We start from the raw sequence: 54,886 nt of genomic DNA, 5'->3' as shown, positions 1-54,886 counted from the left end.
AGGCTGGCCTCCAACTGCCGACAAGCTATCCGCCCGCCTCGGCCTCCCAAAGTGCTGGGATCACAGGTGTGAGCCATAGCGCCCAGCCGAGGAATCTTTCTAAGACATGATAAAACCATGGCACAGCCTCGCTCCCAGCCTTCCATGGCCCCAGCACCCTTAGGAGAAAACCCAGACTCCTGATAAGGAGACCCTGAAGCCGGGCGCAGTGGCTCACGCTTGTAATCCCAGCACTTTGGGAGGCCGAGGCGGGCGGATCACGAGGTCAGGAGATCGAGACCACGGTGAAACCCCGTCTCTACTAAAAATACAAAAAATTAGCCGGGCGTGGTGGCGGGCGCCTGTAGTCCCAGCTACTCGGAGAGGCTGAGGCAGGAGAATGGCGTGAACCCGGGAGGCGGAGCTTGCAGTGAGCCGAGATCGCGCCACTGCACTCCAGCCTGGGTGACAAAGCGAGACTCCGTCTCAAAAAAAAAAAAAAAAAAGACCCTGAATAGTCTAACCTCAGGCTGAATAGTCTAATCTCAAGATTCCACCCCTTTCCCAACCCCCACCCGCCGTACACCCTTCCAGTCTGTCCTTTCTAAGCCCTCATGTAGCAGTAAGTCCTGTAAAGCCCTGGATCCCCTCCTGGAAGCACACTCCCAAACCTATCTATCCCACTCCCAAACCTCTTGTTAGTCCAACTCCATCTCTCCCACTGGCCCCCAGCACAACCAACAATCACCCTAAAGGGCAGATATCAGTATCATCTCCATTTTACAGATAAAGACACAGACTTGCAGAGGTGTTTGACCAAGGTCACAACAACATAAGAAGGTGACAGAGCCAGGATCAGGAATCCCATCTAATTCCTATGTCCTTCATTGCCACTCTACTGCCTCTGTAGGTGCCAGAGCCCATCTTGGTGGGTTAGTAAATTTTTCTTTTGTTTGTTCGTATTGTTTGTTTCGGGGTTGGGGGAAAAGGAGCTCCATAATGGATTTGAATTCTGGGTTTGAGTCCAGCGGAATCCTTTCCTGACTCTGTGACCTTGGGCAAGTGATCACCCTCTTCTAAGCCTCAGTTTCCACCTCTGTAAAGTGGGGATAATAATTATCGCCATCATACAGGATTAGAGGAGAGTTTGATAACATGAGTACAGCATTTGTCAGGGAGCCTGACACAGAGTAGTACTTTTATATTCACTCCATCACAAATACTCAAAGTGGGCTGGGTACAGTGGCTCATGCCTGTAATCGAAGCACTTTGGGAGGCTAAGGCAGACAGATCACTTGAGGTCAGGAGTTCAAGACCAGCCTGGCCAACATGGCAAAACCCCATCGCTACCAGAAATACAAAAATTTAGCTGAGCATGATGGTGCGCACCTATAGTCCCAGTTATTAGGGAGGTTGAGGCAAGAGAATTGCTTGAACCTAGGAGGCGGAGGCTGCAGTGAGCCGAGATCACCCCACTGCACAACAGCCTGGGCTACAGAGTGAGACTCTGTCTCAAAAAACAAACAAAACCAAACAAATATTCAGAGTTGGGCAGAGTGCCTAGTGCTGTGATGGGAGGGGGCTTCCAAGGTGAGCTTTTAGGGGCACTTTACCCAATTGGAGCAGGCAGGGAAGGCTTCCTGGAGTAGCTGGTACCTAAACCAAGATGTGAAATATGAGTAGGAGGTAACCAAGTGACAGGAGAGGGGAAGGGAGAGAGGCATTTCAGGCAGAAGGAACAGGAAGTGCAAAGGCTCAAGAGTGTTTTTCTTCCCTTGAAGAGATTCCAATGCACAACCCTGTATGGGGGCTTATGAGAGTGACGTACATGACAACAGACGCACCCACCTGTACATGAGTCCACGGACACACACTCTTGCACACACATGCTCACTTAACTAAGGGGAATCATGTCACACAGACACACATTGGTATCCAGAATTACAGCATCAAGCAGTCCCACACATGTACACAGAATCACATCACACAGACATACATAGGTTAAAAAAAAAAAATCACAGCACCTTCCACACTCAGAAACACAGAAACCCAAAATAACCAGAAACACATATAAGGCAGAATCACTTCACCCAGATACTAATATGCACTTGTAGAAGGAATCACAACCCCACCCACCCGCTGCAACACAGGTTCACAGAATGTCACGAAGACCCATACACATACACAGAATGACAATGTGCACACACTCGTGCACGCGCACACACACACATACAGATACACAGAATCAGAAAGTAACGTGGGGCTGGCGCGGTGGCTCAAGCCTATAGTCCTAGAACTTTGGGAGGCTGAGGCAGGAGGATCGCTTAAGCCCAGGAGTTTGAGACCAGCCTGGGCAACATGGTAAGGCTCTGTCTCTACAAAAAAATGAAAATAATTAGCTGGGCCTGGTGGCATGCACCTGTAGTCCCAGCTACCGGGAAGGGTGAGATGGGAGGATTGCTTGAGCCCAGGAGGCTGCAGTGAGCCGTGATCACACCACTGCACTCCGGCTTGGGTGAGATAGTGAGACCCTGTCTCAAAAGAAAGAAAGAAAGGGCCTGGCATGGTGGCTCATGCCTGCAATCTCAGCATTTTGGGAGGCCGAGGCGGGCAGATCACCTGAGTTCAGGAGTTCGAGACCAGCCTGACCAACGTGGTGAAACCCAGTCTCTACTAAAAATACAAAAATTAGCTGGGTGTGGTGGCACATGCCTGAAATCCCAGCTACTTGGGAGATCGAGGCAGGAGAATCGCTTGAACCTGGGTAGTGGAGGTTGCAGTGAGCTGACATTGTGCCACTGCACTCCAGCCTGGGCAACAGAGTGAGACTCCAAAAAAAAAAAAGAAAAGAAAAGAAAGAAAGAGAGAGAGCAGAAGGAAGGAAGGAAGGAAAGAAGGAAGGAGGGAAAAAAAAAAGACACTCAGCCACCGGTGCACCCACACTCCCAGAGGAGATCCAAAAGATGAGTCAACACGCAGAGCTCTGGTGCCTACCAAGGTGAGGTCTTTATGGTGTATAGAGATTGGTGAGTTTCAGAGCCAGTGTGGCCGGTCTAGTCCCTCCCCTTTCCCTAGCCCAGCACAATTCCCTCCACTGAGGGCCCACATCACCTCCAGAGGGAGGAGGGAGGGGTCAGACCCCCCCATAGCACCAATCTGGATAGGCCACCCCCTGACAAAACAGAGGGAGCAGTGCCTTCCACAAAGGGGGTAAACGGGGCTAAGAAGGGGGAGGCCTTTTCCTGTGGGAGACCAACAGTAGCACCATTTGTAGAAAGAAAGCTGGAGGGTAAGGGAGGCACAAAGATGGTGGCAGAGAGCTGAGGGGTCCTGGCCACTCTCCCCACCTGGCAATATGCAGACAGCGCCGTGCCTGTGCATGTGCCTGCGCGGCTGGAGAAGTCTTCGGATTGCAAACCACCCAAGGGATGAGGGAGCCCCAGGTGCCCCAAACGTGTAGGGTACAGTCAAGGTAAGTGCACGTCTGGAGGGCTGGGGTGGGAAGTGCAGGGGGTTCTGGGGCACAGAGATTGTAGGCAATGAGAATGGAGAGGCATGAAGTCCAGGAGCAGCACAGCCTAGAGGGTAGGGGTCTAGAATGGGAAGATTTAAGACTGAAAGAAGGAATTGGGTAAGTTCAGTGGGGTGGGAAGCCCAGAATAGATTTAGGAGGGTGGGGTCTGGAATTAGGGAGTTGAGGTTATAAGATTCAGAACCAGAGGAATCTTTAGGGAAAAGTCTAGATTCCAGAATCAGAAGCATTTGGAGGCTGAATTATAGAATCAGAGGAATTTGGATCTGAAATCAAAGGCAGTTGGAAGCTGTGAGGCTTAGAAGCAGAGGAATTTATAGAATAAGGTATAGAATTAGAAAAAGCCTGGCTGGGCTCAGTGGCTCATGCCTGTAGTCCCAGCACTTTGGTGAGGCCAAGGAGGGAGAATTGCTTGAGCTCAGGAGTTCACGACCAGCCTGGGCAACATGGTGAAACCCCATCTCTATTTTTTTTTTTTAATAAAAAAGGGAAAAACAAAAGCCTAAAATCTGAGTTCTAGAACCAGAGAGATTTGGGAACCATAAGATCTAGAATCAGAAGGAGTTGAGGGTGGTAAGATCTAAAACCAGAGAAATGTATAAGGCAAAGTCTAAAATCAGAAGATAGTTGAAGGCTGAATTCTAGACCCAGGGTAATTTGGAGTCAGATCTTGAGTGAGGAGGAGCTGGAAATGATGAAGTCTAGACCCAAGGGAACTTACGGAATGAGGTCTAGAATCAGAAGGCACTTGTAAGTCAGTTCTAGAACCAGAGAAACAGCAGATCACCAGATCTTGAATCAGAGGACCCTGGAGGTGGCACATTCTAGAAGTTGTGTAGTCTGGAACTAGTGAGTGGTACAGGTCATGAGGTTCAGAATCTAAGAGAACTAGAGCATCGTTCTGGTTCTAGAAGAACTGGTTATTATAAGATAAGGACAGGGTCGGGCACATTGGCTTATGCCTGTAATCCCAGCACTTTGGGAGGCTGAGGTGGGTGGATCACCTGAGGTCAGGAGTTCAAGACCAGCCCTGCCAACTTGGCAAAACCCCGTGTCTACTAAAAAATACACAAAAAATTAGCCGGATGTGGTGGTGGGCTCCTGTAATCCCAGCAATTTAGGAGGCTGAGGCAGGAGAATCACTTGAACCCAGGAGGCGGAGGTTGCAGTGAGCCTAGATGGCGCCACTATACTCCAGCCTGGGCAACAGAGAGACTCCATCTCAAAAAAGAAAAAAAAAAAAAGAAGACAAAAAAGACGAACACATCAAACTCTCTGTACTTGTTTTTGATGAGAGAAAATGAGTCTTGGTTATAGAGAACTGCAGGAGAATAAGCTGAGCCTCATAAGGTCTAAAACAAAAGTGATTTAGAAATTAAGAACTCTGGCCAGGCATGGTGGCTCACTCCTGTAATTTCAGCACTTTGAGAGGCTGAGGCGGATGGATCACTTGAGGTCGGGAGTTCAAGACCAGCCTGGCCAACATGGTGAAACACTGTCTCTACTAAAAATACAAAACTTAGCCGGGCATGGTGGCACACGCCTGTAATCCCAGCTATTTGGGAGGCTGAGGCCCAAGAATCGCTTGAACCCAGGAGGTGGAGGCTGCAGTGAGCCGAGATTGCGCCACTGTACTCCAGCCTGGGTGACAGAGTGAGACTCTGTCTCAAAAAAAAAAAAAAGAGAGAGATTAAGAGGTCTGGATTTGGAACCAAATATATTACCGATCAGGAGAACTGCACCCAACAGGAAGCTTGGAGTTGTGGGGTCCAGAACCAGAGGAAATCACTGAATATAAGATCTGGAATCAGAGGGAGTTGGAGGGTGTGAGATCTAAAACCAGAGGGATTAATTTATAGGAAGAGGTCTAGAACCAGAGGAAGTTAGTGAATGCTAGAACCAAAATAATCTGGTAGTTATAGAGCCAGAGGGAGTTAGAGGTTGTGAGGCCCAGAACCAGACAATTTTTGGGGATCGTGAGGTTTGAAAACAGGCAGAATGAGAGGCTGGTGAGGTCCAGAACTAGAAAGAGCTGAAGACGGTGAAATTTGAAGCAGAGGGATTTGGAGAACATGAGTTCTAGCTGGGTGCAGCGGCTCACGCCTCTAATCCCAGCACTTTGGAAGGCTGAGGCAGGTGGAGCACTTGAGGTCAGGAGTTCGAGACCAGCCTGGACAACGTGGTGAAACCCCATCTCTACTAGAAATACAAAAATTAGCCAGGCATGGTGGCACATGCCTGTAGTCCCAGCTATTTGGGAAGCTGAGGCAGGAGAATCACTTGAACCCAGGGTGCGGAGGCTGCAGTAAGCTGAAATCGTGCCACTCACTCCCGCCTGGGTGACAGAGCAAGACTCTGTCTCAAAAAAAAAAGAAGAAGAAGAAGAGGAGGAGGAGGAAGAAGAGGAAGAGGAAGAGAAGGAAAAGGAAGAGGAAGAGAAGGAAAAGGAAGAGGAAGAAGAAGGAAGAAGGAAGAAGAAGGTGATCTAAAGCAGACGACATTGGAGGTTGTGTGGTCTAGAACCAGTGCAGGTCAGAGGTTATACAGTCTGGAACTGGAGCAGGTTGGAGGTTGCATAGTTTGGAAGCAGAGGAACTGGGAGGCTGCCCCTGAAGTAGGAGGACCATGAATGAAGTCAGTGTCCAGGCAAAGCTGGGGGCAGCAGGAAGCCCAGAGTGCAAGGGGCAGGCAGAGCTGGCGGGCAGCTTGGGGGGCTTTGGCCTCAATTGGAAGTCGCTGGGGGTGAGATCTGGCCCAGAGCCTCCCCGCACTGACACCTGAGGAGGGGGGAAGATCAGAGTCCCACATTCTTATAGACCCCAGGAAATTAATCATGATTAAAAATCATATCACGAAATTGACAAAAATAAAAATAATAATACAAGAAGGATAGAAGGAAACGTGATCACGTTGACCTGTGGATCATTGTTCTCCCCAGAACCTGGAAACACAGATCTGACCCCCCCAACCCTCCCAACCCCTGATTCCCCGAAATAAAGCCAAGAGAGGCAGAGAAAGGGATAATGAGGTAACCAAGTATTGAGAACACCAAGAGAAATCCTGAGAGAAGGAGGAGGGGGCCAGGGACCCCCTCCCAGAGGTCACTGAGCTGAGACCACCCCAGAGAGCCCCCAGATTGGAAGCAGGCAGAGGGGTGAGGGCTGAGGTAGGCCCGAGGTGGGCAGGGGGCACATAGAGGAGAGAAGGGTCCCTCTCCTGGCGCCCCCATCCTGTGCGTTGGCTGCCGGCTTGGAGTGTGGTTGAGGTCCTTTCTGGGGGAGGAGAAGGCAGATGGGGAGAGGAGCCGGCTCAGTTGGCCTGGGCTGAGCCTGCCCTTGGCTGGAAGGTGCCCCCGGGCTGGGTAGTGTCCTCGTCTGAGTACGGAGAGAGCAGTGAGGGGCCCAGGCCTGCAAAGATGAAAGATAAATGATAAATGAAAGGTAAAAGACGAAAGATAAATCAGAGGACAACCATAACCCCAGTGTTAGGAATAATGTTTAAAATCTTAAGGAAATTGAACACTCAAACAAAGGATTTTTAGTAATTTTACTTTTGCGCAGAGGGGTGCCTCTTTGGCCAGTTGCCATGAGAGCACACTGGAACAAAGGGGCACAAGAGCCTTTATTTTTGAGGCAAGTCTTGTTTTCTTACTTTTTTTTTATTGGCTGGGGTTGGGTTATACAATTTAAACTAATTTCGGTTGGCTAAACATTTGATTTTTTTTTAGATAAGGTGGGCACATAAAAGAAAGAAGACAGGAAAGGGGAAGGGGTGTCTGTAATGAGTTAGAAAGTTAGTCCTTTTTTTAAACAAGGAAAGGAATGTGAGCTGGTATTGATAATGTCTGGTATTGTGGCGTGTCTGGGCATTTAACAAAGGCAAAAAGGAAAAAAGGAGAAAAAGGGAAAAAGGTGGGGGGTACTAAGAATTAAAGAATAAAAGACCGATCGGGTTATTTGAAGAGAAACCTCATCATATCCCGCATCAACCCGTCTCCCCTTCCTGGCAGTTAAAAGCCTGGGTGGCGAGTCAGGCCTGCCTGGATTCAAACGGCAGTGACGTCTTGGGCATGTTTCGCTCTCTGAACCTCTCTGGGGTGTTCAGGGCTGCGGTGAAGAACCCGAATCCAGAGCCAGACACTGCCCTAGTTTGAATCCAGGCATTGCTATTTACTTGCTGTGTGACCTGGGGCAGGTGGCTTCACCTCTCTATGCCTCAGTTCCCTCATCTGTAAGATGGGCTAATAACAGCACCTCCCTCTTGGGCTGTTGTGAGGAATAAATGAGTAAATCCATGGAAGGTGGTTTGAACCGTAACTAGTACTGGTGAGAAAGCAGTTAAGTCAGCTGTTGTTACCTGGGAAACCAGGATACTCACACGTACTTCATTTATGAGAGTTTATTCATTCAAAACATATTTACTGTCGGGCGCAGTGGTTCATGCCAATAATCCCAGCACTTTGGGAGGCCAAGGCGGGTGGATCGCTTGAACTCAGGAGTTCAAGACCAGCCTGGGCAACATGGCGAAACCTCGTCTCTACAAAACATACAAACAGCCAGGCATGATGGCGCATGGCTGTAGTCCCAGCTACTTGTGGGGGCTGAAGTAGGAGGATCGCTTGAGCCCAGCAGGTCGAGGCCGCAGTGAGCCGTGTTTGTACCACTGCACTCCAGCCCGGGTGACAAAGTGAGAACCTATCTCAAAAACAACAAAAAAACCCAACACGTTTACTGAGCACCTACTTTGTGTCAGGCACTGTGCCAGGTGCTAGAGACAGAGCAGTGACCAGGATGCTGATGAATCTCCCTGCCCTTATGGGGCCGACATTGCAGTGAGAAGCACCAATTGGATCAGGTGCATACAGGATGTAGCACAAAGCTAGGCACAGTGTGAGTGCGTGAATCTTAGCTCCTCATTCACAAATATGTGCTGAGAACTTCTTCTGTGCTTAGCCACCACCCACCCATGTGCACAAAGAAGAGAACAGCAGGGACCCATACAGCCCTGGCCCTTGACCCTGAAGGAGAAGGAGACAGTCATCAAATGATGACCCGAAGGCCTGTGTAATTATGGAGTGTTATAAACCATGAGCATATGAAGTCAGGGAGGGCTTTGTGTAAGGAGTAATATTTGGTTCGAGATCTAAAGGATGTGGTAACATGGCGAAGAACAGAGGGAAAAGTATTCCAGGCAGAAGAATCAGGATATGCAAAGGCCCTGAGGCAGCCTCCTCAAGCAAGGTGACTTTAAAACCATCACACTGCTCCACAGAGGCTCCATGCAGTCAGCCCTCACCTTTCTCTCCTCTCTGCTTCAGCTACATTGGCCTTGTTTTTCCCCAAATAAGACAGAGACAGCCAGGCACAATCTCAGCACTTTGGGAGGCTGAGGCAGGAGGATCACTTGAGCCCAGGAGTTTGAGACCAGCCTGAGCAACATAGCAAGACCTCTTTCTCTACAAAAATTAAAAAATTAGCCAGACGTGATGAAGCGCACTTGTAGTCCCAGCTACTCGGGAGACTGAGATAGGAGGATCGCTTGAGCCCAGGAGTTCAAGGCTGCAGTGAGCTGTGATTGCACCACTGTGCTCCAGCCTGGGCAACAGAGCAAGACCCACCCTGTCCCCCCACCCCCAAAAAAGATAGATACAGTCCCCACCTAAGGGCCTTTGCACTTGCTGTTCTCTCTGCCTGGGACACTCTTCCCCCCGATATCGTCAGGACTCACTCCAGGTCTTTGGTCAACTATCACCTTCTCAACGAAACCACCCTGATCATACTGTTTAAAACTGAAATCCCCCCACTCCAAACCCTTTTTCCTTGCATGCATTATTTCCCCCTGTTACACTTATTTTCATCTCCCACTCTTTTTTGTTCATTTGTTTATATTTATATTTTTATTTTTTGAGACAGTCTTGCTGTGTTGCCCAGGCTGCAGTGCAATGGCGTGATCTCAGCTCACTGCAAACTCTGCCTCCTGGGCTCAAGTGATTCTCCTGTCTCAGCCTCCTGCGTAGTTGGGATTACAGGCGCCCGCCACCGTGCCTGGCTAATTTTTGTATTTTTAGTAGAGACAGGGTTTCACCATGTTGGCCAGGCTGGTCTGGAACTCCTCACCTCAGGTGGTCCACCTGCCTCAGCCTCCCAACGTGCTAGGATTCCAGGCATGAGCCACCGCACCTGGCCTGTTTGTTTAAGTAGAGACAGGGGCCTGGTGCGGTGGCTCACGCCTGTAATCCCAGCACTTTGGGAAACTGAGATGAGTGGATCGCTTGAGCTCAGGAGTTCAAGACCAGCCTGGGCAATGTGGTAAAATTCTGTCTCTACTAAAAATACAAAAAAAAAAAAAAAAAAAAAGTTGAGCGTGCTGGTGCCCACCTGCAGTCCCAGCTACTCGGAAGGCTGAGGTGGGAGGATCGCTTGAGCCCGGGGGCACACAGGCTGCAGTGAGCTGACAGTGCACCGCTGCACTCCAGCCTGGGTGACAGAGCGAGACCCTTCTCAAAAAAAAGAGAAAGCCTGTAATCCCAGTATTTTGGGAGGCCGAGGTGGGCGGATCACGAGGTCAGGAGATTGAGACCATCCTGGCTAACATGGTGAAACCCCGTCTCTACTAAAAATACAAAAAATTAGCCAGGCGAGGTGGCACACGCCTGTAGTCCCAGCTACTTGGGAGGCTGAGGCAGGAGAATGGTGTGAACCCGGGGGCAGAGCCTGCAGTGAGCTGAGATCATGCCGCTGCACTCCAGCCTGGGTGACAGAGTGAGACTCCGTCTCAAAAAAAAAAAAAAAAAAAAGAGAGAAAGAAAATAAAAATGCGAAAATAAATAAATACAGGATCTCGCCCTGTCACCCAGGTTGGAGTACCGTGGTGCAGTCACAGCTCACTGCAGCCTTGAACTCCTGGGCTTAAGCAATCCTCCCGTCTCAGCCTCCCAAGTAACTAGGACAACAGGTGTGTGCCACCACACCCACCTGGTTTTTAAAAATTTTTTGTAGAGAAAGGGTCTTGCCATGTTTCCCAGGCTAGTCTTGAACCTTTGGTCTCAAGTGACCCTCCCCTCCATAGCCTCCCAAAACACTGTGATTACAGGCATGAAACACCCCGCCCTCTTGCACTCTTTTTTATTTGAGACAGGGTCTCACTGTGTTGCCCAGACTGGAGTGCAGTGGCACCATCGTAGCTCACTGCAGCCTTGAACTCCCAGGCTCAAGTGATCCTCCCACCTCAGCCTCCAGAGTAGCTGGAACTATACGCATGCACCACCATGACCGGCCAATTAAAAAAAATTTTTTAGGCCAGGTGCAGTGGCTCACACCTGTAATTCCAGCACATTGAGAGGTCAAGACAGGCAGATCACCTGAGGTCAGGAGTTCAAGACCAGCCTGACCTACATGGTGAAACCCCGTCTCTACTAAAAATACAAAAATTAGCCAGGCACGGTGGCATGTGCCAGCTACTTGGGAAGCTGAGGCAGGAGAATCGCTTGAACCCAGGAGGTAGAGGCTGCAGTGAGCCAAGATTTCACCACTGCACTCCAGCTTGGGCGACAGGGCAATGTAGAGACAAGGTCTCGCTATACTGTCCAGGCTGACCTCAAACTCCTAGCCTCAAGTGATCCTCCCACTTTGGCTTCCCAAAGTGCTGGGATTACAGGCATGAGCCACCATGCCCAGCCTCCCTCTTGCACTCTTTCTCGTACTTGTTTCTTTGTTATGGCCTGTCTCCCACACTAGGAGGTCAGCTCCACAAGGGTAGATATTTCTGTAGAGACAGCGAGTCCCCAGCCCCCTAGAACCATGCCTGGTGCTCACTGCGTGCTCCATAAACATTTGTTACATGCATGAAGGAAAGAATAAACTGAACGACAGTGACTGTGGCTGAAACAGAGGGTGTGGAGCACAGTGTGGTCTGAGATGTGGCGAAGACCAGACCCTGCAGGGATCTGAGTCCAAGTGAGGAGCTTGATCTTTCTTTGAAGGGCAATAGGGAGCCATAGAAGGGTTTTGAGCAGAGGAGGGCCAGGGTCAGATTCAGGCTCTGAAAAGATCCCTCTGGCTGATACCTGGAGGTTTCAAGTGAAGCTATGGCTTTTGATAGCTACACTGGAAAATGACAGCTTGTCTCATGCTCTGTGGAGGGGCTGTGGGAAGCAGCATCACCACCATAGCCACATGGGAAGATATTTCCTTTAAATCGCTTTTTTTTTTTTTTTTATCTAAAAACATTTTTAGACTGGGTGCAGTGGCTCACGCCTGTAATCCTAGCACTTTGGGAGGCCGAGGGGGGGCGGGTCACCTGAGGTCAGGAGTTTGAGACCAGCCTGGCCAACATGGTGAAACCCCCATCTCTACTAAAAATACAAAAGTTAGCCAGGTGTGGTGGCACACACCTGTGATCCCAGCTACGTGGGAGGCTGGGGCAGGAGAACCGCTTGAACCCGGGAGGCGGAGGTTGCAGTGAGCCGAGATCACGCCACTGCACTCCAGCCTGGGCGACAGAGCGAGACTCCATCTCATAAATAAATAAATAAATAAATAAATGTGATCATAGGCGTGCAGGCTCCAGAGACCTAGGCTCGGGCTTCCACCCCAAAGGGCAGCCTTGGAAAGCCCCTGCCTCCCTTAGGGTCTCTCTTCCTCTCTCCTCCACAGTGCCCATGAGAAGACAGAAGAGACAGGAGCTGCTGTTTCCACCAAGGTCATCTCCAAGCACTGATAGTCCCCCAGCACCTTTGGAATGGCTCCATCCCTCTCGCACCTCCCAGGGGAGAGAGTGCCCTGGGGCTCTGGATACCCAGGTTGCTACTCACCCAGGGGCTCATTCAGGTTCAGGAGTGGGGTGCTGGGGTCCTGTAGGCTCCCTGGGGCTGGTCCTCCTGTCAGAAGGAAACTCTGTGGGAGAGAGAGACAAAGCCACCACCATCATCATCACCATCATTAGTATCCAAGGAACGGCCGGGCGTGGTGGCTGTAATCCCACACTGGGAGGATCGCTTAAGCCCAAACGTTTGAGACCAGCCTGGGCAAGATAGTGAGATCTCATCTCTACAAAAATTTAAAAATTAGCTGGGTGTGGTGGCATGTGCCTGTAATCCTAGCTACTTAGGAGGCTGAGGTGAGAGGATCCCTTGAGACCAGGAGTTTGAGGTTGCAGTGAGCTATGATCGTGTCACTGCATTCCAGTCTGGGTGACAGAGACCCTATCTCTAAAAAAAATAAATAAATAAAATAAAAATAAGGCCAAGCGCAGTGGCTCATGCCTGTAATTCTAGTGCTTTGGGAGGCCAAGGTAGGAGGATCACCTGAGGTCAGGAGTTTGAGATCAGCCTGGGCAACATAACAAGACCCTATCTCTACAAAAAATTTTTAAAATGAAATAAGCTGGGCATGGTGGCTCACGCCTATAATCCCAGCACTTTGGGAGGCTGAGATGGGTGGATCATTCGAGGTCAGGAGTTCGAGACCAGCCTGGCCAACATGGTGAAACTCCGTCTCTACTAAAAATACAAAAATTAGCAGGGTGTGGTGGCGCATGTCTGTAATCCCAGCTACTTGGGAGGCGGAGATAGGAGAATTGCTTCAACCTGGGAGGAGGAGGTTGTAGTGAGCCAAGATTGTGCCACTGTACTCCAGCCTGGGTGACAGAGTGAGACTCCATCTCAAAAAAGAAAGAAAAGAAAGGAAAGGAAAAGAAAAAAAGGAAGGAAGGAAGGAAAAAAATATATACATCCAAAGACAAGATGGTGCAGTAGTTCAGGGCTGCTGGGGTCCAGTGGCCACCCATCTGTGGTGTGACTTTGGGTCAGTCCCTGTCCAGTCGTCCTTACTTGTGTTCCTCCAGAGCCTCATTCCCCCTTCTCCTTCTTCCTTCGCCCGAGGACCTGTGCCCAGGGACCATAACAGCATGCAACTTTGCTCCGTGTGTTCCTGTTGGTTGGTTAGCTCACGGGAGACACCAGCAGGTAGGGTATTTATTCTTCTCTGTGAGTTGGCGGTGTCCCTCCATGGAAGGTTTCAGCCCTCATTAGCTGGACTCCACTCGCTGCAGGATCTTGTGACCACCCCGCCCTGCACCTTCAGGCCAGGGCTGGTGCCCACTTCCCATGCTGTGCCCCAGGGTACTGCACCAGCCTTGCTGATTTCCCTCCACGATGTTAACACCTTTTTCAACAGTCCTGTTATTAAATTCTCCTGAACACTCCGAGTGTGCTACCTTTCCAGTGCAGACTCTGATACAGTTGTTTAACTTCTTCTGTGTAAGTGTGTATAACAGTAACAAGAATATTTCAATAGTAGTTGTGGGGATTAAATGAGTTAATCATGCAAGGAATTTAGTGCAGTCAGTGTCTGGCACATGGTAGGCACTTAATAAGTGTACGCTGTTATATATGTATATGTACATATATACACACATATACACACATATATACACATATATACATATATACATATATATATAACACATATATACATATATACACACATATACACACATATATACACACATATACACACATATATACACACATATATACACACATATATACACAATATATACACACAATATACACACATATAACAACATATACACACATATACACATATATACAACACAACACATATATACACACTATACACATATATACACACATATACACATATACACTATACATATATACACACACTATACACATATATACACACACATATACACATATATATACACATACACATATATACACACTATACACATATATACACACACGTATACACATATATACACACGTATACAAATATATATATACATATATACACATATATACACGTATACACATATATACATATATACACACATATACATATATACACACATAATACATATATACACACATATACAATATACACACATATAACATATATAACACATATACACATATATACACAATAACAATAAACATATATACACACATATACACATATATACACACATATACACATATAACACACATATACATATATACACACAATACACATATATACACACATATACACATATATACACACATATACACATATATACACACTATATACATATATACACACATATATACATATATACACACATATACACATATATACACACATATATACACACATATACACATATATACACACATATAACATATATACACACATATATACATATATACACACACATATACACATATATACACACATATACACATATATACACACATATATACATATATACACACACATATATACATATATACACACACACATATACATATATACACACACATATACACATATATAACACATATACACATATATACACACATATACATATATACACACATAATATATACACACATATATACAATAACACATATATACATATATACACACACATATACATATATACACACATATATACATATATACACAACATATACACATATATACACACATATACACACATATATACATATATACACACATATACATATATACACAATATACATATATACACACACATATATACATATATACACACATATACATATATACACACATATACATATATACACACATATATACATATATACACACATATATACATATATACACACACATATACATATATACACACATATACATATATACACACATATATACATATATACACACATATACACATATATACACACATATACACATATATACACACATATACACATATATACACACATATATACACATATATACAACATATATACATATATACACACATATAACAATAACAAAAAAAATAACAATAACACACATATACACATATATACACACATATATACACACATAACACATAATACACACATATACACATATAACACATATATATACACACATATACACATATATACACACATATATACACATATATACACACATATATACATATATATACACACATATATACATATATACACACATATAACATAAACACACAATAACAAAAAAAAAAAATAAACACAATAATAACAAAAAATAAACACATAAACATATACACACATATATACATATATATACACATGTATACATATATACACACATATACACATATATACACACATATATACATATATACACACATATATACATATATATATACACACATATATACATATATATAGAGAGAGAGGTTTTTTTTTTTTTTCCTGAGAGGGAGTTTCACCCTGTCCTCCAGGCAGGAGTGCAATGGCGCGATCTCGGCTCACTGCAACCTCTGCCTCCCGAGTTCAAGCAATTCTTGTGCCTTAGCCTTCCGAGTAGCTGGCACTATAGGTGTGCACCTACACCCAGCTAATGTTTGTATTTTTAGTAGAGACAGGGTTTCACCATGTTGGCCAGGCTAGTCTTGAACTCCAGACTTCAAGTGATTATCCCGCCTCATCCTCCCAGAGTGCTGGGATTACAGGTGTGAGGCATTACGTCTGGCCTGTAAACTGTTATATAATCAACCACATCTCATATTCAAACAACCCTTTGCAGAGTGAAGAACCAGGGCACTGCTGTAAGCACTAGGGGGCCATGAAAGGTCCTAGAGGGAGGCCTTGCAGAGGTGACATAGTCCAGGCTGGCTTTTTTATTTTTTTGAGACAGCGTCTTGTGCTGTCATCTAGGCTGGAGTGCAGTGGCACGATCATGGCTCACTACAGCCTCGACCTCCCAGGCTCAGGTGATCCTTTCACTGCAGCCTCCTGAGTAGCTGGGACTACAGGCACATGTCACCACACCTGGCTAACTTTTAATTTTTTTTGTTGTTTGTTTGTAGAGACAGCATCTCGCTATGTTGCCCAGGCTGGTCTCGAACTCCTGGGCTCAGGTGATCCTCCTGCCTTGGCTTCCCAAAGTGCTGGGATTACAGATGGGAACCACCACACCTGGCCCAGGCTTTTGAAAAGGGTATTGCAGTTGCTGTTGTGCAGAATGAATAGCTGGGGAGAGACTGGAGGAGGGACACTGCGGGGAGGCTGGTTTTGTTTGTTTGTTTGTTTGTTTAGAGGGAGTTTTGCTCTGTCGCCCAGGCTGGAGTGCAGCGGCAGGATCTTGGCTCACTGCAATCTCCACCTCCCGGGTTCAAGCGATTCTCCTGTCTTAGCCTCCAGAGTAACTGGGATTACAGGCACCTGCCACCATGCCTGGCTAATTTTTGTATTTTCAGTAGAGATGGGGTTTCACCATGTTGGCCAGGCTGGTCTCGAACTCCTGACCTCAGGTGATCCGCCCACCTCGGCCTCCCAAAGTGCTGGGATTACAGGCATGAGCCACTATGCCCAGCCATTTGGTTTGTTTTTGTACACCATTTATGGTCAGCCCACTAAGTGTCAGCTAAGGGCCTAGCCTAATTTCCTTTAATCCTCATGGCAGTCCCGTGAGATGTAACTATTCCCACTTTCTGGATGAGGAAACTGAGGCTCCATGTGGTGATGTCACCTGCCCAAGGTCTCACAGTTACTGGGTGGCAGACCTGGGACTTCAATCCAGGTCAGTCTGATTCTAGTGTCTGCACTTTGAACTCTGCACTAGTAATCCAAGGCCAAGACCTGTTCTAGTTTGGGGAGGGGGACCCATGGGAGCAGAGAAGATTCCTGCAGATACCAGCCACATGCCATTTCTCCCCTTAGCCTGCTTAATTTTTCCTTCTTTGCACTTATTGCCATCTTTTTTTTTTTTGAGACGGAGTTTCACTCTTGTTGCCTAGGCTGGAGTGCAGTGGCACGAGCTCAGCTCACCGCAATCTTCTCCTCCCGGGTTCAAATGATTCTCATGCCTCAGCCTCCTGAGTAGCTGGGATTACAGGCATGTACCACCATGCCTGTCTAATTTTGTATTCTTAGTAGAGATGGGGTATCTCTATGTTGGTCAGGCTGGTCTCAAACTCCCAACCTCAGGTGATCCACCTGCCTCGGCTTCCCAAAGTACCGGGATTACAGGCGTGAGCAACTGTGCCCAGCTGACTTACTGCCATCTTACATGTATTTGCAGAGTTTTTTTTTTTTTTTTTTTGACAAGGTCTCATTCTGTCACTCAGGCTGGGGTGCGGTGGCACGATCTCAGTTCACTGCAGAGGTTTTTAATACCCATTAGTGAAACTAGAAGATCAGGCTTTAGTCTCACCTGGCCAACTGACTTTCTGTATGACTCTCAACCAGCCCCTGCCCCTCTCTGGTTTCCTATCTATAAAACAGTAGGTTTAAGCCAGCTAGGTAATGAGGGCCAGAGAATCCCATTAATCCCTCAACACACCAGGCTGAGGGGAAACAGCAGAAAGTTTTCGGGTTCTGGGCTGGGGGACCTTTTGGGAGGTCTCACTCCCAGCAGCTCCACTCCCTCGTCCTCGTCCTCTGAGCTCTGGGCCAGGGTCCTGGAGGAAAACAGGCAAGAATCTCAGGACACAGGAAACCTGGGCAAGTGTGGATAACAGTGTAAGCAGGTGATGAGCATTCGTTCACTCCCCTGAGCACTTATTTATTCCTTTACTCATATACTCACCAGTCCATCCATCCATCCACCAATCCATCTTCTCATTTATCCAATGATCTATCACCCACCCACCCAAACAACCTCCATCCATTTATCCTTCCATTCATCCACCTATTCATCCACCTAGTTGTCCTTCATCTGTCCATCCATCCTTCCACCCAGCCACCCACCATCCATCCATCTGTCCATCCATCCATCGATCCATCCATCCATCCATCTGCCATCCATCCACCCATCCATCTATCTGCCATCCATCTGCTATCCATCTGCCATCCATCCACCCATCCATCCATCTGCCGTCCATCCACCATCTGTCTGCCAGCCATCCACCATCCATCCATCCATCATACATACATACATCCACCATCCATCTGCCATCCTCCATCCATCCATCTATCCATCCATCCATCCATCTGCTGTCCATCCACCATTTGTCTGCTAGCCATCCACCATCCACCCATCCATCCATCCATCCATCCATTGATCCATCCATCCACCATCCATGCATCTATCCATCCATCCATCCATCCATCCATTCATTAATCCATTGATTCGTCCAACCATCCATCTGCCATCCATCCACCATCCATCTGCCATCCATCATCCATCCATCCATCCATCCATCCATCCATCCATCCATCCATCTGCCATCCATCTGCCATCCATGCATCCATCCATTAATCTATTGATTAATCCATCCATCCATCTGCCGTCCATCTGCCATCCATCTACCATCCATCCATCCATCCATTGATCCATCCATCCATCCATCCCATCCATCCATCTGCCATTCATCTGCCATCCATGCATCCATCCATCCATCCATCCATCCATCCATCCATCCATCCATCTGCCATCCATCTGCGATCCATCCACCATCCATGCATCCATCCATCCATCAATTAATCCATTGATTCATCCATCCATCCATCTGCCATCCATACACCATCCATCTGCCATCCATCCACCATCCATCTGCCATCCATTCACCATCCATGCATCCATCCATTAATCCATTGATTAATCCATCCATCCATCCACCATCCATCTGCCATCCATCCACCATCCATCCATCCATCCATCCATCCATCCATCCATCCTTCCTTCCAGCCACCCATCAATCCATTGACCCATCCATCCATCCTTCTGTCTACCCAGACATCCATCCATCCATCCATCCATCCACACATACACACATACATACATAAACCCTTTCCACCTACACATCCATACATCTGTCCTTCCATCGACCCATCCATCTATCCACCTGTCCACCCATTTAAGTGCCAACTATATTCATTAATAATTCCCTCCCTCCCTCATTTAATAAGTCTTTATCAGGCACCCACTTTATAGCCAGTACCAAGCTGGGAGCCTTGGGAGATACCAAGATGTATCCATAAGGATAAGACCACTCTGGATTTGAAATGAGCACATGCTTGTAATTTAGTTCTAGACAGTTTCTTTTCTTTTTTTCTTTCCTTCCTTCCCTCCCTCTCTTCCTTCCTTCCTCCCTTCCTTCCTCTCTCTCCACTCTCTCTCTATCTTTTTTTTTTTTTTTTTTTACTTGACAGGGTCTCACTGTGGCTCAGGCTGGAATGCAGTGGCACAACCACAGCTCACTGCAACCTTGATCTCCTGGGCTCAAGAGATCCTCCCACCTCAGCCTCCCAAGTAGCTGGAACTACAGGCATGCACCACCACACCTGGCTTAGATAGTTTCTCCGACACTGCAGCAATGTCTTCTAAACTCTGACAAAAATTGTCACTAGATCAGATATAACTATGTTCCAAAGGAGAGAGCCCTGGTTGACAGGTGGGATTTGGATAAACAGCGAGAGCAGTGGAGGGTACTCCAGAAGGGGTATACAGCCTAGGAAAAGGCATAGAGATTGGCACAAACTTGGCATGTGCTGCGCCCACTGAGGGCCTGGCTGGAGCAGAGATCAGGGTTAGAGAAATGGTGAGGGATGAGGCTGAAGCAGGAGGCAGGGCAAGACGGGGTGAGGGGATGCTGCCTTGATGTCCCCCCTTTACTGTGGCTCACCTCTTCCGAGCCCCAGCCATGGGAGAGGATGCTGAAGGGTCCCCTCTGGAAGGGCTGGAGCAGCTCAGCCGGGGGTCACTCCCCCAGCGGGGCAGCAGGGAGGGCTCAAGGGCTGGAGGTGACAGGCCATGGAAGCTTCGAGCACGGGGCCGGGGGACAGCCCCCAGAGGTCTGTGGTAGGCCCTTGGTAGCTGCTCGCTGGCGTTGAGCTGGAAGTCATCATCCATGGAGATGTAGGGGGCCAGCATCTCCAAATCCAGAGCATCGGCATCCTGCAGAGGGCAGGAGGGAGGTAAGAGCATGAGCCTTGGACTTGGGTGGACCTTGGCTGAAGTCCCAGCACCACCACTTCTGAGTTCTGTGCCTGTGGTCAACAGTCTGAGCTTCAGTTTCCTCATCTGTAAAATGGGTATAAGGACTCCCTGAAGAGCATGTTGGAGAAATCCTAAATTGGGTCAGAAGCATGGTAGCTCACACTTGTAATCCCAGAGCTTTTAGGAGGCTGAGTCGGGAGCATCACTTGAGGCTAGAAATTAGAGACCAGTCTGGGTAACACAGCGAGACCCCCACCTACACAAAAAAGAAAAAAAAATTAGCCAGGTGTGGTGGCTCATGCCTGTAGTTCTAATTACTCAGGAGGCTGAGGTGGGAGGATTGTTTCAGCCCAGGAGTTTGAGGTTGCAGTGAGCCATGATCACACCATTGCAGTCCAGCCTGAGTGACAGAGTGAAACACTGTCTCAGAAAAAAAAAAAAAAAGGAAATCCTAAATGCCTCAAAGAAACCATTGGTCAAAATCTGAACATTGAGAAGACTCAGTGAGGGCTTAGAGAGAAGTGGGAAACACATCACTGGACACCAGAGGAAAGAGAATTTTTGTCCTGTAGTGGCTGGAAGTTTAGCAACACTGTTGCCTGCAGTTACGTGGAAAGTAGAAAACATAACAAATACACTAGGTGATCCAGCTAAGATTCCCAGCCAGAGTGTTGAAGGGGCTGCCTGATTTCTTCTTGTTACTTATGGTAAAAGGCAAGAGGAGAGAGAGATAAAAAAATATTTCTCCTAAAGGAAGAAATGTTAAACATGAAGGAGATAGTACTTGAAGGTTTTGAAGATTCTCAACCTCCTTGTGTGGTGAATAATTAACTTTACCCAAAGAGAGGTCTGGCTTTTGTCCCAGCTCCTGGAAGGTAACCTCTAAACCTTCGGAATTTTCTGAGTGATAGCAGTGTCTTTGCTATTCACTGTGGGTCCTTTGGATAGTTTGTGCTTAACCAGGTGACTCATGGTGAGACCCTAGATAGGTTTTGCTAATGAGATAGCTCAGGAAGGAGGCTGGCCATGCAGAAAGAACCACCACTGTGATTAGAGGGTTGGGGCTTTGGCCCACACAAAATCAGCCAGATCCAGGGAAGGTAAAGGTAGCATTGGAGACCGAATTCAATTACATGGGCAGTAATTTGCTCAATCATGCCTATGCAATGAAACCCCAATAAAAACTCTGAACACTGATGCTTTGGTGAGCTTCCTAAGTTGGCATTACTCTGCACATATTGCTACGTATCAATGCTGGGAGGACAATATGTCCCTGAGGAGAAGAAAACTTCCCATCTGGGACCCTCCAGTCCCAGATTCCACCTATGAATATCTTCCTTTGTCTGTTTCTGATTTGTATTCTTTCATTATAATAAAACTACAATATTAAGTATAGCACTTTCTGAGTACCATGAACACTTCTAGCAAATCATCAAACCTGAGGGAGTCTACAGGAGTCTGGGAATCTCCACATTGGTAGGCAGCTGGTCTAAAGTAAGGGTGGCCCTGGGGACCCTCAAACTTGTGTCTGATGTCAGAAGTCTTGGGCAGACTTGGCAGTCTGGAGAACCATGCCATTAACCTCGAGTTTGGCTGACTGCAGGAGCCCTCCAGATGGCAAATGATGCTAACATTAAGAAGTGGTCTCTGAGCCAGCCTGGTGAAACCCCATCTCTACTAAAAATACAAAAAATTAAGCTGAGCATGGTAGTGGGCACCTGTAGTCTCAGCTACTCAGGAGGTTGAGGCCAGAGAATCACTTGAACCTGGGAGTTGGAAGTTGCAGTGAGCCAAGACTGTGTCACTGAATTCCAGCTTGGGTGACACTGTGAGACTCCATTTCAAAAAAAAAAAAAAAAAAGTGGTCTCAGAGCAATGAAGAGCACCCTCGGGCCACACACAGTGGCTCACACCTCTAATCCCAGCACTCTGGGAGGTTCAACCCAGGAGTTCAAGACCAGCCCAGGCTGAGACCCTGTCTCTATAATTTTTTTTTTTTTTTTTTTTTGAGACAAGAGTCTCACTCTATCATCAGGCTGGAGTGCAGTGGCACAATCTCGGCTCACTGCAACCTCGGCCTCCCTGGTTCAAGTGATTCTCTTGCCTCAGCCTCCCAAGTAGCTGGGATTATAGGCATGTGTCACCACGTCCAGCTAATTTTATTTTTATTTTTAGTAGAGACAGAGTTTTACCATGTTGGCCGGGGTGGTCTTGATCTCCTGATCTTGTGATCCACCTGCCTCGGCCTCCCAAAGAGCTGGGGTTACAGGCGTGAGCCACCACGCCCGGCCCCCAATTTTTTTTAAAGTCCTAATGAAAGAACTTGTGATATTTGCCCACATGGATTTCAAAACTGCCATGGACCAGGGATATATGCATGCCCCTCTTCCCCCTCCTTTTTGAATAGTAGTGTCTATTCCTGTCTCACCACTGTATATTGAGTATGTGGGTGACAGATGACTTGTCTCCATTAGTCCACAAGCCAAAATGTTGAGAGGAACTGTAGTCAAGGAACTTCCCCAGCACCAAGACCAGATTCAGATGATCAGATTCTGGACTTCAAGCCGATGCTGTAATGGGAAGAAACTCTGGGAGACTTTGGGGGGCCTTGAGAGGTGGGTGAGTGTATTTTGCATGAGGGAGGGACATCAATCATTGGAAGTTCCCAATGATCCCTGCCTCTTGATGTTCACACTCTTATGTTATTGCTTCCCACAGTGTACAGGATTGATCTATATGACCAAAACAATATAGCAGAAGCGATGGTTTGTCACTTCTGAGATTAGGCCATGAAAGACTGTGTCTTCAGTCTGGGACTTGTTCTTTCTGTCTCTCTGCTTCCCCATATGTCTCTTTCTCTCTTTGTTGGATTGCTTGCCTTAGGGAAGCCAACTGCCATGTTGTGAGGACACTTAGGGAGTCTATGTAGAGGTTCACGTGATGAGGAACTGAGGCCTCCAGCCAAAGCAAAGTGAGGGACTGAGGCCGGCCAACAACCTCATGTGTGCAACCTCGGAAGAAAACCCTCTAACCCCAGATGTCTGTAGCCCTGACTGACAGTTTGACTTCAACCTCATGAGAGACTCTGAGCAAAAACCAGCGGCTAAGTTGCTCCTGAATTTCTAATACCCAGTCTCCATGTGACATAATAAATAGTTGTTGTTTTAAGGTGTTAAATTTTTAGGCCATTTGTTACACAGCAATAGATAACTAATACATCATGCTGCTGTCATTTTATCTATGCACTCAATGAATCATCCATCCAAATATCACCCATCCATTTTTCATCCAGCTATCAAAATATCCATCCAAACATTCATCCACCCACCCACCCATCCACCCATCTATCCATCCATTAAAATATCTGCCTAAACCTCATCCATTCATCCACTATCATCCACCTAATGAATACAATGGTCCATCCATCCATCCATCCATCCATCCATCCATCCATCCATCCATCCACTCATTCCTTTAGCCATCCCACTACCCTTCTCTAAAGCCACATATGTGAATCCCCAGAATGCAGGGCTAAGGATTACTCCTTCCATGCCAGCCCTTACCTGAGCTATATCTAAATCTGTCTCCACTGCCTCAGTGTCTTTCCCAGAGGTGAAGAGTCTGTGCACATTCTCGGTGCCCACAGGTAGTTCATGTGGGAGATCAGCCTGTGGAGAGACGGAGTAGAAACTTCACGAAATCTTGAGCCTGGGAGGTATCAACATTAAGACAGTCTGCAGCTCAAGGGTAGAAGTGGGGATCAAATGCCAGGCATCTGAGGCACAAAGGGGGTCCAATGGCAAATGCAGATGAGTTTCAAACCTGAGTGTTCAAAACTCAGAATGCCTGGGTCTATGTAGATGGACAGGGCAAACATGGAAGTTCCAGTTAGAAGGATCAGAGCCTGGCCGGGCTCGGTGGCTCACACCTGTAATCCCAGGACTTTGGGAGGCCAAGGTGGGTGGATCACTTGAGATCAGGAATTCGAGACCAGCTTGGCCAACATGGTGAAACCCCGTCTCTACTAAAAGTATAAAAATTAGCTGGGTGTGGTGGCACACATCTGTGGTCCTAGCTACTAGGGAGGCTGAGGCAGGAGAACGGCTTGAGCCTGGGAAGCGGAGGCTGCAGTGAGCTATGATCATGCCACCGCACTCCAGCCTGGGTGACAGAGTGAGACTCTGTCACACACACACACACACACAAAATGAGCTTCAGGCCAAGACTTTTTTTTTTTTTTGAGAGGGAGTCTTACTCTGTCACCCAGGTTGGAGTGCAATGGTGTGGTCTTGGCTCACTGCAACCTCCATCTCCCGATTCAAGTGATTCTCCTGCCTCAGCCTCCCAAGTAGCTGGGATTACAGGCGCCCGCCACCACGCCTGGCTAATTTTTGTAGTTTTAGTAGTGACAGGGTTTCACCATGTTAGTCAGGCTGGTCTTGAACTCCTGACCTCAGATGATCTCCCCGCCTCAGCCTCCCAAAGTACTGAGAGTACAGGTGTGAGCCACCGCACCCAGCCTGAGGCCAAGACTTTCAAACAAATCCTCTGGGGTTAAAGGTCTTGGAGCCTGGAGTTTAGGGGAGAAACAATGGAGAGTTCAGCTGTCTCAGGGGTAAAGGATGAGGTCAAAAGTCACAGTCTATATTTCTCTGGAGAGAAGATATTTTCTTGGGGTGGAGAGTGGGGATGAAGACAGTCAACACTGGATAATACGAACCCACTGAGGTCAAAGGTCAGACTATCTTCACAACAAATAGTGATAGTAACTGGTATGACCTATTGAGCACCAATAGGTGCCAGGCCCCTACTGAGTGCTTCTCATGAATACTCTCACTTAATGCTCAGAATAACCAATGATGTGGTGACATGTTATTATCTTTCTTTTATAGGTGAAGAAATTAAGGCCTCAAGAACTTGCTTGCCCAGCCAGGGTAACGCAGCTGATAAATGGCAGATTTACAATTAAATCCAGGTCTGTATAAATCAGGATATTAGACATTTTGACTCTTTGAGGTCAAAGTTCAGAGAACTGGATGCTTAGTCATAAGCTGGAGTGAGAGGAGGGTCATCTGTGCCAGTTCCAAACATCCCAGGTTAGGGGCCTGATATGGTTTGGCTGCGTCCCCACCCAAATCTCATCTTGAACTATACTCCCATAATTCCCACACACTGTGGGAGGGACCTGGTCAGCGATAATTGAATCATGGGGGCAGTCTCTCCCATACTGTCCTCGTGATAGTGAATAAGTCTCATGAGATCTGATGGTTTTATAAGGGGAAGCCCCTTTCGCTGGGTTTTCATTCTCTGTTGCCTGCCACCATGTAAGACGTACCTTTCACCTTCCGCCATGATTGTGAGGCCTCCCCAGCCATGTGGAACCGTGAGTCCATTAAATCTTTTTCTCTTTATAAATTACCCAGTCTTGGATATGTCTTTAGCAGCAGCGTGAAGACGGACTAATACAGGGCCTGTGGTGTTCTTTTATATACATATATATATATATATATATATCTATATATGATTTTGTGCATGGTTCCTGGGTCAAACTCCCATGGCCCTTGTCTTTTGTTAGAAGAGTCTTTTATCAGAACAGTCTAATAAAACAGTTCTAACAGTCTTTTGTTAGAACCCTGGGTGTGTTAGGCCTCAAGAAACAGAACCTCTCCAGCCTTCTTCTGCCCTCCTTTCACTTGCCCAAAGGCAGGTCTCTAATCTTCCCCTGCCTTTTTGATTGTGGGTCATAAGACTGTCCCCAGAGAGGGTCCTGCCTGATACCCTGGGGGAAGGAATGCTGACATCATGAAGCTTCCATAAAAACCCAAGAGGACTGGGTTTGAGGGGCTTCCAGATAGCTGACCCATGGAGGTTTCTGGAGGGTGGTGCCCAGCGACGGCATGGAAGCTCCGAGACCGTGCATTCCCCCATACCTCACTCAGTGTATCCCTTCGTCTGTATCCGTGCAATATCCTTGACAATGAACCAGTAAACCTAAATAAGTGTTATCCTGATTACTGTGAGCTGCTCCAGCAAATTAATCAAACCCAAAGAGCCAGGTACAGTGGCTCACACCTGTAATCCCGGCACTTTGGGAGGCCGAGGCCAGAAGATCACTTGATGTCAGGAGCTCGAGACCAGCCTGGCCAACATGGTAAAACCCTGTCTGTACTAAAAATACAAAAAAATTAACCAGGTATGGGGGCAGACGACTGTAATCTCAGCTACTTGGGAGGCTGAGGCAAGAGAATTGCTTGAACCTCGGAGGTGGAGGTTGCAGTGAGCCGAGATCACGCCACTGCACTCCAGCCTGGGTGACAGAGTGAGACTCCATCTCAAAAAGAAAAATAAAAATAAAAAAGAAATTCGGGAGGCCCAGACTTGTGACTGGCATCTGAAGAGCAAGGAGCAGTCTTGGGGACTGAGGCCCAACCTGTGAAATCTGACACTATCTCCAGGTTGATGATGCCGAAATTGAATTGGAGGACACCCAGCTGGTGTCCACTGCTTGGTGTGTGGGAAAAACTGCCCACATTTGGTCACAGAAGTCTTCTTCTGTGTTGATGATTGGTGCTTTATTAGGAGAGCAGAGGAAAAACATAGCTTGAGAGAGTTTTTCCCTGGACGGAGCCAGACTCTGGAATTCTAACAATCGAAGAATCTGGATCTGCGTCTTAAAGGAACCTCAACCCCATCTCATCCCAACCTCCCCACTACACAGATGGAGAAGCTGAGGCCCAGAGAACAGTCAGGTTTAAGTCACAGGCCAAGACCACTTGAGGGACTGGGCACTGGATGCTGAGGGCTCACGTGGGTGGGATGGCTTACCGAAAGAGGACTTTGGGGGCACCGCGTGGTCAGCGGGGTGCTGGGAGTGGCCGCTACTGAAGCCCCATCCAGGATGGGTCCCAGGAGGCGACGGAGGTCAGGGCTGCAGAAACGGCGGGGGTCAGCGGCCAGGGCAGCCTCGCTCAGGGAAGGGGGGTGCAGGAAGGCGAGGATCCGGGGGCCAGGGGCATCTGCAGGACACATGGAGATGAGGAGGACACGGATTGGTGACTGAGGGCCGAGGGCCAGAGCCCTCCTTACCAACCCCAGGAACACAGCTGACATCTTCAGCAAGTCAGGATGGCCACTGTTCTTAGTGTGAGGGTAAGGAAGGGGCCTGGAGGACCCCTGCTGGGCCAGGTGTAAACTTGATTTTTATTTTTGAGATGAAGTCTTGCTCTGTTGCCCAGAATGGAGTGCAGTGGCACTATCTCAGTTCACTGCAGCCTCTGCCTCCTGGGTTCAAGCGTTTCTCCTGCCTCAGTCTCCGGAGTAGCTGGGATTACAGGTGCCCAGCTAAGTTTTGTAATATTTGTAGAGACAGGGTTTCACCATGTTGGCCAGGCTGATCTCAAACTCCTGACCTCAAGTGATCCGCCCACCTCGGCCTCCCAAAGTGCTGGGATTGCAGGCGTAAACCACTGCTCCCAGCCCGGGTGTGAACTTTAGTGGCCAGATTGTGGGGAGGCTCTGAAAGGTCCAAGGGGAAGGGATTGGTGGCTCAGAATAGCGTTTGGCCATTCAGCTCTGGGGAGCTTTCACCTTAGGAGAAAAGACTGGCCCCAAGCCCTCAAGGAGGCTGTAAGGTCCCCAGAGGTTAAGACAAGGCCCAGAGCCAGCTCCGAGCCAGGAAAGGAAAGGATATTATATCAGCAATCCCACCCCACACCCAGGAGCATGGGTGGCCAGCAACAGCTTGGAGAAGGTGAGGTCTTGAAGGACAGACCGGGAGGGAGGCTCATCCAGGATGGCAGGAGAGTGAAGGAAGAGGGAGAAAGGAGCCAGACTTAGGAGGATCAAGATTACTGGAAGCCAAAGAGCAGCAAAGCCAGAACAGGGCAGAGACAGAAGCGTGGGGGCAATGTGGAGCCACAGCAGGATTTAGAGCAGAGGCCAGCAAGAGACTGAAGCAGCCATGCCATAGCCACAGAAGGGGAGGGAGGACAGGAGAGAACAGCATTCTGGGAAACTGCATGTGCAAAGGCCCTGAGGCACGAGGCTGGAGTGTTCCAAGAGCTCTTAGGAGGCTGTGTGTTTTGGAGGCTGAGTGCGCAGGGAACGGAGGCAGGAGGCAGGTCCCACAGGGCCTGGTGAGCCATGTTAAGTGCTTGGGCTTTCTCCCAAGGGCCCTGGGGACACAACCCCTCCCGGCCCCAGCCCTGCCCCATACCAAGGCTGTCCCCAGGGTTAGGGGTGTCCTTCTGAGAGGGGGCGCCCCGCTGAATGGGTCTGCGAGAGTGTTGCTCCGTTTGCTCCAGGGACAGCACCACTCCGGTCTCTTCCACCCGGCTGGGGTACAAGGCAGAAAGGGAGGTGGGAGTCAGGGAGGGTCCTTGGCTCCAGCCCAGAAAGCCTGTTCAGGTGATGTCCTATTACAGAAGGCAATGGTGCCCAGGGGCTTGGAGGGCATTCTGCAGAAAATAATTGCTCACATTTATTTGTCTCCTACAAGGGTTTCATTTTTGTTGACTGCTTTTTATTCTGACAGCATTTTTTTTTTTTTTTTTAAGACAAGGTCTCACTCTGTCGCCCAGGCTGGAGTGCAGTGGTGTGATCTTGGCTCACTGCAACCTCCGCCTCCCTGGTTCAAGCGATTCTCCTGCCTCAGCCTTCCGAGTAGCTAGGATTACAGCACGCCCCCACACCCGGCTAATTTTTGTATTTTTAGTAGAGACAGGGTTTCACCATGTTGGCCAGGCTGGTCTCAAACTCCTGACCTCAGGTGATCCACCTGCCTCAGCCTCCCAAAGTGCTAGGATTACAGGCGTGAGCCACTGCACCTGGCCTATTCTGACAGCATTTTTAAAAGAAAGTTAAGTTTGTCCCTTCCCAAGCTCCTTCTGTAAAAGGAAAGGCAGAAAAAAGAGCTGGCATTTAGCACAGCCTGGGCAGAGAGGAGGAAGACTGAGGGAAGGGGGTGGGGCGGCACTGAAAGAGAGAAGCGGGAGGAGACCTAGGAACAGAGAGGGGAGGCCCAGGGGCAAAGAGAGGGGTGAGCGAAAGGCTTCAGAATACCTAAATATTCTCTTTATAGATTTTTACTTATAAACATATTCTTAGAAAGGTATTGATGAAAAAATATATTTTTAACATAGTCTTCATTACATGACCAAATAGGAAGAATTCATAGGGCTGTAATTTTTATGAATAAGATTTTATTTATGCTGTTTCTATTCATAGATATTTTTCATATTCAAGGGAACAGGTTTAGAAATACATCCTTATGTCCCTGGCACCTCCCTTCACACAGTCTCTGGCTGCAGAGACAATCTAAATGCTCGCTGGGCAAGTTGGCTTTTGGAGAGTTGGGTGGGGCTGAGGATCAGGCCCTCATTTGCATCTCATCTGCATAACCCCCTTCAGGACAGGAGGCAGGTGGGCCTGGTCTTCCCATCAGCTCCTTGAGAAGCTATGACTTCTCCCCACCCTCAATAAACCCTCCCTGGGCTGGAAACATCCCAATTTAGGCTGGATCAAAGCCACCCTTAGTCCCCTGAAAGATACAAGCACACACAATCGAACTCATACACACACTCGGTACACACAGGCACAAACAGGAGCACTCACACACCTGAGTGCATACAGGGACACATACGCTCACACGCTCCATACACTTGGGCTTGAATATGTGCACATGTGACACATTCAGTTCACTCATTCATCATTCCACAAATATCTCCTCGTCAAGCACTGCTGTGTAGTGGTTCATAGCAAGGACTCTGTAGTCAGTGGCCTGGGTTCGAATCCCAGCTCCGCTACTTACACAGTGGTGTGATCTTGAATATGAAAATCAAATGTATTATTAAAATTAGGCCAGGCACGGTGGCTCACGCCTGTAATCCCAGCACTTTTGGAGGCCAAGGCGGGTGGATCACCTGAGGTCAGGAGTTCAAGATCAGCCTGGCCCACACGGTGAAACCCCATCTCTACTAAAAATACAAAAATTAGCTGGGTGTGGTGGCGGGCACCTGTAGTCCCAGCTACTCAGGAGATTGAGGCAGGAGAATCACTTGAACCCCAGAGGTGGAGGCTGCAGTGAGCCGAGATCGCACCACTGCACTCCAGCCTGGGTGACAGAGTGAGACTCCGTCTCAAAAAAAAAAAAAAAAAAAAATAAATAAATAAAATGAAATTTAAAAAATAAATAAAATTAATTTCACATGCTTCTGTTTACTTTTTTTTTTTTTTTTTTTTGAGACAGGATCTCACTCTGTCGCTCAGGCTGGAGTGCAAGTGGTGCGATCTCGGCTCACTGCAGCCTCAATCTCCCAGGCTCAGGTGATCCTCCTGCTTCAGCCTCCTGAGTAGCTGGGACTACAGGCACATGCCACCATGCTGGGCTAATTTTTAAATTATTTGTAAAGATGGGGTCTCCCTATGTTGCCAAGGCTATTCTCAAACTCCTGGCCTTGGCCTCCCAAACCGTTGGGATTACAGGTGTGAGTTACCATGCCCAGCATTCTGTTTACCTTTTTAATGTGGTTCCAGCCTGGGTGGCAGAGCAAGGCTCTGTCTCAAAAAAAAAAAATAAAAAATTCAAAATGACATATGTGGCTGGCATCATGCTTTTATTGGACAACACTGGGTTAGATAGTGGTAATACTAGGGAGGGCCGGGCACAGTGGCTCACGCCTGTGATCCCATCACTTTGGGAGGCTGAGGTGGGTGGATCACTTGAGCTCAGGAGTTTAAGACCAGCCTGGCCAACATAGTGAAACCCCATCTCTACTAAAAATACAAAAATTAGCCAGGTGTGGTGGCAGGTGCTTATAATCCCTACTTGGAAGGTTGAACCCAGGAGGCTAAGATTGCAGTGAGCTGAGGTTGTGCCACTGAACTCTAGTCTGGGCAGCAGAATGAGACTGTCTCAAAAAAAGAAGAAGAAAAGAAAAAAACACAGTGGTGAGTACTACGGAGAAAATAAAACAGTGATGGGAGTTTGCAATTTTGAAAAGGGCGATCGAAGAAGGCCTGGCTGAACACACAAGTTAATAGGATAATTACAAATGGTTTTAAGTGCTCTGGTGCAAAAGTACAGGATACCAGGAGAGAAAATGGGGGTGGGGGGCAGCTGAGCTCATGTAGGGGCTCAGGAAAGAGGGTCTCCAGAAGTGATGTCTGAGCTGAGACTGGAAGGATAAGCGGGCATGACTCAGGAGAAAGGGGAGGAGGGAAGAGAAGAGAGCATTCTGGGCAGGAGGAACTGCCTGTGCAAAGGCCCTGGGATTCGGAGGGTGAGTGAGAAGCGGAGGGAGGCAGGAGCTTCACACGGCCTGGTGAGCCACGCCAACGCCCTTGGCCTTTCTCCTGAGGATACTGGGGAGCTTCAGAAGGGCTCTGAGAAGGATAGAGACATGAGGCATAAGCTGATTTGTAGGCCTGGCATGGTGGTTCACATCTGCAATCCCAGCACTTTGGGAGGCTGAAGCGGGAGGGTCACTTGAGCCCAAGAGTTTGAGACCAGCCTGGGCAACATAGTGAGACCCCATCCCTATCTTTAAAAGATTATAGGCTGGGTACCAGGGCTCACACCTGTAATCCCAGCACTTTGTGAAGCTGAGGCGGGTGGGTTGCTTGAACTCAGGAGTTTAAGACCAGCCTGGGCAACATGATGAAACTCCATCTCTACAAAAAACACAAAAAAAGTTAGTGCATGCCTATAGTCCCAGCTACCTGGGAGGCTCAGGTGGGAGGACTGCTTGTGCCCAGGAGGTCAGGGCTGCAGCGAGCCCTGTTTGTGCCACTGCACTCCAGCCTGCATTGTCATGATTTTATCTCAGGATAAAAGCAAGATTTTATCTAAAAAAAAATTTATATACATATGGATATGTTGATTTGTATTTCAGAACATTCCTCCAGATCTAGAAAAACCCCTAAGGCTTTAGAAAACTGGTGCATGTCCTATAAGATAACCTTCAAAGAAAAGGTGTAATTCTTTTTTCTTTTCTTTCTTTTTTTTTTTTTTTTGAGATGGAGTCTCACTCTGTCGCCCAGGCTGGAGTGCAGTGGTCTGATCTCCGCTCATTGCAACCTCCGCCTCCCGGGTTCAAGTGATTTTCCTGCCTCAGCCTCCCAAGTAGCTCAGATTACAGGCACATGCCACCACACCTGGCTAATTTTTGTATTTTTAGTAAAGACAGGGTTTCACCATGTTGGTCAGCCTGGTCTTGAACTCCTGACCTCAAGTCATCTGCCTGCCTCAGCCTCCGAAAGTGCTGGGATTATAAGCATGAGCCACTGTGCACGACTGAAAAGCTATAATTCTAAGTCTGCCTCATAATGTTGTCATGGATACCTCTGCATTTCTAAATGGTGAAAAGCTTCTATGACAAATGATGGAAGAAAAAAAAGCTCCATCGTGATTTTCCCATTACACATCTATTAGAATGACTAAAAGTAACACCAAACCCAAACACCCAGACAATGCGAAATGCTGGCACGGATGTGGAGCAACTGGAACCCCCATACATTGCTGATGGGAATGCAAAATGATACAGCCACTTTGGAAAGGAGTTTGGCTGTTTCTTTTTTCTTTTTTTGGAAATGGAGTCTCCTTCTGTTGCCCAGGCTGGAGTGCAGTGGCGTGATCTCAGCTCACTGCAACCTCTGCCTCCCAGGTTTTAGTGATTCTCCTGCCTCAGCCTCCTGAGTAGCTGGCACTACAGGCATGCACCACCACACCAAGCTAATTTTTGTATTTTTAGTAGAGATGGAGTTTCACCATGTTGACCAGGCTGGTCCTGAACTCCTGACCTCAGGTGATCCACCCACCTTGGACTCCCAAAGTGCTGGGATTACAGGCATGAGCCACTGCACCCTGTCCTGGCTGTTTCTTTCTTTCTTTTTTTTTTTTTAATTTTTTGAGACAGAATCTCACTCTGTCACCCAGGCTAGAGTGCAGTGGTGTGATCTCAGCTCACTGCAACCTCCGCCTCCTGGGTTCAAGTGATTCTCACGTCTCGGCCTCCCAAGCAGCTGGGGTTACAAGCATGTGCCACCACACCTGGCTAATTTTTGTATTTTCAGTGGAGACGGTGTTTCGCCATGTTGGCCAGGCTGGTCTCAAACTCCTGGCCTCAACTGATCTGCCCTCCTCGGCCTCCCAAAGTGCTCGAATTACAGGCGTGAGCCACTGTGCCCAGCCATGGCAGTTTCTTAGATTAAATATACACTTACTATATAACCCATCCATTCCAATCCTAGCTGTTTACCCAAGAGAAATGAAAACATGTGATCTCATAAAATCTTGTATGAGAATGTTTACAGTAGCTGTTTTTTTGTAATCACCCAAACTTGGAAACAGCCCAACATCTTCCAACTGGTGAATGGATAAAAAAACTGTGCTCCATTCATACCATGGAATACTATTCACTATTTACAAAGGAACTACTGATATAAACCACAACATGGGCCGGGTGCGGTGGCTCACGCCTGTAATCCCAACACTTTGGGAGGCTGAGGCGGGTGGATCACCTGAGGTCAGGGGTTCGAGACCAGCCTGGCCAACCTGGTGAAACTCCTTCGCTATTAAAAATATAAAAATTAGCTGGGCGTGTTGGTGCACGCCTATAATCCCAGCCACTCGGGAAGCTGAGGCAGGAGACTCACTTGAACCTGGGAGGCGGAGGCTGTAGTGAGCCAAGATTGCACCAGTGCACTCCTGGGCAACAGAATGAGACTCTGTCTCAAAAAACAAAACAAAACAAAAAAACCAAGAAAGAAAAACCACAACATAGAAGAATTTTAAATATATCAAGCTAAGTAAGAGCCAGGCCCAAAAGGCTACATACTGTACGATTCCCTGTATGTGACCCTCTGGAAAAAGCAAAACTCTGGGGTCTGAGGTCAGTGGTTGCCAGGGACATGGGAGTGTGGGAGGGGTTTACTACAAGAGAATATTTTTGCGTAAAAAATCATGGTAATGGCAGGGTGTGGTGGCTCATGCGTATAATCCCAGCACTTTGGGAGGCAGAGGCGGGTGGCTCACCTGAGGTCAGGAGTTCAAGACCAGCCTGGCCAACATGGTGAAACCCCGACTCTACTAAAAATATAAAAATTAGCTGGGCTTGGTGGCGGGTGCCTGTAATCCCAGCTACTCGGGAGGCTGAAGCAGGAGAATTGCTTGAACCCGGGAGGCGGAGGTTGAAGTGAGCCGAGATCGTGCCAGTGCACTCCAGCCTGAGTGACAAGGGCAAAACTCTGTCTCAGAAAATAAATAAATAAATAAATAAAAATAAATAAATCGTGGTAATTGTGTAACCACACTAATTGGTCAATAGCTGGATTGTGATAGTGGTTACACAATTGCATGCGTGTGTCAAAATTCACATAACTGTGTACCATAAAGAGAATTTACTGCATGAAAACCATATATATTTTTGTGGTTTTTTTTTTTCAGTTTGTTTTCAGGTTTTTTTGTTTTTCTTTTTTTGAGATTAAGTCTTAACCACTTTGACCAGGCTGGTCTTCACCTCGAAGGCTCTAGCCATCCTCCTTCCTTGGCTTCCCAAAGTGCTGGGATTACAGGCGTGAGCCACTATGCCCAGCCATGGCAGTTTCTTAGATTAAGTATACACTTATTATATAACCCATCCATTCCAAATCCTAGCTGTTTACCCAAGAGAAATGAAAACATGTGATCTCATAAAATCTTGTATGAGAATGTTTACAGTAGCTGTTTTATTGTAATCACCCAAACTTGGAAACAGCCCAACGTCTTCTAACTGGTGCATGGATAAAAAAACTGTGCTCTATTCATACCATGGAATACTATTCACTATTTACAAAGGAACTACTGATATAAACCACAACATGGGCTGGGTGCGGTGGCTCACGCCTGTAATCCCAACACTTTGGGAGGCTGAGGCGGGTGGATCACCTGAGGTCAGGAGTTCGAGACCAGACTGGCCAACCTGGTGAAACTCCTTCTCTATTAAAAATATAAAAATTAGCTGGGCGCGTTGTTGTATGTAATCCCGGGTACTCGGGAGGCTGAAGCAGGAGAATCGCTTGAACCTGGGAGGCAGAGCTTGAAGTGAGCCGAGATCATGCCAGTGCAATCCAGCCTGAGTGACAAGGGCAAAACTCTGTCTCAAAAAAAAAAAAAAAAAAAAAAATCGTGGTAATTGTGTAACCACTATTCTAATCACACTAATTGGTCAATAGCTGGATTGTGATAGTGGTTACACAACTGCATGCATGTGTCAAAAATTCACAGAACTGTGTACCATAAAGAGAATTTACCATATGCAAACCATATATCTTTTTGTGTGTGTGGTTTTTTTTTGGTTTGTTTTCAGGTTTTTTTTTCTTTGAGAATGGGTCCTAACCACTTTGCCCAGGCTGGTCTTGAACCCCGAGGCTCTAGCAATCCTCCTCCCTTGGCCTCCCAAAGTTCTGGGATTACAGGCGTGAGCCACATCAAATTTTAAAAAGCAAAAAAGACCCCATGATTCTGTTACACTTCTTATTTTAACTTGAATATAGAGTCCTTTCGTTTGTTTGTTTGTTTGAGACGGAGTCTCGCTCTGTTGCCGAGGCCAGAGTGCACTGACGCAATCTCGGCTCACTGCAACCTCCACCACGTGGGTTCTAATGATTCTCGTGCCTCAGCCTCCCGAGTAGTTGGGATTACAGGCATGCGTCACCACACCCGGCTAATTTTTGGTGTTATTGGTAGAGACAGGATTTTTGTCATGCTGCCCATGCTGGTTTCGAACTCCTGAGCTCAGGCAATCTGCCCACCTCAGCCTCCCAAAGTGCTAGGATTACAGGCATGAGCCACCATGCCAGGCCAAATAAAGAGCCCTTTCTAATTCGAATTAACAGTCCACTTAAGCAGAGGTTCATGCAAAAAAAAAAAAAAATTAATTAATTAACAGTCTACACACCCATACACATACCTGTGTCCATGCAGACACACACACTGGCATTTACATGGCGACACACATTCCTCATATGTGTACACGTGCACATTCCCTCACATACACTTATGCATGATACACATGCATGCTCACATGCACACACACACATACACCCGTCCACACGTGCAGATCAGGCCCACACACAGCCACCCCGACCCCTCCTCCTGCTTACCTGATTAAAAAATGGACACAGACGATACTCTCCGACTGGGGGCCCCGTCCCCCTGACACCACTGTGGCCTGGGTCTGGGTCCACAGGTAGCCACCGCTCCGGGCCAGGAAGCGATACTGCCCTGTTACTGCCTGGCCCTTGCTCAGCACTGAGGAGGGGGATCGGGAGGGGTCAGGGCCACCAAGGTAGCAAATGGGGAGAGAAAGATCTGGGGACTGGGTATGAGGGGGCAAGGAAGGAGATGGTCCCTTGGGGCTTGGGGAGCAGGGAGCTGGTGTTGAGGTGGGGAGGCAGTGCATCCTGGGGTGTGGGGAGCTGGGGGGTCCTGGTGTCAGCTGGGGGCCATGCGGCAGCTGGCTTCACACCTGGGGAATGGGATACATACAGGTGTGGATGCTCTTGCTGACCGCATCGGAGTCCAGCGCGTGGATGTACTCGTAGGCGGAACAGCCGATCAGGTCATCGGGACTATAGCCAGCCACTTCTGCGATCCTGGGGGTGGGGTGGAGTGTGGTCTGGTCAGGATGCTACTGGATGAGAGGGAGGGTAGGTAGAGGGAAGTGGCAGCAGAGGACACAGGAACAAAGCCAGCAAGATGTCGAGAAGGATTGTAACCGAGAGAAAAGGAGGAAGAAACAGAACAAGAGGAGTGTGGTGGGTTGAATAATGGTCCCCAAAGATGTCCACATCCTAATTCCCGGAATCTGTAGATATGGTATCTTACATGGCAAAAGGGACTTTGCAGATATGATGACATTAGAAGTTTTTTATTTGTTTTGTTTTTGTTTTTTGAGGCAGGCTCTCGCGCTGTCACGCAGACTAGAGTGCAGTGGTGCAATCATGGCTCACCACAGACTTGACCTCCCAGTCTCAAGCAATCCTCCTGACTCAGCCTCCTGAGTAGTTGGGACTACAGGTGTGTGCCCTGCCTGGCTACCTTTTGCATTTTTTTGTAGAGATGGGGTCTCACTATGTTGCCCAGTCTGGTCTTGAACTCCCAGGCTCAATCTTCCTGCCTTAGCCTCCCAAAGTGCTGAGATTACAGGTGTTAGCCACCTCGCCTGGCCTGCCTAACGTTAGTCTTGAGATGGGGAGATGGATGCAGGTGGGCCCAGCTCTAGGAGCTGGAAAAGGCATGGAAACAGATTCTTTCCTGGAGCCTCCAGAAGGAACACAGCCTTAACTTGGCCTGTAAAACTCATTTCTAATTTCTTTTTCCTTCTTTAAGATGCGGTCTCACTATGCTGTCCAGGCTGATCCAGAACTCCTGGCCTCAAGCCATCCTCCTGCCTTGGCCTCCCAAAGTGCTAGGATTATAGGCGTGAGCCACAGTGCCTGGCCTCATTTCAAATTTCTGACCTCCAGAACGGTAACACAGTGAGTTTGTGTTGTTTGGAGCCACTGAGTTCATGGTAATATATTACAGCAGCAACAGGGAACCTAATACAAGGGAAGAGAAGGGGTGGAGAGGGGAAGAAGAGCTAAGAAAAGACAGAAAAAGAGACAACATGCATGACATAGGAGAGAGGAAGAGAGGGGAAGAAAAAAACACAAAAAGAAAGAGAAGAATGAAAATAAACAAAAAGTAATGAGGATGATAGGCCGGGTGCGGTGGCTCACGCCTGTAATCCCAGCACTTTGGGAGGCTGAGGTGGGCGGATCACCTGAGGTCAGGAGTTCGAGACCAGCCTGACCAACATGGTAAAACCCCATCTCTACTAAAAATACAAAAAGTAGCCAGGCGTGGTGGCAGGTGCCTGTGATCCCAGCTACTTGGGAGGCTGAGGCAGGAGAATCACTTGAACTCGGGAGGCGAACGTCGCAGTGGGCCAAGATGCTGCCACTGCACTCCAGCCTGGGCAACAGAGCAAGACTCCACCTCAACCACAACAACAACAAAGTAATGATGACAATAATGATTTAAAAATTAGATACTTGTGCTTTGCACCGGGAAACTCACTGAGCTGCTCAGAATGACCGTACAAGGCAGGTTCTGTTATGATTCCACAGGATAGGCGAGGAAATTGTGGCACAGAGAGGTAACGTTATCTGGCTAAGGATACACAGCCAAGACTGACACTCAAGCAGGCTGAATCCAGAGTCACCGTTCCTAAGCATGACACCAGGGCGAGGGAATAGACCGAAGAAGGAAGAGAAGGACAGAAGGAAGAGAGGGGGAGAGAAGAAGAGATGAAAGGAAGGATAGAGGGTGAACAAATAATAACAGTTTATTTTATTTATTATTATTATTATTAGAGACAGTGTCTCATTCTGTTGCCTAGGCTGGAGTGCAATGGTGCAATCACGGCTAACTGCAGCCTTAACTTCCTGCGCTCAATTATTCCTCTCAGCCTCCTGCGTAGCTGGGACTAAAGGCATATGCCACCCGCCTGATAAATTTATTTATTTATTTATTTTCCGAGACGGAGTCTTGTTCTGTCGCCTAGGCTGGAGTGCAATGGTGCAGTCTCGGCTCACTGCAACCTCCGTCTCCCGGGCTCAAGCAATTCTCCAGTCTCAGCCTCTCGAGTAGCTGGGATTATAGGCATGCGCCACCACGCCCAGCTAATTTTTGTATTTTTAGTAGAGATGGGGTTTCACCATGTTGGCCAGGCTGGTCTTGAACTCCTGACCTCAGGTGATCCACCCACCTTGGCCTCCCAAAGTGCTGAGATTACAGGTGTGAGCCACTGCACCTGGCCCCGCTTGGCTAATTTTTTGTAGAGATGGGGTCTCCCTATGTTGTCCAAGCTGGTCTTGAACTCCTGGTCTCAAGCAATCCTCCCGCATCAGCCTCCCTAAGTGCTGGTACTGGCAGGTGTGAGCCACTATGCCTGGCCTAATGACAGTTTATTGAATGCTTCCTGTGTGCTGGGCACCATACTAACTGCTTGACACAAATCGCCTCATTTAAGAAAAGGGACAAAGAGAGATAGACACCAAGAGAAAGACTCAGAGACAGAAAGAGAATGAAAGATAAAAGGAGACCAGGTGCGGTGGCTCACACCTGTAATCCCAACACTTTGGGGAGGCCGAAGTGGGAGGATGGCTTGAGCCCAGGGGTTTGAGAGCAGTCTGGGCAAATGGCAAGACAGCGTTTTTACAAAAAAAGAAAAGATATAAAAGACATGTAGAAAATTCAGAGACAGGCAGGCACACAAAGAGAGAGAGATGGATGAAGTGAGAGAGAGAAATGCGGGGGTGTGAAGGTGGGGAGGGAAACAGCACTTGAACTTGGGCAGAGGGAAGAGGGGGCCCCTGCCCACCTGTCGTCACAGTAGGTGAACTTCATGTCCAGGCTGTGGCGGCTGAGGAAGGCCCCTCGGCCCAGCGGGGGCTCCAGGCTGCCTGGGTGGGGGATGGCTTCGCAGATGAGCACCAGGCACTGCAGCGGGGGCTCTGAGTCAGGGCTCCCAGCTGGAGAAGTCTGTGCAGGGGGCTTGTAGGCCCTCATATGTCCAGAGCAGTGCAGCACCTGGGGGCCGAGATGAGGGGACAAGGCAGTGGTGCCTCTGGGCCACCCATGGGGTTGGAAGATGCATCCTGAGGGCCCATCAGGGAGCTGAGATTCCAACCCTGTGAAGACTCCAGGTTCAAAGGGACTGAGGATCCCCAGCCCCAGGCCCATAGGAACCCATCCTAAGAGAGCTTACAGGAACCCCAGGTCCCAACTCCACAGGCACCCATGCTCCTCGATGCCCTGAGGACCCGCTAGACCTGACCTGAGTGAGCCCCGCAGGGTCCCCAGCCCAGGAGATGCCTGGACTCCAGCACTCTTCGAGATCTTTCGGGGCTCACACCCAGCCCCAGCATCCCCGCCCTCCTCTGGCCCGGCCCTGCGCACCTTCCAGGTGGCTGCCTTGAGGTTGAGGGTGCGCCCGCGGCTGGTGAGCGTACTCTTCATGCGCAAGGAGAAGCACCGCTCTGTGGGGGCCTCCACCTTCCTCCTGGACAGGGCTGGGGATGCCCGGGGGCAGGGGGGAGGTCACAGGCAGCTACACACAGGCCCAGTGCCCTCCGGCACCCTGGCTGCTCAGGCCTCCCCAGCTCCATCCCAACAATTGGGACCTGGAACCAGAGAGGGTCCCCCAGGGGTAGTATGTGTCCCCTTGGACCCCCCAGGGCAGGGCTGTATGTGTCCCCTCAGACTCCCCCAGGGCAGGGTCTTTGTCCCCACAGACCCCAGGGCAGGGTCATCTCTCCTCTTCCTGCTTGTCTTAGTCTGGTGTTCCACAGGAGGTGGGGATATGCTGAGGGAGGCGTGGAGCCTCAGCTTCCTCCTCTGCATGGTGCGGCAGAGGCCTTCAGGGAACTCACTCTGCTGGGGGGTCAGGGCGTCCTGAAGCTCCTCTTGGTCACAGGGGTGGATGAAATCAAAGATGCTGTGTCCGATGAGCTCCAGCTGCCAGGGATGAGAGGGGTGGAGGTCTACCAGGGCTTCTGACCCTTCTCCTCCATCCCATCCTCATTCCCCTGCTCCATTTGGTGAGCCTGGATGATTTCACCAGTCTCCCCATTCATTTATCTATCCATTTGTCCATCCATCCACCCACTGAGCAAGCATTTATTCAGCACATACCAAGTGCCAGGCCCTCATCCATCCATCCATCCATCTATCTATCTATCTATCTATCTATCTATCTATCTATCTATCTATCTTTTTTTTTTTTTTTTTGAGACAGAGTCTCGCTCTGTCTCCCAGGCTGGAGTGCAGTGGCGCAATCTCGGCTCACTGCAAGCTCCGCCTCCCGGGTTCAAGCCACTGTCCTGCCTCAGCCTCCCGAGTAGCTGGAACTACAGGCGCCCGCCACCACGCCCGGCTAATTTTTTGTATTTTTTTTTAGTAGAGACGGGGTTTCACCATGTTAGCCAGGATGGTCTTGATCTCCTGACCTCGTGATCCACCCGCCTCGGCCTCCCAAAGTGCTGGGATTACAGGTGTGAGCCACTGCACCCGGCTATCTATCTATGTTTTGAGACAGGTCTTGCTCTGTTGCCCAGGCTGGAATGCAGCGGTGCAGTGGTGAGATCATGACTTCCTGCAGCCTCAACCTCCTGGGCTCAAGCGATCCGATCCTCCCACCTCGGCCTCCTCAGTAGCTGGGACTACAGTCACACGCCACCACACCTGGCTATTTTTTTTTTTTTTTGAGATGGAGTCTCACTCTGTTGCCCAGGCTGGAGTGCAATGGTGCGATTTCGGCTCACTGCAACCTCTGCCTCCCTGGTTCAAGCGATTCTTCCACCTCAGTCTCCCGAGTAACTGGGACTACAGGCATGCGCCACCACACCCGGCTAATTTTTGTATTTTTAGTAGAGATGGGGTTTCGCCATGTTGGCCAGGTTGGTCTCGAACTCCTGACCTCAAGTGATCTGCCTACCTTGGCCTTCCAAAGAGCTGGGATTATAGGCGTGAGCCACCGCATCCAGCTTTTGGCTAATTTTAAAAAATTTTTTTTGTAGAGATGGGGGTCTCACCATGTTGCCCAGGCTGGTCTCAAACTCCTGAGCTCAAGTGATCCTCCCACCTTGGCCTCCCAAAGTACTGGAATTATAGGTGGGAGCTACCGCCCCTGGCTCTTCTAAATGGTGTGGACACGGTGACTGCACACACAAATCCCTGTCTTGAAGAGCTTGCTGGCCAGTGGGGTGCGACAGACAGTGAATGAAAGAACAAATAACAATATAACAAGTAACATGAAGAAAACAAAAGCAGTACAAGGTGACGCAATGATGGGAGGCCGCTTTAGACAGAGTGGTCTAGACAGTTTCTTTGAAGAGGTGACATTTAAAAATGCCACTGAACAAAGCAAGTGAGCTGGCCTTATGGCCCCCTGGAGTAAGAGTATTCTAGAAAGAGGGAACAGTAAGCGCAAGGCCCTGAGGTGAGACTCCATTCAAATCGCACTTTTCTGGCAGGCCGAAAACCCAAGTCTTCATTTCAATTTAGGAAATGTGCCTGGTGCTGGGAGGAGGGGACACAGGTGAAGGTGGACCCTATTGGCTCACCATGTGAATGGTGCTGATGCTGGTGCTGGTGCTGGTGAATAGGGAAAGAGGGAGATCTCACTCCTCTGACATGTCTTGTAGCTGGAGTCGAATCCTGGCTGTGCCACTTCCTAGCTTTGGGACCTCAGGACATTCATCTCTCTGGGTCCAAAAAGCTCACTCACACTAACAGAGAAATTGGTACCAGGAGTGGGGTAACGAGGCAGAGAAAAGGAACAGATACCAACTATGGAGCCCATTTATGTGAGATGGAAAAAAGAATAGGAACTTTCTTGTAGGCCTTGCTGTAAGGATGAATTAAAGTTAGTTCTACTTTCTATGCTTGCTTAGGCAGCATGTATGCTAAAAATTGGAATAATACAGAGAAGATTAGCATGGCCTTTGTGCAAGGATGATATGCAAATGCATGAAGCCTTCCATGTTAATTAAAAAAGTAAGTTCTACTTTCTAAATGTCTCTTGTTCCTATCTTTCCATCCCCATGGTCCCTGCCCCTATTCCTCTTCTCCCACCTGAGACTGGCATCTACCCATTGCTGATCTTTCAACCTCTGATCTCACTCCCTCCAAATCTACCTCCATGCTGTACCTAGAGGATCTTTCAAAAATGTAAATCTGATTCTACCTTTCTGGCACAACCTCTCCACTGCTTAAAATCCTTCTATAGCTCCCCAGAGCCCTGGAGATAAAGATAATTTGGCCTTAAATTTGGCCACAGGCTAACCTGATGACCTCTCTAGCCTTTTGTCTCTCAGCTTCTCCTATTGCACTCTGCACCTGGGAGGATAAACTTTTTATTGTATTTTATTTTTGTTTGTTTGTTTGTTTGCACCTGGGTCTTGCTCTGTCACCCAGGCTGGAGTGTACTGGTGTGATCTTGGCTTATTGCAACTTCCACCTCCCAGGCTCATGTGATCTTCCCACTTCAGCCTCCCAAGTAGCTGGGACCACAGGCGTGTGCCACAACATCTAGCGAATTTTTTGTATTTTTAGTGGAGACAGGGTTTTGCCATGTTGCCCAGGTGAAACACTGAACTCCTGAACTCAAGCTATCCTCCCATCTTGGCCGCTCAAAGTGCTGGGATTACAGGTGTGAGCCAATGCACGTGGCCAACTTATTTCCCCAAATTATTGTTTTTTTTTTTTTTTTTTTCTCACCTCTTGGCCTTTGCCTCCTCTCTTCGCTCTGCCATGTACATTCCTGATCTTCACTGATCCCATCCATTCTCCATACCCCTTTGACCGGCTAAGTTCTTCAGATTTCAGCTCAGATGTCTTCTCCTCCAGGAAGCCCTCCATTCCCACCCAGGCTGGGTCAGGTACACCCCACCCCTGTGCTCTCACAGCCACCTAGACTGTCCCATCCCAGCCCTGACCATTCTGGGTCTTCCTGTCTAGTGACATACCTATATCCCCTTTGTATCGTGAGTCCCATAAAGGTAGGGCTATGGCTGTCCTGGTCACCACTGTATCCCCAGCATCACCAGTACAGGGCCAGGCACAGAGCAAGGAGCTCCTCTCACCTGACTGAGGCCCAGGTGTTTGCTGACATTCTCCGACAGGTAAGCCATGTCTCCCTCGGCGGTGAGCACCATGACGAAGCCCTCCAGGGCCTTCAGGTAGCAGGCATCCAGTGGTTCTCCCCCTGCTCCCACCTGGTTCCACTCCCCTGGTGCCCGGGGCAGGGGGATGGGGGCATCGCTAGTCAGTTATGGACTGAATTATGGACTTACCCTGGGCTAGCCTCCCTCTGCCTTTCCTCAGTCAGAGAAACTTACATGCACCCCCAAGGAAGTGGGGGTACATCCTAGTGGCCTGGATTCCCAAGGAAGAAAGCAGGACCAAGAAGCACTGGAATTAGAAGCAGGGCCTCCCAGGGTGGCAGAATTCTAAGAAAGTAGGAGTCTCCCAAGGGAACAGAATTCTAAGGATGTGAGTGGGCCTCCTAGGAGGACAGAATTCTAAGTGGATGGAACTCCCCAGGGTCAAAATATGAAGGGGCCAGGGCCTAAGGGGAATTGTAATATAGAGCTGAGGAGGAAGCCTCAAAGGGGTTCGAAACTCATGGAGGGCAGGACCTTCCAAAGGGACAGAACTCTAGAGAAGCAGGGACTCCCAGGGAACAGACTTCTAAGGGGGTAAAGCCTCCAAGAAAAGTAAAATTCTATGGGGCAGGGAAGTCAAATGGGCAGAGCCTCCCAGAGAATAACGCTACTTCCCCCGCTTTCAGGGTCCTGGGATTCTACGGGGTTTATGTGTGAGTGTATGTGTGTGTGTGCACGCGCGCGTGCACGTGCGTGACAAAGCCCACTGCAGGATTCAATTCTAACTGGGTGGAAATTCAAGGAGATGCCTACTAAGAGAACAAGTGATGTAGAACTAGAGGGGTGGGGAAGGGACAAGGGACTCTCAGGTACAGTAACGAAAAGTTGGGCGGCGCAGCCTCCCAGTGGATATATTACGAGAGACCAGGGCCTATCCATCCGGGAGAGTCTCCTAGAGGACCAAATCTTAAGAGTTTAAGGGTTAGGGGATTCTCTGAGTCCTAAGGAGGCGGGGCTTCCAAAGGGCGCGTTCCAGGGGCGGGGCCTCACAAGCGATAGACTTCGAAGGGGGCGGAACTCCCAGCAGGCCAGGAACTCAAAGGGGGCGGGGCCTCCCCTGGGAAGTAGATTCCAGGGGTGGGGCTCCGCCAAAAAGATGTCACCAGGGGGCGGGGCTTTGTCAGAATAAGGCTTCCCGGAGGAGGGGCCTCCCTGGGATGTAGCTTTCCGTGGGCGGGGCCTGGCCAAGACGGAAATTCCCGCGGGCTGGGCTCACCTGCGGCGCAGAGGCGGTGCATGCGCAGGTAGCTGATGGTGAGGCGCATGATAGAGGCCTTGTCCAGGTGGGCGCTGACGCCGCGGGCGAAGGGCAGCGTATGAGCCAGCTGGTACAGCACCTCGGTCTCCTGGCTGCGCCGGCTGCGGGCCGCATCCCGGGACTTTTCCTTGCGCAGCTCGGTGGTCGACCTGAGGGCATGGGCAGCATTCACTGGTGGCGGCTCGGGAAAGACAAGAGGAGGACAGGACGAGCACGTGGGGAGCTGCCACGTGGGGCCGGGGCTCGTGGCGTGCTGGGCCGCGGCTGCGCAGGCCCCGATGTGTGGCCTTGCTGAGTTCGCGGCGCTCCCTGGGCCTGGAAGGGCTACACTGTGGAGCCCTTCCTAGCCCTGATTTTACCTGTGGTCTTGCCAGTCCATGCTGCCTCCGGTGCCTCGCTCCTCTCTGTGGCGCGCCTAGGGCTGCTCTGTCCCCTCCCTGACTTATCTGCAGTTTATTTCCCGGGCTAGGGACGCCTGGGGGCCCCTGCTGGGAGGGGGCTGGCTGAGCTGGCCCGGGGCCAGAGGAGGGAGGGCCCACGAAGGAGAGGCCTACAGCCTCCCAGGCCCCCTGCCCTGCAGTTTCCCAGAATCTCCTCCTCTGCTCTTTTCCCTCAACTGAGCCGTCCTGTGAATCTTGGAACATAGATCTCAAAGTCTAACGACGAACCACCAACAGGGGCCCTTAAGAGGGGCAGGGACCCGCCAGGGTGACACAGCAAAGCAACCTGTTCTGTTTACCACTCGCCCTGCCCTGTAATCCACTTCAAATACCTACATTTTGCATGTGGGGTTGGAAGAATAAGTGTTGTTTTATCAGAAATATCTGCCACTTATCCAGCTTTTACTATTTTGTCACTCCCAGTGCCAAGTGCGAAACTTAATGTTAACCCGCCTAATGCTCAGGCAACCCAGAAGGAAGTTGATAACGTCCCATTGAACAGATGAGGACACCGAGGCTCAGAGAGGTGCAGTGCCTGCCCACAAATAGGGAAGCCTGCCTTTAAACAACGGTCTACCTAAATTCTCAAATTTTCTCTCTCTCTATGGGCCTGAGTTTATGTCCAGGATTTTAGCTCTTCTCCCTGTTTCTGCCACTGTCTTCAAATTCAAACTCCAGGTCTGTCTGAACCCAAAGTTTCTCTTTTCTTTTCTTGCTTTTCTTTTGAGACATGCTGTCGCTCTGTTGCCCAGGCTGGAGTGCAATGGCATGAACATGGCTCACTGCGGCCTCAATATCCTAGGCTCAAGCCATCCTCCAGCCTCAGCCTCTTATGTAGCTGGGACCACAGGTGCGTATCAGCACGCCCAGCTAATTTTTGTATTTTTTGTAGAGACAGTGTGTCATTTTGTTGCCCAGGCTGGTCTTGAACTCCTGAACTCAAGTGATCCTCCCACCTTGGCCTCCCCAAATTCTGGGATTACAGGTGTGAGCCACCACGCCCGGCCTCTTTACTTTCATACAAAATTACAGCCGGAAGTGGCTATAATTTGGGAGGGTGAGACAGAGGATCACTTGAACCCAGGTTCGAGGTTATCGTGAGCCATGATTGTGCCCCTGCACTCCAGCCTGGGTGACAGAGGAAGGCTCTGTCTCTAAAAAAAGACAAAAAACAGGCCAGGCGCGGTGGCTCACGCCTGTAATCCCAGCACTTGGGGAGGCTCAGGGGGGCGGATCAGGAGGTCAGGAGATAGAGACCATCCTGGCTAACACGGTGAAACCCCGTCACTACTAAAAATACGAAAAATTAGCCGGGTGTGGTGGTGGGCCCTTTGTAGTCCCAGCTACTCAAATGGCTGAGGCAGGAGAATCGCTTGAACCTGGGAGGCGGAGATTGCAGTGAGCCGAGATCGCACCACGGCACTCCAGCCTGGGTGACAGAGCGAGATTCCGTCTCAAAACAAACAAAAAAAGACAAAAAACAAATTAACAAAAATAGACAAAATAATTATATGATGTATTACATCTAGTATATTGTATATATAGTCTAGTGTAGTATATTGTATATATAGTCTCATCTACATTTATAATATTGATAAATATTACCATTAGTAATAGGCAGCTGTCATTTGCTAAGCATTTATGTGCTTGCCCTGTACTATGTATTCTATATGTATTCATCCAGTCCTCAGGGGACCCCTAGGAGGGAGGCATTTTATTTTTTATTTATTAATTATTATTATTATTATTTTTTGAGACGGAGTTTCGCTCTTGTTGCCCAGGCTGGAGTGCAATGGCATGATCTCGGCTCACCGCAACCTCCGCCTCCTGGGTTCAAGCGATTCTCCTGCCTCAGCCTCTCGAGTGGCTGGGATTACAGGCATGCGCCACCACATCCAGCTAATTTTGCATTTTTAGTAGAGACGGGGTTTCTCCATGTTGGTCAGGCTGGTCTCGAACTCCTGACCTTAGGTGATCTGCCCACCTCGGCCTCCCAAAGTGCTGGGATTACGGGTGTGAGCCCGTAATTAAAAATTAAAAAAAAATTATTTTTTTAATTTTTATTTATTTATTTTTTTTGAGAGGGAGTTTCGCTAGTCCAGGCTGGAGTATAATGGCACGATCACAGCTCACTGCAACCTCCACCTCCCAGGTTCAATTCTCCTGCCTCAGCCTCCCAAGTATATGGGATTACAGGCATCTGCCACCACACCCGGCTAATTTTTGTATTTTTAGTAGAGATGGGGTTTCGCCATGTTGGCCAGGCTGCTCTCGAACTCTTGACCTCAAGTGATCTGTTCACCTCAGCCTCCCAAAGTGCTGGGATTACAGGTGTGAGCCGCCGTGCCCAGCGGAGGGGGGCATTTTAAACTTCCACTTTACAATGGGGAAACTGAGCTTCTGAAAGGTGAAGTCCTTGCCCAAGAAGCCCCAAAGCCAACAACTGGCAGAGCGGGGATTTGAATCTGGGGGGTGAGTTTCCAGTCTTCAGGCTTTTTCTTATCCCCTCCTTGGGACCCATCCGAGGGAAGCAGAACCTCTAGGAGGGGACACTGTCCCTTCTTAAATTCAAGAGCAGAGGGTGCTTCTGGGGTGGCATCAACCCTAGCCTCAGGCAAGAGACCTGCGGCCCCACCCCCCAGGGCAAGGGGATATTTTCCTGTCTGGAGGCAGAAGGAAAATAAAATCCTCAGTACAGTAGAGTGGGAGGCACAGAAGGGGGCAGTTTGGATGAAGGGTTGGAGCAGGGGAGATACGGCCCCTGTCCCCGTCCCCTCCCTCCTGGCTGGTGGGGGCAGGGGCCTCAGTCCTGCCTGCCTCAGAGGACATTCCGTCCTGTTCTGTTCCAGCCCTGTTTGTCTTCCTGCCCAGAGGGTGGGGGCGAGAGGGCCTCACAGAGCTGGGGGCCCGACAGAGGGAACAGGGAGTGGGAACTGGCAGGGAGGTGGGGCCAGCGCCCCACCTCCCAGGCAGCTGGGCTCTGTAATCCTCTGTGGCTGGGCTGCTTCTTCCATAGAAGGAGCCAGCTGGTGGCTGCGGAGGGACCCTCCTTCCAGCTCCCAGCCTGCCCTCTGGATGTTCTACTGGGAAGTGTGGGTCTTTCCCATTACGAAGACTGGGGGCTAGTTCCTCTGGCTCAGGGTTCCAATCCTGACTCTACTACTTATAAACTCCACTACTTATAAGCTAATACTTATAAGCTCTATTACTTACAAGCTGTGTGACTACTTATAAGCTGTGTGAATGTAATCTTGCTCTGTTGCCCAGGCTGGAGTGCAGTGGCTCGATCTCGGCTCACTATTACCTCTGCCTCCCAGGTTCAAGCGATTCTCCTGCCTCAGCTTGCTGAGTAGCTGGGATTACAGGCACCTGCCACCACGCCTGGGTAATTTTTGTATTTTTAGTAGAGACAGGGTTTCACTATGTTGGCCAGGCTGGTCTCGAACTCCTGACCTCAGGTGATCCACCTGCCTCGGACTCCCAAAATGTTGGGATTACAGGCATGAGCCACCACGCCCGGCCAAGGTTAGACTTACTGTTCTCCCTCTGTGCGTATCAGAGATGGAAAGCATGGGCTTAGGAGCTTCTTGGGCTTTAGAGTAACCTGTGGATTACTCTACATGCCCCATAGTGTGGTGTGTGCATGCAATTACATATGTGGTTTTTACACAAGCATCTTAAAAGGAGGACTAAATAACAGTGATACTGTAATAATCATAGCATTGGTGTGTTGAACACTCACAGAGCTAGAGAACCCATTAAGTCCTTACTACTACCCTATTGAGCAAGAGAAGCGATCTCTCCTTTTAAAGAGGCAGAAACTGAGATTCGGAGCAATGGCATCCCCAGCCCAAGTAACCCAGCGCCCTCCATCGACACTGAACTATGTTCAACCACTTCTCAGTGAATCCGACCACGTTCCTGCAATGACTTTCCCCATTTTCCGGATGAGGAAGCAGGCCCAAAGAGGTGATGAAACTTGCCAGAAGCCACACAGCTTTTAGTAGCAGAGCCAGGATTCAAGCCAGGTCTCTCTACTCTGACTTGAACTCAGTTTGTGGCACACCTATTGGGTGTCCCGCCCCCCACCGTCTGCTTCCTCACTACTGGCTCCTCATCTTGATCTGGGGTGGTGGAAAGGGAGTGTGATACCCAGTTTTCTTTGCTTTTTTTTTTTTTTTTTTTTTTGAGACAAGGTCCGGCTCTGTTGTCCAGGCTGGAGTGCAGTGACCTGATCTTGGCTCACTACAACCTCTGCCTCTCAGGCTCAAGCCATCCTCCCATCTCAGCCTCCTGAGTAGCTGGGACTACAGACACTCACCACCATGCCTGGCAAATTTGCATATTTCTAATATAGATGAGATTTTGCCATGTTGCCCAGGCCGGTCTTGAACTCAAGCGATCCGCCCACCTCAGCCTCCCAAAGTGCTGGAATAACAGGCCTGAGCCACTGCGCCCGGCCTGCCCGTATTTCCAGGATCTGAAACTGAGGCTCAGAGCAGCAGTCACTGACACAATTCCACACCACCAGGAAGTGGGTGAGATGGGATTTGAACCCTGTCTTTGGGGCCTGTGCTCTTGGCAGGTGTGCCCACCACCCAAGAGGCCCCTGCCCTGCCCCTCTTTTGCCTAGCAGCCTCGGTTCCCTTCCCCCGTCACACCCCTGCTGCCTCCAGATCGCCCCAGCTGGCCCCATGCCCAGCCTTGGTCCAGCCCCCTGGCACTCTGCCCAGCTTGGGACGTGCAGCTGGAACCCTGCCACACTCCATGTTCCAGCCAAGAACAGGGGGTGGGGCCAGGGCCTGGCGGGCTCAGGGTGAGGCCTGAGAATGGGGGTTGGGGCCCAGTGCCCCCCTCCAACCAGGAAGGAGAGAAGTTCACCTCTTCCCTGCCCTGAAGAACTTGCCACCCATGAGGAAGGCATAATAAAAGCAGGGAGTCCCTGCCCACATTCAGGGCTACTTCTGGGCTTTTCTATTCTGACACCCAGCTGGGTATTGTGGGGGGTCTTATGAAAAGTACAGAGGATTTGGTGGGTGGGGGCTTAGGTTATAGCTGGGCAAGGATGCCTCTTGGCATTGCAGAGAGGTGTCCTGAGAGACCAGAGGCAGGGTTTCGGTTTGCAAAGGGACTTAGCATGGGGGTCTGGGGGAGTCTCTCTGCTCCCGACTCTGCCTGTTCCCAAGGACATGGTAATCCGGTAGGGTGCCGGTCCCCAAAATCCTATCTTCTCCAGGAACATTGTACCTCACTGGGCACTCTGGGTTGCAAGCCGTACCCACCAGGGACTTCCCAAGAGCATCCTTGGCCACAGTGGGATGGCAGCCAGCCCCAGCTGGAGGAAGGGAAGGGGGAAAGGGGGTGTGGGGGGCCCACTCACCATCGCCCAGGCCCCCTTTGGCTGAAGGGCCATCCAGGGGGTGCAGGAGGGGACGCGGCGCAGCCAGGACCCGGGTGCGAGTTACGAGTGGGTGCGCGCGGTGGTGAGATGACTCCACAGGAAAGGGCCGGCCTTGGGTGGGTGGGGGGGCACCCCAGCTCAGCCAAGAGGGGCCCCCACCCAGCCAGGAGGGGGCGCTGAGAGGGGCGGGATGACAGCTGGCCCAAAAGGGGTGGGATAGAGTTCCCGGGTAGGCCCAGAGCCAGGGCCTGGAATAGAGTGGGGGACGGGGGAGAGGATGGGGGGGTTAGAAAGATGGGGTGTGCACGGATCCAATCAGGCCTGAGAAGCCAGGGAGGAGGGAAGGGGGTGAGGCTTGCTGGGTGCCTCACATTGGACAGGGAAAGCTGAGGACCTAGAACATTTTCCAGGGTCCCATGAGAACATGGCCAGATGAGACCCCCTGGCAGCGGCCCCAGGGCACAGGTTCCCCTGTGTTCCAGCAGAGCTGCACCTGCTGGGCAGGTGAACCCAGAAACCCACCCTCTGCCCGGGATGACCCCAGCTGAGTACTGCGGCAGGGGGCGCTCCCATCATAGCCTGCAGGCTCACAGCACCCCGCCATGGAGTCTCCCCAAAATCTTAGATGAGGCTCCCCTCTCAGGATGGGGGTGCAGGGGTGAGATGAGGGGCTGCACTTTGGGAAGTGGGTCCAGCTTGTTTCCCTGTTATTTAAGGGGGTGACTCTGGCTTTTGAAAGGATACAAAAAGTCTCTTGGGAAGGGTCCCAGATGGCTTCTGAAAGGGGCTCCCCTCTGCCCATTTCTAGGGAAACCCAACGTTTAGGAGACTGTGTCAGGAAGGGTACTATCAGAGATCTCTCCTCTCTTGAACTCAGGAGCTGAATGCCATTCCAAGGGACTCCCTATATGTGAGAAGGCTCCATTTAGGGGTATCCCATATCACCTAGGATCCCAGGGACCTGGTGGCAAAGAACACCCTCAATTTGGGGGGTTCAGAGGCCAGAGGGATCAATATGTGGAGGGCGAATATCTCCCGCAGAAGCCTGGGGACTGCTCAAATGCAATCACCCCTAATTTATCAGGAATCCCAAGTTCCACCCCCAACCAGGAAGGTAAGCGAGCCTTGGGTAGCGAGAAATCGGGAACCCCGAAGCCGCTCTTGGCCAGAGGGGCGGGACAGCCAGAGACGTAGGGAATCCCCCACCCCTGCAGTCTCTAAGGGTGGAGAGTGCGGCGGGGATGTGCCTCCGACTGCGCGCCCGGGGGCGTTCCTGGCTCGTACCCGCGAACCTCCCCACCCCCGACAATCCAGCTCAGGGGTCTCCAGGAGGAGAGCCCCCCAATTCCCAGAACTCCTGCCCCCGAACTTCAGTACCTTGCGCGCTGCAGCCCCAGCGCCATGGCTCGCCAGTCGCTGCTCCGGAGCCCTCGGAGGCCCCTAGCCCCCTCCCCTGGCCTTGCGAGCCCCCTCCCCAGCTCCTCCCCATGCCGCGCGGTTGGCTGTGCCGCGCCAGGCCCGCGGCTCTGATTGGGCGAAGGTATGTCACTCCTGAAAAGGAGGCGGAACCAGAGGAAAAGACTTGGAAAGGCAAGGAGGGGGGATACCGTGTAATACACACCCCCCAACCACGCCCCTCGCCGCGGCAGTGTAGCCCGCACCGTCGGCTGGCCGCGCCTTGTCTAGCCCAGCCTCTGAAGTGCCAACACCAGTACTCTTCTGAACCCACTCAGTTCACTCTGCTCTCTGGACTCCAGTCCCAGCCTCTAACCCCCACCTCTTCTCACCTTTCCATTTCCTAACCCCAGATGGGCCCCTCTGACCTCCAATCCCACCCCTTCCAACTCCCTAGCCCTGCCTCCTCTATCCCTTCTAAGGTATTCACAGAGTGCCCCACTTCCCCTCCCCACCCCCCAACTCCACCCCAGTTCCACGATCCCTGGCCTTCTGGCACCTACCCTTCTCTCTCACTCCCCAGCCCCTCCCTGCCACCCCAGTTCCATACCCCACCTCGCCCCCATTCCTCCAGTCTGCACCCTCTGCACCCCAGCTTACCTTCCCTACCCCCTCTACTCCACCCTAACCTCTTGGCCTCTCTGACTCCCTTTTCAGGTTCCCATTGATGAATAATTAAGCTTATGTCAAGTAAATATGTTTTAACTCAATCACGTCTACTTTAAAAAAGAGCCGAGAAATATATTTTTTTAAACTAGTGAACTATGAAGGGAGAAGTACAAAGTTACCAAGCAAGGGTGAAAGCATTACAGTTGGATAAGGAACAGAGTGTGTGTGTGTGTGTGTGTGTGTGTGTGTGTGTGTGTGTGTGTGTGTGTGTTGGATCACTATTCTGGATTTGGTCAGCAGGGAAGAAGTGGCCTTGTTGAACCTTGAACTTGCCAGGCAAGTTGCTCACCTTAGGACCTTTGCACTTGCTGTTCCCACAGCTTAGAACACTCTTCCTCCAGGAATCCACACGGCTCCCCGGCTCACCCCAGTTCCCCACTCTGTTTTCTTTTGGGAAACCACTTCTCTCTCCTCTTCATCTATTTAATTTGAATAGGGCTTGGCCACTGCTCTGCCTTCACCAGCTCCAGGGATGGACATAGGATCCAGACCTGGCTAATCAGTTGAGTCTGCTTCCCTGGCCACAGTGATTGGTTCAGGGAAGGCATGTTACCTAATTTAGCCCAATGAGAATCAACCCTGAGACATTTGCTGCAACCATTAGGAAAGAGGATTTTCTATTTCTGCCGGAATTGCCAAGCAGATGGAGCAGATGGGGCTCACACTGCCACAAAGAAAGGAGAGGCTTTATGGGATGAGGTTCAGTGCAAAAGAGATTGTGCAGAAATGAACGATTGTGAAAGGCAGTTTTGACACCAGCTCTTGAGTGCCTGGATCCAGCCATACCTGAGGTCCAATTTAATTCTTGGATTTTCAAATGAAACCCACAATGGTTTTTTTTTTTTTTTTTTTTTTTTTGCTGTTGCTTTTGTCAAATATTGCTTCTTTCACTGTTGCCTTATTTGCTTTGTGCTTAGATTCGTTTGAATGCATTTTAGATGCTTGCATCCAAAAGAATCTTGATAGGGAAATTAGCTCTCAACCCTCAGTGTGGAGGCACGTGGGATGTTAGAAAAGGAGCAGTCTGAATTATAAAGGGGGGCCTGCCATGGTAGCTCATGCCTGTAATCCCAGCACTTTGGGAGGCTGAGGCGGGCAGATCACCTGAGGTCAGGAGTTCAAGACCAGCCTGGCCAACATGGTGAAACCCCATCTCTACTAAAAATACAAAAATTAGCCGGGCGTGGTGGCACACCCTTGTAATCCCAGCTACTCGGGAGGCTGAGGCAGGAGAATCGCTTGAACCCAGGAGGCAGAGGTTGCAGTGAGCCAAGATCATGCCATTGCACTCCAGCCTGAGTGACAGAGTGAGGCTCTGTCTCTAAATAAATAAATAGTAGAAGGGGCTGCAGAGGAAGCATTGTTCTTAGAGCTTGTTAGGGTTTAGGTAAAGACATGGGGTAGAATAAATGTTCAAGGGAGAAACTGAGGAAGGGGCGTGGTTGTTAACGACGCAACGAGAATTTCAGT

General features: G+C 49.5%; 1 protein-coding gene and 1 non-coding gene across 7 annotated transcripts; one reads left to right on the top strand and one right to left on the bottom strand.

Annotated features, from left to right (window-relative positions):
• Positions 1–6,368: 6,368 nt before the first annotated feature.
• HIF3A (hypoxia inducible factor 3 subunit alpha) lies at positions 6,369–52,726 on the bottom strand. Of its 6 annotated transcripts, none has more exons than XM_003277604.4 (15): positions 52,670–52,726; positions 45,410–45,600; positions 44,113–44,258; positions 40,900–40,984; positions 40,427–40,539; positions 39,849–40,057; positions 36,968–37,074; positions 36,583–36,730; positions 28,658–28,776; positions 27,268–27,458; positions 24,006–24,110; positions 20,129–20,400; positions 17,845–17,962; positions 12,324–12,405; positions 6,369–6,918 (listed from the first exon to the last, which is right to left on the bottom strand). In XM_003277604.4, the coding sequence occupies exons 1-15, from the start codon at positions 52,693–52,695 to the stop codon at positions 6,821–6,823; spliced, it is 2,010 nt and encodes a 669-aa protein (XP_003277652.1). In that variant the 5' UTR covers positions 52,696–52,726; the 3' UTR covers positions 6,369–6,820. The 6 variants fall into 6 exon arrangements, 5 of the variants coding, with proteins under 5 accessions (XP_003277652.1, XP_030651410.1, XP_030651411.1 ...); XM_030795550.1 differs by lacking the exon at positions 52,670–52,726 and adding an exon at positions 51,272–51,481; XM_030795551.1 differs by lacking the exon at positions 44,113–44,258.
• On the top strand, positions 42,910–43,017 carry LOC115831120. The gene has a single exon (XR_004026654.1). It is a non-coding gene; the product is annotated as a U6 spliceosomal RNA (small nuclear RNA).
• Positions 52,727–54,886: the final 2,160 nt, after the last annotated feature.

This window comes from Nomascus leucogenys, chromosome 17 (genome assembly GCF_006542625.1).
Source record: "Nomascus leucogenys isolate Asia chromosome 17, Asia_NLE_v1, whole genome shotgun sequence".
Classification (NCBI taxonomy): domain Eukaryota; kingdom Metazoa; phylum Chordata; class Mammalia; order Primates; family Hylobatidae; genus Nomascus; species Nomascus leucogenys.
This window is presented reverse-complemented; position numbering and strand designations above follow the sequence as displayed.

Coding starts and splice junctions, on each gene's coding strand:
- HIF3A (XM_003277604.4), bottom strand. CDS start 52,695: ATGGCGCTGGGGCTGCAGCGCGCAAG. Junction 45,601..52,669: donor CTGGGGCTGCAGCGCGCAAG/GTACTGAAGTTC, acceptor CCATGCCCTCAG/GTCGACCACCGAGCTGCGCA. Junction 12,406..17,844: donor TGCTGTTTCCCCTCAGCCTG/GTGTGTTGAGGG, acceptor TCTCTCCCACAG/AGTTTCCTTCTGACAGGAGG.